General features: G+C 35.6%; 4 protein-coding genes across 4 annotated transcripts; 1 reads left to right on the top strand and 3 right to left on the bottom strand.

The window, feature by feature from the left end:
- Positions 1-9766: 9766 nt before the first annotated feature.
- On the bottom strand, positions 9767-22134 carry LOC144446204 (cholesterol 24-hydroxylase-like). The gene is made up of 15 exons (XM_078135960.1): positions 21995-22134; positions 21119-21199; positions 20457-20538; positions 19579-19736; positions 18963-19101; positions 18412-18525; positions 17650-17806; positions 17171-17215; positions 16813-16885; positions 16298-16382; positions 15612-15722; positions 15329-15420; positions 14741-14807; positions 14388-14529; positions 9767-10398 (listed from the first exon to the last, which is right to left on the bottom strand). Exons 1-15 carry the CDS (start codon positions 22123-22125, stop codon positions 9767-9769), a joined length of 2109 nt encoding a protein of 702 aa, XP_077992086.1. The 5' UTR covers positions 22126-22134.
- A 626-nt stretch (positions 22135-22760) lies between these two features.
- LOC144452371 (uncharacterized) lies at positions 22761-30564 on the bottom strand. The gene is made up of 4 exons (XM_078143467.1): positions 30099-30564; positions 25610-26267; positions 25019-25231; positions 22761-24630 (listed from the first exon to the last, which is right to left on the bottom strand). The coding sequence occupies exons 1-4, from the start codon at positions 30363-30365 to the stop codon at positions 24422-24424; spliced, it is 1347 nt and encodes a 448-aa protein (XP_077999593.1). The 5' UTR covers positions 30366-30564; the 3' UTR covers positions 22761-24421.
- A 401-nt stretch (positions 30565-30965) lies between these two features.
- LOC144453372 (uncharacterized) lies at positions 30966-40937 on the top strand. Its single transcript, XM_078144649.1, has 10 exons — positions 30966-31100; positions 32591-32659; positions 34220-34288; positions 34593-34966; positions 35770-35998; positions 36310-36553; positions 37486-37684; positions 38172-38318; positions 38728-38899; positions 39855-40937. Exons 2-10 carry the CDS (start codon positions 32608-32610, stop codon positions 40139-40141), a joined length of 1773 nt encoding a protein of 590 aa, XP_078000775.1. The 5' UTR covers positions 30966-31100; positions 32591-32607; the 3' UTR covers positions 40142-40937.
- An 834-nt stretch (positions 40938-41771) lies between these two features.
- Positions 41772-60721, bottom strand: LOC144446216 (gamma-aminobutyric acid type B receptor subunit 2-like). The gene is made up of 19 exons (XM_078135971.1): positions 60497-60721; positions 56411-56548; positions 54922-55092; positions 53499-53600; positions 52957-53022; positions 52518-52715; positions 51736-51999; positions 51315-51375; positions 50822-51005; positions 50206-50396; positions 46471-46548; positions 46172-46337; positions 45421-45553; positions 45172-45279; positions 44555-44677; positions 44158-44304; positions 43280-43468; positions 42404-42529; positions 41772-41969 (listed from the first exon to the last, which is right to left on the bottom strand). Exons 1-19 carry the CDS (start codon positions 60719-60721, stop codon positions 41772-41774), a joined length of 2868 nt encoding a protein of 955 aa, XP_077992097.1.
- Positions 60722-68968: the final 8247 nt, after the last annotated feature.

The raw sequence follows: 68968 nt of genomic DNA on the forward strand, positions 1-68968 counted from the left end.
ATATACAAGATTCACTAGTCTACATTGTTCAATTAAATGTCATATTCCCTCTTTACAATCAAACGCAACCTTGAATAATCAATAATTAGAGAACGTACAGCGGCTTTGTAACACAGTGACACATCATCAACCTCTTGACAGGAATCCTGAAAAGAGTAAAAGAAAACCGCAAAAACTTGAATGTCACATAAAAATGCATGACTGTTTAAAAGTTAGTCAAGAGTTACCGTGACTTTTTTGTTTTGCTAGTAATTTCATATAAACCTGTCAATCTTATAACTGTCTGTGAAGAAACAAAATGGGGACGAAATATTAAAAAGATCTCTACTGAATCTTTAACGGGCTCGATAAATACGTCATACTCGTAGACTTATCAAACCCCACACTGTCACACATACCTGACTTAAATCAGCTGATTGTACACGGAGAGACGTATCAAAGTCACTGTAACCTACATCCAAACGGTATGATTATTTTATACATTCTCTTCAAGTGCACATGACTCTGACTTTCAATTGTGTTAGCCTTTGGTTTTAAAGGAAATATTGTTAATTGCCACGTTCTCAGGATAACTAGAATTAGTACAATGGCACCTACCTTGCAATTCAAGTACATGTATTAGTTTGGACCGGGCATAATTCTGTGTCTACCACAGAAAACACAATTGTGACACAAATATTACACAATCGTTAGATGAACGACACGCATGAAAGTTATCACAAAGTTGACGATGACAACTGCATTGAAAATGGGATATTGTATTTAAAACTGGGGAATTTTATGACAAAGTCTGTTTACCCACCGTACTACAGTTTTGTAATTGACTTATGACATAGTCAACCTGACAACTTGAAACAGTGGTTGTCGATGCTGTAAGGGTTGAGACGGAATTCGGACTATCTGAACGGGAAGTCAGATGAGTGTCAACAGTATTCCATTGCTGGGTCAGCTATAACGAGAGTTGATATAATGTCATTAGCGTTCTATTCTACGCATGGTACGATTCTGTCTACAAGTAATGTCATCGTGAACCGTGAAATATTTCCAGGGGATGGGCTAAATGCTGTTTGACAGAACTTTATTTGTTTGACAGAACTGGAGAGTCGCTGATGAAAAGGTCCAGTGTCTTCGAAATATTTGGGCTAAAATTGTATGGTTTGTGGTGATACTATGTAAGTTAATTTATACTACAAAATCTGGGGTCATGAGATAATTGGTACTGTATGTACAATATACAATGTACGTCTGTGCATGGAGGTATACCTCCATTGACTGTGTATGTGACAATCTGTCTGGATGTTTACACAGTATTCCGCAGATACAGATACAGATACAGATACAGATACAGATACAGATACAGATACAGATACAGATACAGATACAGATACAGATACAGGTACAGGTACAGTTACAGTTACAGGTACAGGTACAGGTACAGGTACAGGTACAGGTACAGGTACAGGTACAGATACAGATACAGGTGCAGGTGCAGGTGCAGGTGCAGGTACAGGTACAGGTACAGGTACAGGTACAGGTACTAGGTACAGGTACAGGTACAGGTACAGGTATGTTAATGGGTGTCAAACAAGTATCTAAACTGTAAGCGTTATCCAACCAAATCCTCAGTGTCAATGGTTCAACTTTAATTGCATATGATGGTAACAAAGAGCATTGTGGTTATATCACCACATGAGAAAGAACATATGCCGTTTGCAATATAACATCGGATAGTATGAAATAAACACCCCGTGTTGATGTAACTAGTCCAAAATTAGATTTCTTCAAAACTGTGTACATTTTTATCCACGCAGTATCATACAAAGTGTCTTTCCTAGATCTACTTATTTACTACACACATCAGAATCGTATAATGTTTCCATATATAGTTACAACAAAATAACGTTATTTGCACTTGAATAAGCGAGAAAGAACATCAATCAAAACATATTCGGAAAATATTATGACAAAAAGCTAGTATAAGATTTACCTTGATGTTTTCCACCATAGCAACCAAACTAACAATAACCTCTTTAAGGTTGTCAGCAAAGGAATTAGTATTTCTGTAATCAGCCAAGGCTTCGTCATCTTTAGCAATTATTCTCAACCATGGTATAGTACATGTTGAAAGTTTCCTTACAATAACTTCCAGCTTCTGGTTATTCTGAAGGAACAATAAAATGCTTTGAAATTAATAAAAGAGACTGGGTTAACGAACATACATCACATATAATATCCGCCAGGATTATTACATAACAAGGAACCATGTTGATTGTTAACCAGTCCAGTCCTGATAAAAATTATATATGAGTTACTGATATGTTAGCAAAATATAAATGAAACGCTCTATTTCTTTTAATACCAGCCTCGATGTATTATGTAAAATTAATTATACTCATAATGCTGACGTCAGGACAAGACAGGAAAAGACAAGATGACACGACACGACACGACACGACACAACACAACACGACACGACACGACACGACACGACACAACGCAACGCAACGCAACGCAACGCAACACAACACAACACAACACAACACAACACAACACAACACAACACAACAATGGGGCTTCACCAATATGACATACCTCCCACTGAGCCTCGTTGTCGGTGTAACATCTAGAGTCGACCTCAAATATTCTTGGTAGGTCCGAGTCTCTTGGCTAGAATGAAAGCGACATACCAAAGTTTATTGATGATGTATGTTACATTCACGCACACTATAAACGTCTTTTATTTACATGTACATTAACCATTTCTATAAATCGTGCTAACAAGCCGTATTTATTTTTTCTTGTATACTGACGTATACGACTAACCAAGTTAATTAGTGAGGCTTATATTGATAAATAAACATGACGAACACTAACATGCCTAACTAATACACACATATATATATATAATTAAATCCGAGAGTTGCCACAATATATATATAATATCATATTCAAGCGTATATATATATATATTTATTTATTCAATCATATCTTATATATATATATATATATATATATATATATATATATATATATATATATATATATATATATATATATATATATATATATATACGAGATATATATGAATACGAGAGTTCATATACTAAATAATTTATATAATTACATAAATTAAATCCAAGAGTTGACATAACATAAATAGAATAATTGATATTAATATATAATCATAACTCACCCAATTCCCAGATACGCTTCTGATGGCGTTAATTTTTCCATTAATAATGGTTTTAGCAAGATTACCAAGATCGCTACACACTGATCGTCTTTGTATCGGTTTGCCGTCACAATAAAACATCACAGCCGAAATTATCACCACAACAAAGTATAAACTTTTTGAAAAGTAAAATAAATAAATAAAATTCAATACAATAAATGTGCTACTTTGATTTAGATGTTAGTACTTGGGTATTGCGTGGATTAATACAGGTATGGGCTCTTATTGAAATAGGAAGGCAACGAAATGATACGGCTCGATACGATACGATACGATATGATGCGACATGTGACATGATATAAAATGCAGTACAGTATAATATAATACGCTTATATTAAAAAGCAAAGACATTTTTACACTTAGATGACATGCTCAAGAAAATAACAATGAATCTAAAATCCATTAGCGATAGTTAAGTAATTATAACATTCACTAGTTTTTCCTGACACTGTAGACTTCGGAAACAATGAATATCAGCCCCCCTCCCTTTCCGGCCTTTATTTGGCAGTGCGCTCCATCTCGTGATTTGTAGACAACAAAAATTGATAATGTAATAATTCATTATGCAAATTTCCCTCAATTTCATCATTATATCATGTATCACTTCAGTCAAACTTTATTACTCTGTCAAATCTCACTCGTTGTAATGTCGTACACGAGATTACGTTACGCTGTCAAATCTCGCTCCTTGTAATGTTGTACACGAGATTACGTTGCTTTAACATATAAAAAAGTCAAACTTTGAACATCTCCAATTATCAATACAGCTTTCAATATTTGCATTAATCATCTTTCCTTGATGGTCTGGGTTGCTGTCGTCAGTTTGGGAAGATTTATTGTCTTCTTCTTCTTCTAAATTATTTTATCCATCAAACTTTCCCTTGTCAGCAATTAACACCAAATACGGAATCTTACTCTCTATTTCTATGATCATTATGGCTTGTTACATCTTTGCGTATGACTTTTAGCAATAATCAGACAAGTCATTTTATTTCCAGTTTGCTGTATTTCAGTATTTTTTTGTACACAGTGGTCGGGTGGGTGCACCATGTTAGAATGATTCAACTATTGTTGGGATACATTTAAAGTGGCACTATAGATTATAAATAGGCATTTATTTTGGATTTTTAAATGATAAAAACAATTCTACTGTGTTTTTCTTTTAATAACAATCCTAATATTTAATAATTTGTGGGTAAACATATTTGTTTAGGAGTCATAGTATTGTACACTAAATCCAAATAAATTTATTTTTGGGTTTGGAGCCAAAACTCAGAGCCCCTCCAAGAATCACGATTACTGTACTACTTATCGATAAGAAGGTTCCTAATTAACGTGGAGAGTTTCTAATTATAAGTATTTAAACTAATTTCAATGAATACATTGTTAATTGTCTGATCGACATAATATCAATGTTACCATGGTTACAGCCAATGCAGGTTTTGGCAAACCATTCCATATCCAATACAGGTTTTGGCAAACAATGTGAAACAAAAACGACCAAGTCCAAGTCGGTTTTTGTATCTCATTAAAAAGTGTGTGAAAACGTTTGCTATTGTACATACACTAGTTATGCAATTGTTTTATGAATAGAAATTAAAATAAAAAACAATTCTCTCACTTGAATTTAAAGAATGGTATTCGAAATGCGTCACAACAGAAATTGTCATCTGGCATCACATCTCAAGGAATAGTTTTTGAAGGAAACGGATCGGCGATACAACATCAAAGTTTATCAGGCCCTAGCCATTACTGTTTACGATTGTCGAAATCGTTCATGATCGGATTAAATGTGAGTATATTATGAACGATCAAGGTACGGCGATAAAAATATTTTAAAAAACTTTGGAGCGGCAATCCAATTTGCGAACTACCCTTACAATGTTATTTTTCATGCGCCGTGAACGTTTACTACAGTAACTGCGAACAAGAACGGAGAAAAATTACATTAGCATCGGTCATAGTATGTGTGAGAGAAAACTTACCTTCTTGTCACTGCCATTATCGTATACTTATTTGGACTTCTCCGTCTCAAGACTGGTTGCAAACTGGTATAACTGACCTCCGATGTATTGCCATTTATATAAGAACTAGCGACGGAAGCTTGTTGGTCACATTTCTAATTTTGAAGATATCTGCAGGATCTGACTTGAATGCCTACTTTGGATATGTTTGTAATCCATGCATCAGTTGGATTTGCCCAGCTAGTAAACTCAATAATATATTGTGACTACAAAGAGGGGAGGGTATCTAGTTTCATTACCTTGACGAATCAAAAATAGTGGTCAATTTTTTATATAAAAATCAGTGTTTTTGCATGGTGAGAATTTTATGAAAATTTCCCCAGTCAAGCTAAAGATTGTCGATTAACGAACTCCCAATACACGATCAATCTAAGGCTACAGATTTGCGAAACAATCTATATTTTATCGTTCGACAAATTCAACTTTCCATTTTTGAGATGGGTTTCACATCCTAAACTTCGTTTTCTGCAAGCTGTACAGACTGCTAAAAGTAATAAATACTAATTCTAGAACTATTCCTTCCTATATCTACATGCATTCGACTCCTACATCTATACACAGTATTTATTTCTGTAAATGAAACACGAAAATAAATTACCATTCGTGACATGCATGTCGTGCTGCAAGGATTAGAACACAGCAACGTGTGTGTGTGTGTGTGTGTGGTGGTCGACAAACCGACATTTATCGTTTTCCCGAAAACGATAAATGTCGGTTTTCATAATTTAGGGTATTTGCATATATACTGGGAGAGTATACAGTGATGATTTATGGATTGTTATACAGAACTTAGCAGGAAGAGAATTACATGTAGGAAAGTACTTTGTGGTTTGATACTCGTAAGTAGTTAAATATAATGATCGAGCTTCCTTCATTAAACCAAGTGTCGAATGCGACTGTATATGGAATTAACCATCATCTCAAAACCACACGGTTCACATAAAACCAACTTGAAGTTTTTTAATACATCAATTGCTAAACGGTAATATTCGGACGTTCACAGTCTGCAGTAAAACGACTACATTTTAAGACTCGTCCTTTTCGACTGGAAGAACAACATTCCAGTCAGTGTCTTTGTCAATTACTGACCAAGAATTCTAAAAACACAAGGAAATTAGAGATTGAAGTGAAAGACTACTTCTTTCTCAGCAAAATGCATTTCGTTAAATATACCCAGGCCTACAGCATACAGTGGCCGGTCGATATGAATATATTGACCTTTTACTAATCATTCTGATGTTTTTAATGCAAATTTAATATATACAATCCATGTCTAATTGTTACGTAACAAATTACTGTATAATTTGCTAGTACATATGAAATAAATCAGCTTTGATATGCGTTTCAGTTATCATTCGTTTAAAGATGTACTAAGATGTTCTATAAAGTATTTTGGCAGAAAGTGTCGCCAGTGTCAAATTTAACCTAATGACATGTCTTCATTTCTCCAAAATCTACAATGAAAATCTAAGCACAGTAAACATTTACTGAATCTTTCATCTTAACACCAGTGAGGGAGATTAGTGTAATTCTTGATCCAAGGATAGTAAGTCAGTTCACAGAGTTCATACCAGGATATTTATATCATTTATATCAGAACATAACGACATGATGCTACTTTTCATCCTGTTGTACAATCAGTGATGCTGGTGGATTATGTGATCGATTTTATTTCACGTTTGAAATTTCGATGTTTAAGAAATATTTCGAGAGTCATTTTCTCTACTGTTCCATATGCTTATCCCCACCTAATTGACACTACTTATTACGAGTATTTATCCAGTATACGTGAATGACGATGTCCTGAACGTTGATTTGATATTATTCGGTAATTATATGTTGCAATACACAATTTGTAAACTTTTCCCAAATCATAGTTTTTTACTTTTAATCAAAATACTAACCACAAACTATGTGACACTACGGCCTTATGCTACACTGTCGATGTCATTTGATTCTCTGACGAAATGACCACATTGAGCATAATTGATAACAGATTACTTCAATAATGTGACATTTGAACTCAAGAAATGGGTATATATTACCGTAATATTGCTCAGCTATCAGGTTATCGAACCCGGAAGTAACTACTGTAAGTGAAAAGAAGCTGAAGGAAATGTCACTTATTTGCATTGACGCACTGTGAAAGGAAATGTCAACTATTTGCCTTCTTTATTACATGTATACGATTTCGACATTGGTTCATGTATTCAAGGTACATGTGAATATTGGGAAAAAGTCTTTCAATTAATTGGTTTGTTATAATTAGAATATGTAGTATGACCATGTTTTATTTGGAAAGGATCCTGAGGATATACGAAACACTTTCAAGTTGCACAAAAGACGAGAACTCTAAATCTGGTCAATATATTTATTGTCTCATTTATTGATTTACCCATAATTACATATTTGTGCTTTTTGTTGCATTGGAGCAATGTTATGAACTGCAGCGTACGCTCTTATTTGTTGCGAAGACGTACCAAGCAAATAAAAACAACGTTTTCTTGTGACACTATCTTTATTTTGTGTTTTGCAGTATTCCCTTTTAACATATATTTATATACATATTCATAATACTTTATTCAACAGAGATAAATCGTTTTTGTTCACACACACACACACACACACACACACACACACACACACACACACACACACACATATATATATATATATATAAATCAACAAAATTTAATCCATCTTCCCTTTCCCTGTGTATATTTCATGTTGAGTGCTAACGAATATACTTTGAATAGAAAAATGATTGTCTGATGATAGTAATACACGGATTTGTGGTAATTTGTAGGAGTCTATGAAGTATGTATGATGATATGAGTTGGGATCAAATTTTGGTCATTCGTACAGTCCTTGTATGGACAATTTACATTAAAGGGGCAAGCTCAGTTTATACGGTTTTTTTTGTTGGGGGGCGTAGTTTTTGTTGCATATTTAAAGGTACTCGCTGTATTCTCTATTTACTGAAGCCTACTCAGTTAACCATCACTTGAACTCAAACCTGGTATTAAAATATAACTCATAAACGATATCCAATGACGTAATTTATTATACGTATACAAATGCCAAGGAAACCCCTACTATGTAGTCAACTGTTCTAACAATGCTAGGGGACAATTGTAATGGCATTGGCATTGGTATTATACTAGAATAACAGTTTTATGTAAATATTTTTACTTGAGTAAACAGCTTATAAACTCAGCTTGTGGCTTAAAGAATAAATGAACACATGGGAATCACAAAATATGATTTCTGATTTGATGTCATGAATACAAGAAATCGTCATTTGTACAGTTCTAGTCTCAGTAACTCATATTGGGGAAAAGCCATTGGTGTAATCTCAGGCAATTATAGTCGTATTAGGTGTGATTCGGATCAACCATGACCAGTAGCATTACACGGAAGTCACCTTCCGCTCATACACATCTCTGCATTTTTACAAAGTTCAGGACAACTGAAATGCGCAAATTGTTGTCTCTTCTCTGAAACTGTTACACACACTGTATATTTGTTCTTGGGTGGTTAGAAACTATTGTGCTGAGGTCATGGCATGATATTCCTTTTCCCTTGAGAACGTTGCATACATTAGTCCAATTTGTAAAGAAGTAACATTGGACTTTCCAAATCTACCTGTCAGAAACTCGTTCAAGCATAATACCCTCTTCGAAACTGGATTATGGAAATTATCTGGTTGTTTTTCTGTCATGATGGCGCCTGAAATCATGGTTCATCTGCTATCATTGATTATCATAAACAGGGCAAATACATTCGATGCAGTCAATTTGCAGTCTGGCGTAGGAATCACTGTAATGGAACTATAGGTCATCTTCTATTGTTAATGACGACTTATTCCTCCTCTAACATGAGTGGATCTTCATTTCCAGATATTGGACAATTCACAATTATTCAAAAACAAACTTTATATTAATGTTAATTGTAGTAGGTCGTTTACAGTGATGCCTCAAGTCTTTCTTGGCATCTAAAGGGTACATAATAGTGCTGAAAAACACATTGCAAAAAAAAACACCACAACTTTTATTGGTTGTCTTGTTCTTTCTCATTTTTTTTATTGAGGAGAGGTTTTTAAGAAAGTTTTGAATTAAAGTTTTATTGACACATAGCTTTTCTCCGTTTACATGGTACATATCACTCGAATATCAATTTGTCTTGAAAGTGTTAACATTACAGAATAGTAATTCTAGTCAACCTTTGTTGTTAACCCAGCAATGATTGATATCGTTAGAGGTTGATATCATAAACATATCATGTTCTCCAGTGTCTTTCAGAGCATTGGAGTTTTTGTTGTTGGAACAACTTATATTATTAACAAAAATATAAGTTGCACCAGTCGTGCCATGGCCAGTGAGTCGTTGAATCAACTGTTATACTTATATTTACTATTAAAGAGTAGTACTTCAGATAACAATTATCAATACAAGAATCATTCAAGTAATTTGAGATTGTCATCTTTGTATTTTGAATAGTCTACGTTGATCTATACCGTCGGTAAAGGTGCTACTCTATTTTGAGGAGCAACAACCCTCTTTTGTCGGGTTGAATATTCACTTTGCAGCTCTACGTCGCCACTCGCCATTTGCACTACCTTCTTATTCGACTTTGATATTACTCTGTAGACGTATGCTGCAACGGCTATGACTACAAAGATGACTGCCGCTACTACGAGAGACAGGACGACTGGTAAAACATACTTGTCACTGCCGTGTGGTGGCGATGTAATCACGTCTGTTTCTTCCGTTACGGTGGCTTTTCTGCCTGTAGAATGCAAAGTCTCCACGGTATGCGAATTTGTCACGGTAGTAGTTGCAAAAGTAACGGATGTGCTACGAGTAATAGTATTGGATGCTGTTTTTAGCCCGATTCGTGAAGAAATCACGTTAGAGGGGTCGCCTTCATTACCAGACATATCTCGAGCTTTTATCGAGAAAAAATACGTGGCATTGTTTTCAGTATTGGATATCTGTAAAGTTACTGTTTCCTTGGCTCCGAATGGTAGGGGCGCCGTTAAATTCCCTTCAGTTACATTATGATTAGTCAGCACTTTTCCTGTAGTGAAGTCTTCAACTAGGGAATTAAAATTCTGACTAACGCGGAGATCGTATTCATCAGCTGTAAAGAAAAGACAAATTATTTGTTACGTATATTCCGCATTCGGAAACACCACATCTTCAACATTATGATCATTTGTTAAAATTCTTATAAAACGAGTCTGAATATAGAATATTTCCAAACTAGTATGACACCGTTGGTTGCTTTGATAGACTCCGATGATATGGACTCGGTGTTAGACTGAGTCATAGCTTTCATCTAAGGTATTTCATGTGTCCCATACATTAGTATCAACTATAAATATCAACATAGTTCAAACATACTGAAAACATAACGGTTTATTTAACGTTTGTCACCGTACGTGGAAATTGAATGATTCCACGGGTGGAAAGATACTTAAAACAACAAAAGAGCAAAAAGGATAGAAAACCAACAATAACAATATAAAAGTCAAATAACAGCCAGGAAGTATATAACAAATAAGTTAAGTTAAACAGGATAATAAAAATACAACGACGTGAGAAGAATAAAATGTCAAAAAAGAAGGAGAAGAATGGGAAATGAAACAAACGAAGAAGATGAAGAATATCACTAAGAAACAACATTTTTTACGATGACTAATTTAGTTGTCATTGCACATGACCTACATACAAATATTCAAACATATCCCGTTCCAATGTATTTTCATTACACGATTTTCTTACAGGTACAAGGTCTTAACTTTTCGTTATGGTAAATTCCATATGTGTATGTGTTCTGACAGGTGAGACCACGGAGCCTGATATAAACGATAAATAAACATTCGTCGACAGTTCGTAGATAAGGTCCGTCCAAGCCGACATCTGGGTATACTAATATATATTTTGAAATCATATATCTTACTCAAACTGTAGTCATAGTTTGACAAACAACACTTGTTTATGGTTACGGTCAATAAATACCAATGAAAAGGTGAAGTCTATCGTAACCACAAAAAGAATGAGTTACATGTAACTGTTGCTTGAGAAGTACTATAATTGAATACATATTTTCATCTTCACAATTACGACTACAATGATATCTGCCCAGAGTGATGTAAATGTATGTACTTTATTGTGTATACTTGCATTTATTTATTCATTCATTTTAAAAGAGCCCATGAAATGTAATACTATTTCCTATGTATTTTGTCTCTCCCCTATTAAAGTTTCCGAAAATGTTTGTCAACAACAAGGACCACTTGTAGAGGATTTCGATATAGGTGTATATAACTAAAGTCAAACATCAAAAGTGCAATACGCCGATGACATTTAAATAACTTGTAACGGTTATGTGAGAAATGTGAGAAAAATTGACGTTTGATTAAAGAATTCCGTAGTCTAACCATTCTTGATGTTGCATTAGTCATGTGAAAACAGTTGTAATCTATTTGCAGAGGAATAAATAATATGCATGTCTTTTTATTTCCTTGTGTATTTAACAATACAATTGATACTGTGGTATGCGGAAAGGTATATCATCTTGAAATGTACATAATTGTTTTTTTTTTCACGATATACAAACATGCCATGGCATTCACATTTGATAAATATACGTGGCAATTGATCAGTTCTGCCAACAATAAATCAATTTCAAAGGTTCCCTTTTCGATAACATAAATGCCAGCAGTACGTGTGAAGGGTACATTGAACATTGACAGCGACAGACTTCACAATATAAACCAGCACATACTACACATACTAGAGAAATGGAGCTGAGAAACGAATTCTCCACTGTCTATGGTGCAACTAGTCTGTAAGGAGAGGAGGCCGGTGATGGCGGAACGTCACGACGTATCTTAAAGTCTATGGTGCAACGCACTTTACCTCTTCGGTCGTGATCTTAAAAGCCACGTCCAACTTTTAAATTTAATCGTATACGCTTTACCGATGTCTGTTTCTTTATATTAGGTCTGTCATGTTTTTGTGGGGATTTTTTTTCTGAATAATGTGTAAATACCGAAGCTGTCAACAAGCTAGACATGTTTCAAAAGATTTTATGGAAAAAACATTCTAACCAACATTTGAATTAAAGACGAAATTTCATATATAGAGGTTTTGTGATTGTTGGATTCATGTTTAAATGTGTGCTCATTATCCTTTCATCTGAGTTGACATATTTACAAATTAATTGAGGAAAGACGTCTACTCAAATACAAATTAGTCTTCGGTACCCTTGGAAAAGGAACAAATCATGTTTTATAGGGCCTTGAGTGACATGCAGGAGATCAACACCAATAAAATTGTCATGAATCTATAATTTCCACTTAGCCGATAAATATATTTGAAGTATACTAGCAGTGTGAATTTGAGATGCAACACTCGAACACTTAAACAGACACTACGTGTCCTTGGAGGAAGGAATTTGACATCAAACTACCTAACACCTACAGTAGGCTGCTTATACCGCCACCTGTAGGTCAGTTGTAACTAGGGAATTTGTCATGAGGATTGTTGACCAGAACAGATCAAAGGGAGGATGAATTGTTTGTGTGCTTTAAACGTTGAAATTCTTTACCATGAAGACAAAATCATGAACTTTTGAAATTAAGTGTTGCAGTCAACTCAGTCATATAAATGTACAGAATTTTTCACTTGAAACAGGAGTATCTACTTATATACATGCATGTGTGTAACAATTACAAATAGTATTTCATGCACGGTGTGGGAGTGTCTACAGAACGCTCATTTACAGGATTGTTTTTTCATTTTGGTATGAATCAAAGATATCAAATGATGTCAACCTATTTTTTTCCTTTAAGATTCAATAAAGTCTATTTATGATCAGAAATAGTTGACGTATTTTCCTCCTTAATATAAGCGATGTTATTCTAATTAAATGAAACTAACAAATATCATTTGTGTATGAATATTAGGGCAGCACTATTTTTTTCATATGTTTCCCATACCTGATATTTTCCTCCTACACACAAAAAAGTAAAAACATTTTGACCATCTAAATTATATCTAGATGACCAGTGGGACATGATTCTTTTCAACAAAATAAGGTGTTTGGGTGGGTTTATCATTTCAACTATATTATGTCCACAGAAAGACACACACACACATATACACACACATAAACAGACAGACAGACAGACAGACAGACAGACACAGAGACAGAGACAGAGACAAAACTATACATAGGCTTCCATTAGAGAAGGTAAAAACGAAAAAGTGATCACAAAATCATACATTGACTCAGTAAATGATTTATTACTACATCATTCTTTATTAATGTGAGAGTTAACTTTGATTTATTTGCAAATACAAAACATGTATAGTATACAGGTACTTGAAGTATCTACAGCAAACATGAATCAATCATTGGTGTATTTACATAAACGATAGCTCACTACTGATATGACACCTGTCATCAACTATTTCCACATAACCAAGTCAACCCAAATACAGCATTCTATACTGTGGTCAGAACTCTTTACAAACCCCTAAGATATATTCGTTTATTTCAATGTCTATATGATACAGATAAGATTTCACATTTGATTTCAAATAAAACCATAGAACATGGTAGTCAAATACAAGATTAATTAAACAATTTTAGTTTCCTTAAATGACAATCGATCCTAACCACATACGGTAATTACTACAGAATATTAACAGAAACTATCTAACAAACAGATCCATCAAAATTGAAAATAAGGCCCCGTCAGTTATTTGCTGTTAGTCATCAACACTTGATTTTAACACAAAATTCATCACATGGAAATTAAGTAGAGAACACTATGATCTAGTCTGTAACGTACGGAATGTTGAGGCGCCCTCTTGTGTTGGCCAACCCTTTTCAAGACTGTCGAGGGTGGAGTGACATGATGAGGTTACTGTCTAAACTATGATGAAGAGCTGCCGATGTAAATCAACTCCAAATACCCCAAATAATGACTCCTAGAAAGCTGTATCATGAGTCAGAATACTCAGTTAGAACCACTGACTGACTTTTAGTAACTCAGTCTGAACCACTAAATGACTTTTAGTAACTCAGTCTGAACTACTGACTAACTCAGTCAGTACTGACTGGCTTTGTACAAACAGTCATTTGACATTTGTCCTTTAACTTCAAAGTTGTGTGTTCTACAATATCCTCAGATTGGTCTTTCAGCCAAGTAAAGTCATACACCATTAGTAGTCTTACTAATAAGAGTTTGATCCCCATCTGAAAGATAATAACACAGCAAGATACAAGTTATAAACCTAGTATGTTGATTACAGTATTCTTTAAAATTAAAATTCATAGGCAGGGTCTTCAAATACACAATATCAACAATCTGGGGAATCACTGTCATCAAACAAAATGTCACCCATTATAGAGATTCTTTAGTTGGTATGATGTTATAAATGTAAAATCATAAGTACAAATCACTAACCAGTGCCAAACCTTCTCCTACACAGGCTCGTTGGCCAAGACCAAATGGACAGTGGGCATATTTTGGCCTAAGAAAAAAATGTGATCAAGTAAGAAATACTACAATGATACAGTACAACATACAATACATGTAAATATATATATATATATATATATCTGGAGCAACAATAACTGTAATTTTAGTATATCTTATTAGAGCTATTCAGTGGTTTCACTTTTCTTTTTACTAAAACATGGATAATAGCCAAGCAATAGAGCTATGTATGCATCTACACCTAAAAGTCATTAAATATTGTATAATAGTTTGTACCTGAAATTTGCACTTTGTAAATATGAGTGACACTGCACATAAAGTAGTGATACAGAAAGTAAACTATCATTTGAATGTTTATTTATCACTATCACCAAGGTCATGTGACAAAAAGGCTTGAACAATGTCAATAATATCTTGATAATTATTCACCAGTCAGAAACCTCAATATCAATTCTATTGACAATATAAGGATAAAACTGAACTTGTAATGTTTCTAACCTTAGCAGTCAACTTACCAAAGAAAAGCACATGTAAATTACTGTAAGTTATACTCACAATTCTTGTGTTTTAGAGTTAAATCGATCAGGGTCAAATGTGAGTGGATTTTTGTAGAACCATTCAGTCCTTCCCATGGCAACCATACTGACCTGAGACAAAGAAAGACAAGTTTGATTATACAGGCCTGGGCAGTCTGATCAATATTCTGAATTTGAAACACAATTTGTCAAACAATTCAAAGACATTTTCTTGACAAATTCTCTTGAACAAAAACGAAAACTTCTAATCATCACAGGAATTTGAAATATCTTGAAATGCTCATTTAAACCGCTGTACTTACCATTATGGCTGTATTAGCAGGAATTTTGTAATTACTGTATTCCTTGTCTTCCATGAGTACTCGCATTGTTCCCAAGGAAACCGGGTAAAGTCGGAGTGTTTCTTTGATAACCTGGAATGTGGTAATCATTCTTTAAAAGTCTGAATAATTGAAAAGACTGCTTTGTTTATTTGATTCATAAACCATAGACTACTATGGGTTGGTAGGAGATTACAATACTAAATATCTGTCAACTTAAAACATATTTTCATAAATTGCTCATAACCTTGAAATGTCAGGAATAATTGTCAACGATTATAATCATAAAGTGTGGAAAAAATAATTCAATGCATTTCAAACTTTTCATAAAAAGTAGCTGAAGACAAGTCATTCTGTTTTCATTTACTGCTGATAACAAATAGCTAGTCTCACCAAAGAATAATGCTTAGAATGCATATCACCATTGGCAAGTTCTGTTTGCATAGGGGTGAAAAAAAAATTCTATCTCTACCACAAGATGGTTTGGTTTTTGGTACCATTAAATGAAAATGCATTCTTAACATGCCATTAACCTCTCCTTACAATAACTCTTAATTACTAGAATTGGAGGAAAGTCAACAATGACAACTGATATCAGTGACCAAGTCATAGCCCCAGTTAGTGGCAGTCATAGATATTCAATGTATAGATAATTCTTGTATGTGTACCTTATCCAAATACTGTAGTCTGTCTAGGTCTGATGATGAAACTGTTTTCTCATCTCCGAGAACTTGGTGCAATTCTTGCTCTAATCTGTTTCAGGGAAAAGAAAAACACACATCACATTATATATGATCATGGAAGTATAACCCACTTCCATGATATGATGGAACAGATATCATCATATAGAACAAATCACAATAATGGGTATTAATTGACATCAAAATTGTAAATAAAAAATAACTTTGGAAAACACTATCCATCACAATGAGGGAGTAGTAACTTGTACTTGACTAGCGACAGCTTTCAGGTAAATCTCCTCATATAACATCAAAGTTTATAAATCCGTCATTGTGCAAAGAGAACAAATAAAATATATGCAGAGGTCTTAGGTTGTTAGTGTTGATACATGCACCAAGTCAGTAGAGTAATATACATGCACCAAGTCAGTAGAGTAATATACATGCACCAAGTCAGTAGAGTAAAGCAAAATACAATTAGAGCATAGAGAGGAAAGTCTTACTTTTTTAGTACTTTAGGGTGTTTGCTGAGTTCCATTAGACAGAAGGAGAGTGTACTGGCAGTAGTTTCAAAGCCTGCAAAACCAGAGGTGTGAGGAAACTAATATGCTAGACTCTTGTACTACATGCATGTTGAAATTGTGGGTGACTTCAAAGTGTATGCAATCAAATAGAGCAATTTGTAAATTTGAAGAGGAGAAAGAATACAAAGCAAATTAAAGCATATATATAGATAAACAAATACGACAAACATGCAGATCTTTCAAAATTAAAACCAAAATATTTTACATAGAAAGAAATATCAGCCTGAAATATTAGATTTAAAAACAAAATCGTTGATCATTTACAACTCTATCTAACCTGCCATGATAAGGCTGACCAGATCATCAACAACATCTTCAATATCTAAAACAAACAAAAAAATCACCATTATCAATTTGGGTTACATTTTCTGAACAGAGGGAGAAGTTTCATAGGTGATGAGTGACTACTATATATCTGGCAAAAAATGACATAGGTAAATCCTGACATCAGCTGATAATTCTGAAATGAAAAGTGAAGAGAAAGAATTTATTGATGACCTTCTGTATGTTCTTGTGTCTGATTAGAGAGTGAAATGTAGACAATGTATTTGCATAACCTTCAAACTTTATTTCACATGTTTGAGACTTGCAAATAGTACTTGTGTCAAACTGATAACCTCCTATATGTAATACAAACATTACAAGTATGGAAAATAACTGTACTGAAATCTGTGATAGTGGCATTGCATATAATACAATATCACCGTACTGAAATCTGTGATAGTGGCATTGCATAAAATATGATAAATTGTATACCTCTGTTTTGCATGAAGTGGGTTAGTAGATCAGATGGAAGCTGTATACCAGCTTTCTTAGCTTTCATTCTATTGTGAACCATTTTCTTGAGTATTCCTCTGATGTGTATGATAGCATCACTGACTTCATCCCTGTATTTCCACTTCAGTGGGTTAAACTAAAAAATATCGACGTGACATGTAAAATGCCTTAGAGGTATGTGAAAAGGTAAAGTTACATCCACACCATGACAGAAATGATGAGGACAACAGACAATAGAACATACAGATATACAATGTGGGTGGGAATTTCACTTTCTATAGCTGTCAGACTGACATAATAAGTTGTGTTGTACTAATGAACTTTTTAAATCCCATTTGATCCCTTATGACTGGTTCTCTTCATCTTAACACTGGGGTAAGTATGAGTAATGTAATAAAAACAACTAGGTGAAAGTATACACAACTTTGTGATAAACATATGTTCTCTTTCTTACTGATGACATAAACAATAACAAACTTTTACAAAATCCAACACGTTTACTTCAATATTATTCAGAACAAGATCAATATGGAGAGAAACTGACAAATGTTTCCATAGATTTTGTAAAATGAGTAAATGTGAACATATTGTCATTAAAATATTACATCTGAATAGAGATACGTGTCAATGTCTTTACCACACTATTCATTTCCAGAGACCAAATAACAGAAATCTACAAAGCTTTTCTAAAGTCTGTATCTCAATTTAAAAAAAGAACAAACAAATAAACTTGATCCATACCTTGTCAAAAAGTTGGTCAAAGCTGTGGTTTACTGCTTGCATAATGAGGTTTGTACTTTTATACAAGTTTGCCTCCTTGTTGTCTTTGATATCGATATCTAAACTACACAGAACCTAGCAAATTAACGATTTATGATTATTTAAATATTTCTCTGCAGCAACTACATATTTCAACAACATTCAACAACTGTAAATATACAACTATTAAAGCACGTATGATTCCATAAATTAGTCATGAAAGTAACCACATCCACACAAGTACTCCATCAATATCTTTTCTCTTTCAAGTTGAAAACCAAGATTTTTTAGTTGTCACAGGTTTCATATAGAGCCCTTTTTGGTAACAACATATGCCAAAAGCTACATATTGCACATGGTTATGAAATATGAGTTGGCGAGTACGAGAAGCAAATAGTTAAGGTGATGATTTTCATCAAAACTCCTAAATTGCTGTCACCATCAGCAATATCAGAAACAAAGGAATTTTACATTTACAATTCTCAAAATCTGACATAAAATGTAAAAATACACAGCTACATAGATTTTCCTACCTTAGCAAGAATGGCCATAGAGTATACACAAAATTCATCAAACATTTTGACTGTCGTTGTCCCATTGGCCACAGCTTTCAACCTATTGATTATCAAATCTGCTCCATCATTCAGTTTGTCAAAAACAGTCAATAAATATCTGTAAATTACAAAAATGCAGGCTTCCATGAGTGTACAAGCTTTCATACGGCAATGGTTTGGGTGATTTCAGCTACCTTGAATTTCAAACCTGTTAGTTGCCAAGGCACTTTCTTCCTCTTTTAAATGATTATTAAATCATCATTGCTCAATATTGATCTATTCAAAATCATAAAGTCATGAAAAATATAGGTTTGTCATTTACCAAATAATCACTTCTTGCAACAAGACATGTAACAACATGTGAAAAATGACATAGTATATAAATATTTATAAACACCAAATATTCACAGTAAAATGTTTAAAATTAGCGAATGACCCAACAGCTCTTCAAATCAACAAGTATATATTTTTCTACACTATACAGTGAATTTCATTCCTGAAATTGTTACCATCAGATGTACAACTTTTGAGACATCATGATTTATCCATACCTAAGGTGAAGGACATCGGTTCACCTACATTAGTTTTGAATTACCTTTCCTGAAATGCAGGACTGATACAATCCCTTCTTTGCTTCCACAGATCCTGGTCTACTTCAGTCATTAAACTTTTCCCCATGAAACGTTCTTCACAAAATGTTGACAACTCCAAGTAAGTTTTAGCTTTGGGAAGGTTTCCAGATACCAACATATCCTGTTGAGAATGGAAATTACAGTTTGAATGATAGTTGGATCCTATTCACTGTTATTTGAAAACTATTCTAGTTGTAGCTACTAACATATAATGATTTCCTGCAAAGAACTGTTGCTCAACTACTGTTATATTCTTTTCTACACTTCAGGGTTTTTTTTTACCAGAATTTGATAATAAAACCCACTCAACATAACACAAATGGTATAAAGACATTAATACATCTAAAATTTATAAAAAATTTCCTTAAAGAATTTCCCTAGAGAATCATCTGAAGTAAGGTTATGACAAAGTTATTTGTTTCCATTTTCAATTTCTGAATGACTCAAGTACTATTTTACTATAGGTTTGTTCTGTCATGTTACTTATGCTTACATGTGTATGTTACAGTATATGTATGTGAATGTGTGTGTGTGTATGTGTCAGATCTGTCTGTCTGTTTGTATGTATGTATGTATGTATGTATGTATGTATGTATGTATGTATGTGTGTATGTATGTGTGTGTATGTGTGTATGTATGTATGTATGTATGTATGTATGTATGTATGTATGTGTGTGTGTGCATGCGTGCGTGCGTGTGTGTGTGCGTGTATGTATGTATGTATGTATGTATGTATGTATGTATTTATGTGTGTATGTATGTATGTATGTATGTATGTATGTGTGTGTGTGTGTGTGTGTGTGTGTGTGTGTGTGTGTGTGTGTGTGTGTGTGTGTCTTACCTTCAGTGCATCAGGATCAAGGACAACTACAGTTACTCTATGAAGGATAAAAAACTTGAATATAGTTCCATACTTAGCAGCCCTACAGAAAGATCAATTTCAAATTTCACCTCATAACATAACATAACATAACATAACATAACATAACATGTACATGTATTTCAATGTAACCACTTACAGAATTCAGCTAGCCAATAAATTCAGTTCATGATCTTGGAATAAGTTTGTGTGTTGCTCTGCAAACATTTATCACAACCATTCTACACCTGGATATCTAATAATAGTACTAAAACAAAAGGTATACTGACGTGGGTTGTTTTCTCATATATATATATTAACAAACACATTGTTTTAAACATAACTAGGGTCTTTCAAAAGTATCAACCATCTGGTACTAACTAAATGGCAACACTCTAAGACTCAGTATATGTGTTAGTTGTACTTTTTAGCTGCATTTTTTTCCTGTTTGGATGTTTTGTGTCATTGTCATCATTATTCTGTAGGAACAAGATAATAGTTATACAAAGAATTCATACAACAGTGATAAAATGTATAAATCAATGTTTTTGTAAGAGTCAACAAATAGTTGTATTATAACTACAATGTGATATATATCATTATGTATTGAATTCTATCATGTACAAATTCATACTTAAACCTACCAAGCCACTATAATGTTCCAGTGCAGTGTCTGTTTGTCATCACGAGCTCTCTTCAGTTGAAACAAATTACCCCATACAAAGCTACAAATCAAACAATTTTAGTCTGTCAACTTAAAGTATCTCAGAAATACAATGAGTAGTTGTACTTAGTCACACAGCATTATTCTAAGGCTCGTATATAATAGTATATAATGAAACTATCGTCAGTCATTACTTATACATAACATTTGGACAAATAATCATTCATCCTTCAAAACGGAAACATGGAAAAACTAATGTAGAATGTGCGATACAAGTTTACACCATTAGCTTGGTGGAAGCCGGGGGTGGAAGACGTCTTCACATGTACACAATGTCATGGTAAGTATCTTTCACATTTTAAAAAATGTACTAGGGATAAGCCAGCAGGTCTGTAGTATATAATACAGCTATAGGCAATTTTTGTTATATTCGTATATATTGATACAAGACTGGGATGGTCAAAAGTGTATAGCAGCTTGGATCTCCTACATTATGAATAATAAGTAATGTAAACAGTAGGTCAACATGCCAAGTACTACTCGGTTTTAATACTCGTATTACTGCAAACGTATCTGTGTTGTTGTTTTTCGTCGGGGGGGGGGGGGGACCTCATTGCCGTAGATTTTGGTGCAACCACCAAGTCGGTTGTTCGCTAAACCAGCGATTTCTCCATTCTAAACGTAACAGACATTTACTGCTATGCTATCTATAGGTCACATTTTATTTCCACAAATATTTAACGTTATACAAATATACATGAATAAGTACGGCCGTACAGTGTATTTATACTGGTAGCCATCTAAAGATTACCTATGGCCCAGTTTTACACATAACAAATAATCAGTTTATTCGTACCTGCCTCTCCGTGGTCCTGGTATATGGTCATATTTCCAGTGTTGATAAAATGTGTATAAGCTATACGAAATGATACCTATTACCATTATACACCAGATAATACCTCCGATGATAAACACCGGGTCCAACATCTTGTCCGATCTCTGGCCGCGTGGGGCGGTCTGGGTCAAGGGCCACAGGCAAATGACCCCTCAACTTCTCACTAACTAATAAGAACGCTGTTCTTATGAACGCGCGTGATATTATAGCAATATATAAGTTTGTCGGGTGGCCTGGGGGTGGTGATATTTTTGTTTTTTAGATTTTTATCGTTCTGAGGTTTGCATCAAAACTAAAGTTAGCTGACGTTAGTTTTAAGTGCAAACCCAGGAATGATAAACATTCTCAGAAAAACATCAAAATCAAAATCTAGTGTATTGCGGGTTTTAGGTACATTTTGTAAATCAGAAATGGGGTCACCAGTCACTTGTGCGCGGAGGATCAGTTCTGTGTGAATTACACTACCGAATTTGTTACAGGCACTGAAGTCATGCTTTTACGTAGCGCTGTGGTGGTGTGGTGTTAATGTATATGACTTTCTGTAGTGGGGTTTTATACATCGCTGCGTAGGATATCATCATACCACATACATCACAAACAACACACAGTTTGTAAACGTTAAATAAAATATATTTGAACGGTGGGTTGAAGAATTGTTTTGAATCAACAGGTGGTTTTGGGAAAGACCAATTGTGAACATATCATAATTTTCTGAAACCCCAATTTTTAATATCATTATAAATTTTACAAAACAATATAATTATAATATAAATATATATTGAAATAACCACACCCATCATGGAAAGTAAGTTACTTTGATTTTGATTTCAATGAGATGCAAATACACACAAACCTTCATGTAAACATCGAAATGTAATACAAACAAGGTTTGCCAGCTTGGTAAACTTTTCAAAAGTTTCATTCCGATGTCCTAAAAACATGTACAGAATTTATTCTATCGGCCCTCTCCTGCAGTCGGGGCTAAGTATTCACATGACAAGTCAAATATCAAATCTCTACAGTGAAGGTTATTTGAAATCTGCTGTGTATGAAGTTAACTTCTGAACAGATATTGAGGAAACCAACCTGTAAAACTAGTACATGTATATGAATATGCAATAGCAGCCATACCAAAATTATTCCATTGCACGTTACAAATATTACAATGGACCCTATTGTCAGTCTAGGAGGGGGCCAACAGAATTCTGACAGCTCTGACTTTATAGATAGAGGCCTAGATATACATAATCAATGCTCCCAAATAGTGTTTTGTGTTATCAACAGTGTGTATGTTAGCTTTATACAGCTTTATAATGCGACTCTGACTAAAATTTGTCTATGTTGGAGTGAATAGACCATAATTTCACAACATAGTGAACCTGAGAAATCCCATGAAATAGTTCCCTGCCATTTCACCACAGATAAAATTTACATCGTTTATTGCAAATATCAAAGACCAGTGATGTCACCATACAAAAGAACCCAGTGAATTTTGTCGCAGAAATAAGGTAAGTGGGTTGTTTTTAAACTTATATTTTGATATATTTGTATTATTTTTCTCCAATGGTCAGATTAATTTATATATTCGTTTTTATATACATAACGCCAGGCCCTCAAGGTACAACATACATGAGGCTCAAAACGAGTGATAAAAACATAAAAGATGAAATATACAAAAAGATCCTTCTTGGACCAAAATTCAAAACACCTTACTATGACAACCAACTAATTTGTTTGAACAGTTATTTCAAAAGCGTACTTGAACTTCATAAAAATATAACTTTTTTTTCAATATTCGGCATATAATACAAATTCAATAAAGACAAAAATGTTGACCATTTGATAATAATGTCAATTCAAAGTGTAAATGCATCAGCACCATAGAGAGTGTTCAGGGTGAATCCCGTTTACAATCAGATGCATTGTTCCAGGTTGAAACGCGGTATTCAAAAAGGACCGTAAACGGGAGAAATTCTAACCTATGTGGTGCATGTTCACAGCCTAACTTTTTAAAGTCAAATGCTAGTAGTCTGCTAGTCCAGGATCTTCCGTACAGGATCAAGTACAGGTTATGTACTTGTCCAAGACGATTTCTCCTTTGTCCTTCATTCATTTTGGCCCTATTCACTCAAAATTTCAATAAAAGTCAACCTGTGCGCATGCATGGTGTGATGGTTGTGATGTAGTGCCATGCAGTCTATCAAAACTTCCAGTGCAATCGTTAGAGTCTGATTAATAGATATGGACAATCTAACCATAAACCGCTGTATTCCGAAAAACACACGGTGGGATGCATAAACAACGCACTCAAGACGGACCGAGAAGAGAGACCACGAACTATCAGACCTTATCACATACTAGTACTATTTTGTCAAGTTAGATAAACAACTAACACAACATTTCAAATAATCTGACGATCTTAGCAAGTGCTTTATCGTTCTGTTCACATTCATAAAGTCCGGCTTTTTCAAAGAAGAACATATCAACCACTAGGCAAATATTGTCTCGTTTGCCAATGACACCTTCGCTCTGTGGGTCTACTCTCGTCGGTTGGTAAGGCACGTGGTGCATCACGATGAGGACGACTTCTGCATCGTCTGTCAAGAGAAGTAAAGAGACATGCAAATTAGTGAGAGTCGAGTACTCTACTTCACGTTCATGGTCAAGAGTAAAGTCAACAATTTCAAAAGTTTACATTGTAAAAACACCTGGAAGAATAACTATTACATTGATGGCACAGGCAATTGGTGATGATTTTAACCAAGGAAATATCCCCTCAATATCATTCCTATCAAAATATCTTGTGCATCCGTAAGTCGAATTACATGTATTTCGTATGTTAATTTGCTGGTATGCATGATGCAGGCAGTGCGTTTTGGCTGAACTTGAATATTCATTAAGCACCTTAAATTTGTTTAAATGAATAATAATATTGCAAAATCATTTTTTTCTGCCATTCGAAAATTTGTCTTCCAAAAAACTTACCGCTTATTCCTTGCAGTGCGTTGTCGACATCAGCTCCCACTCTGGAAGCTTTGAGACAGAACACAAGACATAACTTTCCCATCATGTGATGAGTTTTTGTCCAGTCTTCAAGGTCTAAATCAAAATGTCTGGACCGAAGATTGAATCTAACTCGCTCTATAAGGATTTCATCACAGTGGTGTAACACACCAGACACTTTTACGACAGCAGGAACTGTAATAGAGAAACCAGAACATAATATTACCAACAAGATATTACTGGACGCAAGTGTTATTACTATAGATAAAGTAACTTGATGCATGGGTCAAGATCTCTACAGTGTGATGCGGGTAATGAGTACCTCGCTTATAACAATGGCAATGTCATATGTTCAGCGATAGATGAGGCTTTTCCATTGTTATCGGATACAAATCAGTCTCTAACGCAATTGTCACTGGGAGCTTCTTAGCTCTGTGCCGAATCTTTGAAAGAGAGTTGGCAAATGATTTTAAATGAATTTTAACGATATAAAACTTCAAAAAGATAAAACCGACAGGCAACTTCAAAAACGATACAGCAAAGAGGTAAATCCTATGACCCATTTCAACTAACCTGTTCGGATTGCATTGGACCGACCATTTGCAGTACCTCCATAGCTCCTCGGTGACGGATACTGGTTCTCAGACGTTGGGTAGCCTGAGTCTGTGTCCTCGTCATCAAGAACTTCGATCTCATCTGTACACGTACTCACAGCAGGCGATGAATAAGACGATCGACTTGATCCTCTGGAATGGAGTCCTTTACTGGAAACAGGGGGAGGGTGGTGATGACCGTTAACTTGAGAAAATCCATTCTGAGCACTGTGAGGCAAACCTCCCTGCGAGTCTTTCATGTTCCTTGCCTGGTGATCAAGCGCCACCTGTAGTTGTTCCTTGGCATATTTGAGTTGGTCGTTCACTATTTTCATTCGTGAGTTTTCAGCCTTCAAATCTTTGATCTCCTTGGTGAGTGCTTCCACTACAGTACTACTAGTGGAGCTCGTTGCATCGATGTTGACACCGTTTTCTTTAATCTTGTCTTTCTTTAAAAACTCTTGCATAGTCCTGTTATCTTTAAGATCTTTAATTTCTTTTCTAAGTTCTAAGTTCTCCGTTTTGAGAACTTCAACTCGGGAACTTTGATTTTTCAGTATGCTATTTTCTTCCACCAATCGATGGATAACCGTTTTCTGCAACGCTACCAGTTCATCGATATTTTGATGTTCTTGGTTCTGGAAAAAAAACAAGCACCCATCGTTACTGCTTGTGTTTAAATGGAGGCATACATTGAATTCTAAATAACATACAATTCACAGCCATGCATACGAACAATCTAACATTTAAATATATTTAAATCACTTGTGTTACATAACATCCCTACAAATTGACATGAATGACAATTACAAAATGTAATATACTAGTAATTAAGTAATTGACATTACATTATGCATGCGCAACCCATTCTGTCACAGTATAATGTACTGCCACATAGAAGTGATACATTAAGAATCTAATTGTCATAAGCATTTGATAAACCCAATTATATAATTAGTATTATGTAATTATTAAAATTTAATATAACATTACAAACAACAAGTAAAGCCTCCTGCATATGTTCCCTCTATTTGGTGATAAGTCTTTAATTTCAAATTCTCCTTTTATTGAGTGAGGGGTTACAAACTAACAAGAATACATACAACCTTTCAAAAATATGGTAATTTTCATACATCATATTCTGACTGAAGATATCCCAGTGCGCATGTTACATGATCAACAAATGTAAAATTGGTCCTTAATGGACTGGTTTTACACCTAACCTTAATTTTCAAAAAACAATTGAAATCATGCTAAAACATTGTATCTTTGATTCATCTCAAAAATCGGGAATAATGAACATGGTCGTATATGTGATAGTTTTCACATTTATAGAAAATATGATGCATAAGCTTATATCATGATAGACTATTATGATGTCATAGAGTAAGTATGGTTGGACATGAAAGGCTCATGATAAACTCCATAAGGACGATGTAAAAAATAGTTAAACCATTTGTTAACCACGAGTACACTTGTTAACCACGAGTACATTTGCAACAACCTTAAAAGATAGGCCCGTTGTTTATGGGTAATTGCATCGATCTAGATATGAAATTTAACATCTTTTTTGTTACAGTTTACAGTTGTTACAGAAAATGTTTTCTTCTCCTGACAAATATTGTAATCGTTATTGTGGCATAAGTCCTGCTTTGTTTCCTAAATGCCCATATTGTACACGTATCTGTTTCAATGTTCGATCGAAGCTACTAATTCAACAATTTAATAGCCAAGATGTTTTGAATATCGATAAACAAAAAGATTTACAGTTGAAAACTTGACTGGGATTACAATATTGGATTGGGTGTTACCGTGAGATACACTAAAATAACAATGTGTTAGATTGTGTATCGTCTCATTCACCTGTCTAATAATCAATACGTCTGTCGGTAAGACAAGCTATCAAGTGAGTTGTAGTTTGTATTGTACAGGTCTCGGACTACCAAACAATTAGTGGTTTGAGTACAGGTGTATGATACAGTACGTACTTTACTGTACCCTTGAATTGCCGATGAACTCGTCATACATATTAACTTGTACTTTATTAATGTTTCAAAGGACTGGGTTAATTTCCATAACTTGTATTTGACTTTTTGCTGGTTTGTTTGTTTGTTTGTCTGTTTGTTTGTTTACAAGTTTGACATTGATCTATGTATAATATTTAAATGTCGACATCTTTCAATAGTTTTACAGTACAATAGAAGTTATGTTGTGTTAACGATTATTTACATAGTCAATGTACTTTTCTTGAACTCATTTCCAACGTCATTTAGATGTTCTTAATATTTTTTCCTGCGGAGAGCATCGTTTCTACAAATATCCACAGACACCTTCACAGTTCAATTCAAAATAAATTGCCATTCAATACTGTTATGTATAATGCGATTAGATTTATAATGGTTTGTTCATAAATAGTGTGTGTTCGTTGTCCGACCGTCTTAGAAAAGGTTCCCGTGATTTTATACAATCATGAATTATACATCTTACTGATTGGTGCAAAGGATGGTCTCAGGTCGTCGCACTTTCAGACGGTAGCCATTTTATTGCACCATTAAACAAATACGGGGGGAGGGGGTAGCCCAACTGCTAAGTAGTACAAGTGAACAAATTTGTCATTACGAGACGGAATGCAAACTATTTAAAAACTGCCCACCTGCTGAGTATACGGGCGGAAAATAACACACTTAGGAATGGTGTAGTTTACAGTTTTCAACAAGTGACAGTTTTAAAAATGGCTGCTACGAAAAAGTTAATTTTTGGTTGCCTTCGGCCATTCGTCACGGTTTCTAAACAGAAGGTCTCTTGTCAGTCATTACAATACAGCAAACATACTATATCCCACTCTTTGCATTCCGTACTTTGTTAGCCCACGCAGTCACTTCTATGGAACCTGTACTAGCACAAAGACTGTTACAATAGACTCAGTGTCACTTGAGAGAAGGTGGGAACACACAATGCATTATTGTGGACATGTCGTCAACCAACAAGTCATAAATTACAACTAGGAGTGTCTCCTTTTTTATTACGCCAAGCAATGTCGAATGAAAAATGCCTACGTAGTAGTTAGTCACTGAGTTATGTCGGATACTAAATCAATAGCCGTTTGAAGGTTGTATAGGAGTGGTTTCATGAGTAGGAGGATACAGCTAGCGAGTGAGAGTGCGTACATAGACGTTTCTCACAGGAAACTAGTTTGAACAAAACGACATATCAAGAGTCTCCCTGTATCAAAAGTATCATTGCACTGCAGAATCTGAGAGTATAAGATGTACCACTAGCAAATCTGTAAAGTCTGTCAGTTTCCATTACTTTATAATCCAAATGCGTAAACACTAAGTTGGTTGGTTTGTCAGGTGTACAACGTAACAACACAAAACACATAAGGTTACAGTATGGATAAAAATATAGTGAACTGAAAAAGATGATAACGAATTATCTCTACCCACATTTGAAAACTGCTAAAAGAAATCAGCCCGTCGCAAGTTGAGAACAAACATAATACTCTTTTGAAACATTGTATTTAATCAATAAAATTAATATATGGCTTCATCTGACCCATAAGGTCATACCTTGCATTCCGATAATGATTCAGGGTATGTTTATATGGTGAAAACTGTGTCAACTTCAAATGTTACTAGTAACTGATGGTGTAACCGTGACATCAACCCCTTCATATGGTCAATACCCATTCGCTAACCTGTATTCATTGTATACAAATGATGCAAAATTGCTCAATGTTGTACACATGGGGCATACTCAAGTTTTGTGTATGTGTATACGAAGACGCAACACGTACGAAAGATACAAATTTAACTACACGACTTCCGAATTCTACAAATATGTGATGTGTTCGATTGAGCTAACCATGCACAACGATGCAGTGAATATCGGACCATCAACAGGTGGTCCCTGTCATGTCAAACTTGCAACGAGTCGATGGTCAAATTACTAGCTTGCTAATGACAATTTAAAAACCAAACAAGGTACGCCAACTTTCTTCCGAGTCTTTCACGATGTGGATGTCACTTTTGTAGCCAGCTATTACCAGCAGTGTGACATATGGCTACTGACAAGAGACTCTGTGACTGATGGGTATAAGTCACAGCTGGGTTAGGTTACAGTATAGATGTCCATTGCATTGTATCTATGGTTTCTGGACTGCTTCGAAATTTACAAGATTTATTTTCCATTTCATCACCAAATTAAGGTAGTATACGCAAACATACGTGACGTAACAGGTGTAGCAAACAAGGCAACCAGATGACCTGATTGTCTGACCCATTCCATTATGTTTTAGCATTTACGATTAGCAACGCCATGTCAGACATCATAAACTGTTGATGACTAAACTGTTTCGTTGGACACAGTTAGATGCTAAATAGGATATTCTTTACCTGGCCAATATTTACATAAATCAAACTTCCATTTTATCTATGACGTCGAACTTCAAAAGTGGGAGTGATACTTACATCTAAGCGATCTAGGAGTGTCGGTATATCACGTTTATCCGCTATCACTTTGTCGTTTGGGTTCTCGTCTGGTGGCTCCGAGTAGGTCGGCTGAGTCCGAAAATTATATTTTTTCTTTGACCTTGATAGGCCTAACCAGCTACTTCGCTTTCCATCTTGACTATTATTCGCCGCCATCTTGCGTGAAAGTCCCTCCTGCTTTCTGTTGCCACAACTTGGAGGACGCTTTTCCTGAGGGTCGCGATTCTTTTCTAACGTGAGAGACATTACCGTGACGCGTGACGACTCAGTGGATTGCTACCATACTACAGATAATCTTAGCGTTCTAAACCACTTTAGCAATCAGTACCTTTCCAGTGATGGTAGAACTTGTTTTACGATTGAAGTGTATGTAGTAGCTGCGAGCTGCGAACTGAAGTACGAACGAAGCCAATCGGACAGGGTCGGATAAACAGGCCAGCTGTGGCTGCTATGAAAAACATAATAGGGACAAAAGTGTCAGTGCTAAAATGCGCATACTCCACATAGCTTAATTTACATGAAAATAGCTTTCTCCATTGTTATTTTGGTACTCAACATTTTTGGCTGTCACATTTTCTTACCTTAACACCTAATTATAGATCAGAATTTTACTTGTTGAACTCGGGTTTACTTATGAACCGTAGAAATTATATGATTTCAAGTAAAAGAAAAATAATAATGAAAGTTTTAATGAATACTGTATATACCACGCCCAGTGTTCAACAGTAAAACACCGACATTTTATACAACTACAGGGGGAGTAAGTTCGATTCACTCGTTAGCCATTGCGCCTGTATTAAAACGATATTGGTTATGTTTATGCGTACAGCTATAGTCTTTTGTTGGCATCAACCATCCTCGTCAGCCATAGTTACTCTGTTCCCACTTACATTGGTGACCTTCGATCAGCTGTCGGGTTATCATATAGGTCGACTGGTGTGTCATATGCCGTCAATGTTATATGGTTATAACAGGTGATATGTAAGTCACTCGTAATATCAATTGCTACTTTCATGAATATTCCATGTCACTACTAGATGTATATATGCATTAATGCCAGAATGTTTATTTTTAATATTAACCATACATAAGCTAAAGGTCAGCTAACAATACACATCGTACCAACCTCATAACCAACCCAATAGAAAGTAAAAACCAGTGTACATATATAGAAAGTCCATTTGTTTTATAGATACTCGGGTTTGGCTAGGAAACCAGTTCAAGTGCCGTGCCATGTAATATTTTATAGATTCAAACACATCTTGCCATATTTCCCCTGTTAATCTAGTTCATCATTCTATTTTCACTTATTCGGGCTTCATACACCTTGAAAGATTCGAGTTTCAAACGACTCTAATACTGTGACCTAATTTCATAGCATTTACTTTTAACCTCTCCGAACATAGTGTCAATCGTAGAGCGATGCCCTCGGACGGATATTACCAAATTACGAAACAATCATATCCCGTTAGGATCACAAAGCTCATTGAAACACTTCTTTTAACCCCAATTTCTAACAACAACACTGGTTTCAAACTTTAATATTTCTAAGACCAGGGACTAACAATATAAATTATAATAACCTCATTGTAGTTTAACCGACAGTGAGACATTGTCGGCTTATTTTGTACTACAACTGACCGCTTTGTGAGTCAATACCATGGGATTACAATTCCAGACTGCCACTATTTAAGACAAAGAACAACTAGCACGTTTTTTTTTGTTTACTTTCTATTCAGACCACTATATTTTGCTATAATGGTCTGAAATGTGTGTGTTACCTTTCGAAATACCTTTGAATACTGTTGTTGTATCACTCTGGTAATTAGTACAATTACCATGGAGACCATATCCATATATCACCCTTGGTAAATTGGTTAAAATGAAGCTTCGACTCTGGACATGATCTGTCCTTCAAACGGAATGTATGACCATGGCATGACAATGCAAGTACCGTATGCAATGCATCTAAAAAGAGATACCAAGTATTTGTTACTGGTATATTTATGACGGGAAATGCCTAGAGGTAGCCTTTAAAAGACACCACTCATCCTTCCCTGTCTTTGTTAGTACATTGAAATCGGCCAGACTACCTCAATATTAGCAAATATTCTACCGAGAAGTTTTATTCCAAAATACGTGTCATTCAAATAGACACTCTGGTGACCCAATACGACATGGACGAGTAACCCACAACACGACAAAACGAATGACCTCCAAGAAAACAAAAAGATAAAAAACAGGCATTCATTCACCCACCTTCCCATAGGGATCGATTGTGGTTCTTTTGTGACTGACAAGAAAAGGCAGAGATACCTGATATGACCTGCTATTTCTATCGTGAAGTCTCAAGCAAACGCACCGCACTGTGTATCATGTTTGTCATAAGATGGTCCAGTGGCTAGGTCAGAACATGAACGTTTCAGTTCACATACACACTTCTCTGGTTAATCCAAGTTATTTCTTTACAGCTGTACAGAATAAATAGATGAATAATTTGACAGAGGAAGTGGTCGTATTACAAGAAGGGAACGAAGTAGGTAGGTATAAGTCATGATAAGTATACGTAACAATTGTGTTATCAGTCTATATAAAAAAAACCTATCTATAGGAATAAAATAGACAGACTAGACTTCACATGTATTTTATTGTATGTTTGATGAATATAAGATTTATTTTCTGGGTTTCTCATGCATATTAAGACAACCAAAAAATCATTTGCAAAAATGTAATGATAATTTATCATAATGATATTACAATTTATTCAGCGGTTTTGCCCACTGTGCCCCAAACGCTTTACAGTTATTACCCCATTTCATTCGTTTATCCGGTCTTCTTTTTACCAATTCAAACCACTTTGACTTACCTCATCACTATTCATACTTCCATCGTGAGAATTATCGTCGACTATTCATACTTCCATCGTGAGAATTATCGTCGACAACAATTCTGTAGTTCCATTCCATCACTATTCATACTTCCATCGTGAGAATTATCGTCGACAACAATTCTGTAGTTCCATTCCATTACTTCAAAGAATGCCCTTGTCTAATATTGTTTCATTCTAATAATCAACTATTATGGCCTACACAAAGTAATTGTTACATGTAAACAAATTGCAACTTTTGCTCAAAGAGTCATTGTGTTACCGGACATGTTGGAACGACGATTGTCTGCTGCTATACCGTATATAAGTACATGTGAATGCTTTGTCATAGTAGACAGTGTTTATACGCAGACAACAATACCATTTTTTTAAACGGTGAGATCATAAACAAAATAACCTTGTATTATCGATGTTAACTTGTATGGTTGGATAACATGTCATTCTTAGTGCTTACGTTTAGTGTCAATAATAAATATAATATATAATAATCTGTATTTAGACTGTATACTAGTAGTTCTTTAAGTATATAAACACTTATCTCCCAAGAAGTCCAGTGAGGGCCACCCTTTCAATAAAGAGCGCCCTCCCACAGAGAGTTAAACAAAATTTAGTAAAATGGGTATTTGTACATATTTATCAAGAGTACCTAAGAATTTTTCTTTGATATGAATCTTACATTTCTAATGTCGAAGTATTTTATCGTCTGACGCAAAAATATTTCAACTAATTATTTGTGAATAGTGGAAACTGAGACCAATATATTAGTATGTGGACGTATATATATATTGGGTAGGAACCCCGTTGTATTATACTGTTATCGTTATAAAAACACTCTTTTTGAAATACATTCATTTAATTCAATGTGATAATGCGCGTTATTCTGTTGTTATTTTTGTACAGTATCTATTTGTGTCTGATAATCTGTACATGTATTATTCACAGACACTAACGAAAATGACGTACTGCATACATCGTGTAATATAAACTATTGGTATAGAAGGGAAATATAATGATATGCAGATGATATGCAATAGTAATTATTCGAGACAAAGCTTTCACACTGTGGATTTCAACGACTTTACACCATAAACCCATTGATCGATGCATATATTATTATGATTTCTTACATATTCAATGGCAACGCGGTGAACAGCCTGGTACGCCTGTCATGAATATGTAAAATTTATTTTGTTTATGTTGCCATCTTTTGTAGAAGACAGTGGTGCAAGTATGAGAGAAGAGGCAATTGTATCAGAACAAATGTCTCCGACATCAGTCTCAGGTAAGATGGATTCTTTTGATATCTTCTTTGGTAAATACACAAAATCTGTAGACAGCGAGTCTTTACGTGACCAGGTATTTACAGCTGTAATATGCATTGTTGGGATCGGAGTCGACTGTGCACACGGTATCATCCACCAAGCTTGCTGGGTTCTTTAAATATCAATATGTTGTACACGCACAACAACATGATCCTAGATCAGCCATATGGTGTTCTGTAGTTACATAAAATAACATGGTTGCCAGAAATAACATTTAAATGTGTAATTGTTAAAATTTGCCCGTCTCCATTCACTGATTTACAGACGATAAGACAGACGATTCGCCTTTTCGAGAGAACCATGAGCCGGTTCCACAGATGATGAACACGAAAGACTGTGATATACTCCGACAGTGGCTGAAACGACCCCAAGCACAGTTCTTACTAATTTATAAAGCCTCAGTGAATGGTTATGACCCGTCGGTTTTCCATAGACTTTGTGATGAGAAAGGTGAAACTGTTACAGTTACGTACAACTCGTATGGGTATGTGTTTGGAGGATACACCCAAGTACCTTGGACCAGTATTAATCAAAGCAAAGAAGATGAGAAGGCTATCTTGTTTAGACTGTACAGTGGACATAATATGTTTGATCCATTCGTTAGGAGATCGATGGCTGTGAAATGCCCACATCAGAAGGTGAGAACAGTGCGTTTTTTTGTTTATTGGCATCATTCGTTTTGAATTTGTTTGTGTCAATTCGTAGGATCTATTCGAATTCGTTGTCTCCTGTCTCCATTCAAGCTACCCACAGTAATGTTCCATTCTCAGAAAAAGGAAAAACTAGTATCACTAAAAGTTTTGAACTCTTCCCTCTCTACTTTTTTTGAATAAAATCTGTTATATTAGAATAAAACATAAAACATACATTGCAAATAAGAGTAACTAATAGTCGATACATATCATATATCACTCTCAACTTTGAAACTGAAAGAATTGACACAAAATTGGAATACTATATCAAACATGTCCATCCCTATTTTGCTACAAAACTAACAAGTAAACGTTGCTGTAGATTATTTGTCATCTGATATGTTAATTTTCCGTCATGAAACTATGCCAAAATCATTTTTACTTGCATTTTAAACCTTTTAAATCTTTTATCATTCAAATTTATCCTTTTTCATATGTGTGTATCCTGTTTTATACTCTGCTGAGCTGCGGTGAACCACTACCACTTTGCCTGCATGGCACAGCTAACGGTTCACATTTACATTGTTTATACAAAAACCCGTTATACAGCAACAGCTTGTAAAACCATTAGTTATTTGTATCAGGTGCATTGCATGTGTAATTTATATTTTTTATTATTGCTAGAACTTAGAGTCAGGATATAACATTTGTTAATATTGGTAATATACTAAACTATATTGATAGTTTGATATGTTTCTGTAGTTTTATTTCAATAACTAATTGTGTATGATTTTGTTAATTCGTTACAGTGCCAAGTTTACCATAAAGCATCGTACGGACCGTCATTTGGTGCAATCGGAAGTACTCTCACTTTATTCCACGGATCACATCGTCACAGTACAAATGGATTTACAAAGACCAATGGATTCTGCCAGCCAGGAGCAACGGGCTATTTTGATTTTGAAAAATTCGAACCACATGATTTGCTCGGACCAAATGATTTTAATTTCAAGGAAGTCGAAGTATATCAGGTTACAGGTGCGTACATGTATATGACTATAATACTGTTTGGTAGATAAACGTTGCAATTCGCAAGAGCATACCCCAAACCCACATGTATGTACAATATTCCAAATCGCGAGCGCATTATCCATATATGATAAAATGTAAATATTAACGAATAACTATACAGTGTGTATTCGAAGCACCTTTACCGATTACAAAGGCTTAGTGTGTGTATCTGCTGTTCCATAACAGAGAATGCAATTTCGTGTTTATTTTCTACAATCCAAAAAACATGTATGATGAAGACCTATACACTGCTAATGATAATACACTTTGTCTGGCAGATTCACCCGTTCTGACGATGCCAGTGACCGTATCGGAACGTTCTAATTCCGTGTCATCTTTAGCATCCAGCGTGACGCTTCCAAACACATCACCTACATTACCGAGACGACTGGCACAGGTCGTTAAACTTAGAAACCGTGATGTCACGTCATCATCCGATTCAGAAGGCCTCCATACATCCCAAAGCAAAGGGGGCCTATACACAGAGTCTGAAACGTGGAGACGACTACATTGGGATGAACAGTAAGTTAATAAGATAGAACGTCTTGTATGCTAACATAAACATTTTAAACTAAAGAAAACATGACCGTACATGAAATTGTTATGTTTTCTTTGGCTTCAAAGGATTTGTACTGAATTGTGCTACAATATAATGTACATGTGTGTATTAGTACCTGTGTTCTATTTTACATCAATAGCCATATTTGAAATAACAGGGCAGAGAACAAACTAACTTTTCTGTCGACATTATCATGAGGCCATAACACACTTCCTCCTTCTACCTGGGGAAGTATGTCTGATTACCCTTTCTTTCTGATCGTCGTCAAGAAAAAGTGTTATAAATATCCTCTTATTCCAAGGACAATTCAAGAGTGGAATATTCTATATCCACCAAAACAGCAAAAACAGACAATAATTCAATAATTATTTAAAGTCTGCCCTCACTAGCATCGATGTCACAGATCGAGCTCTCTTGCTTGAGATATTTTATTAAAGGGCGCCACCAGTGTTACGAAATAACAATCTTTGTTAGATATGTTCATAGCAAGGAGAAATACTGTGCTGTGCTGTCCTGTGCTGTGTTGTGTTGTGTTGTGTTGTGTTGTGTTGTGTTGTGTTGTGATTTACTCTACTCTACTCTAACTACTCTAATCCACTCCACCCTACTCCATTCCATTCCGATCCACTCCACTCCGCCCCCCCCCCCCCCCACTGCTGTATCTGGTTTGCCAGATCATGGATGTAAAAAGGACTGTGTTTTTACCTCCATGGCCAGATACAGAATACATATGACACAGTGGTTGGTTTGCTATTGAAACGTGGTTGTTTGTAGATAATAGCTTCCCTCAGTATTAAATATGACGAACTTTTTTAAACATTGTAATTGCATATAAAAAGATACCGTCTTCAGTATTCTTAACATAGAATTCTATTTTAACCTTTTATGGTTACAGAACACGTGCAAATCTAAAACAAGAAGTGGCTCACCATCGTCCTTTAGAGTGTTTTGGTGTAAGACAATTTCGTATCCTACTCCTTGGTCAAATTGGTGCTGGCAAGTCGAGCTTCTTCAACACGATCAATTCCATCTATCGTGGTCATGTGACCAGCCAAGCCAATATGGGAAGTGCTCCTCATAGTTTGACAACTCGGGTATGTTTATTATATTGTATATAACATTACCAGTATTTTAGTTTTAACCTGAGTCGAAATATGCAGCCATGTTCTTTCTTCGTAGCGGTTACCAAGACAATGTCGGCCAACATTTCCTTATATGGAATTATATATGAGAAAAAATATGTGACCTTTGGCAGAATTTACTAAATCCATAATCATCTGATAAGTTTTAGATTTTCACATAGACTTTAAGCTTACCAAATGTATGAGTATAAATAATATTGAACAGATACATGACTCACTAGAGGGCTAGGGTCGTCGGTGGCCGAGTGGTCAAACAGGATTAACTGGATCCATGGGGGATGACCCTCACTGGACTTCTTGAGATAAGCGTTTATATACTTAAAGAACTATCCAGTATAAATGAAGATTACTATTATTATGATAAGTACGTAGTCTCCTTCACCGTGATATCATTTATTGCTATGATTTTGACCTCCCTGTTTTGTGTTTAAATTATCAGTTTCGTGCATACGAAGTTCGTTCAAGTCGTGGTGGTGATCCGTTACACTTCCGAATGTGTGACACCATGGGTTTAGAAGAATCTATGGGACTTGACGTTACAGATATCCCTTACCTACTAGATGGTAATATTCCTGATAGACACCAGGTAAGCAGTTCTTCTATGTGCTAATCTCGAGACTTTAAACTACATGTCAAGAAGTCATTGCCTATGAATTGGAGGATTTGTATGGGAAATATATTATTTCGGGGTTGAATGTTTCTTTAAAAAAGTCAACCATCGGTGTTCTTTAAATTTGATATCACTCACTGCAACTTCTCATGTTCCTATTACCAAGTAAAAGTACCGAAATACGTAATATGGAGCAAACCTTATCATGACCATTGACTAAATTTTACTACAACAAGTTTCCTTCAGTTTGTAAAATGATAAATATATGATGTTCTGTTATTTTATTATTTCTTAGTTGTGTTTGTTAACTAACTGTTCTGCCTCGTTGACACCGACAATGTAATCTCTTGTTTTCCGTTCATTTTATTTCTAATTTTATTTACAGTTTAACCCTGCTGTACGAATCACTCCGGATGTACCGGGTTTCATCAAAACTCCTACTCTTGCACAGAAGATGCATTGCGTTGTATTCGTAGTAGATTGCAGTACTGTTAGTGTCATGTCTTCTAGAATCATCGAAAAATTCGCATCTATACAAACACATGTACATCAAAGAGGTATGTTAGAAAAAACACAAGCTGACACAAAATAATTCAACAAAACTACACGTATTGCAACGCACTTCCAACGCTCTTTATCATATAATCATATACATCATAACATAACGTAAACAGGAAGAAAGGGCACGACAAGACTCACTACAACATGTTAACACAGCAAAACGTAACGATCACAATATACTAGTATCAAAACACAAGTTTTATAACCATGGACCCTAGGGTCTATGAAAAGATACACGATGTGAAAAGAGCGTAGGCTCATTAACAACGGTACCCCCACACGCGTACACGGTGATATTGTGTTTCTATGTTTTGGATCTGTGTGTTAGTCCCGTGACTTCTTTAATTCCATGCCTAATGTAGAAGTTGAATGAATAAAAACATAACACCCCTTAACACGTCAAAATTCACGTGATTATTACTATGGTAATAAAGGTACATTTGGGAATGATAAGTGTATACTATAGCAGTTTATTGTAGTGTCTATTGTCTATTGAACAAGGCATCCTCCAGTACAGCCTACATTTCAGTTAGAACGACACCTGGCGAAAACTAATACTCCCAGTTGTGAATGCAACGTTTTCAGTTAAAATTTAGCACGTCTAAAACGCCTTGCAGGCAATCAGAGTTTCACCCCATCATTTTTTTCTTCGATATCTAACAGGCTCCAGTCGTTCTTTGAGCTAACATCCCCTGCAACCCTTTACAAAAATGTGAATAACTTGATCACGTCCACCTTCATGCTGTTCAATAACTGTGAACGTTTCCTGGCAAGCATGCCACACTTAAAATGTGAAATTATCTCGTGCAATCGCAGACTGACATTTTGATTGCTATTGTATCGATTTTCTTGATTCTACACGACTATAATAGTTTGGAGTAGGCTGTATACACATTGACAATGATATCTATACTCCTCTTACATGTAATTCTGCCATTATTCTCTTTGCAGGCATTCCTCTTATTGTACTTTTGACAAAAGTAGACACGGCGTGTCCTTACGTCAACAGAGATCTCAGTCTTGTGTATCGAAGCAAGTACATCCAGGAGAAGGTTGAAGAAATAAGCTACAAACTGGGAGTGCCTCGGTCCAGTATACTGCCGGTCAAAAACTATGAAAGTGAACTTGAACTTGACACAAAAGTAGACGTTTTGGCGTTAACTGCACTTCGACAGATGTTTCGTTTTGCCGACAACTTCTTCGATGATCAGCTTGATGAAATATCAGAACATCATTAGCCCCAGGAGGTACAGGCGCCATCATTTGTCCCAAAACAGTTTCACGGAATTTCAGTTTTCTTGCGCAAACGAAAAAAAAAACAAGTAAAGAAAGAATAAACAATGTTTACTCCAGCTGAAGTGAATGATAGCTTGTGACTATATAATTTTCATTGTAAAGCGTCAGACTCTATACATCAGAATATGTAACTGTATTTGTCTCCACTGTTTAGGAGAAGACGGGACACGACAAATAATTGTCTATCTGCAAATTACAATGCACTATGTCCACCTTGACACTCTATCATGCATTTTGGGATGAATATCTGTTAGAGGCAAAGTTTAACGAAAATTCCAAAACTTCATTAAAGTGTAAAAAGTGGTCTATTGGTTCTCAAAAGTCAATGGGATTTTCCTACAAATACTAGGAAGATACATGTAATTATCCAATAACCTCGTTCACCCATGTTACAGTATTTTGTCACCAGCTATTTTTATTTACTCAAATCTTCATAAAATTAGGCTATGTCATTAAAATGAGTTGCCTAGACGAATACGAACACGAATACGAATACGAATACGAATACGAATACGAATACGAATACGAATACGAATACGATCCGGGGAAATTGTTCTCGATCTCATGTCTGCTATAAACAGCCAAAATATTGAGTTCATAACACCAACGTTCAAAAGTAAAAAGCACAGGCGATGACAATAACGGCTCTCCTTACTATTCTGGAAACGTGTATCCCATTCATGTCAAGAGACTCCATAATTATTGGATTGGATTTCATGATTTCCATGACAGCAGTTGTATTAGTCATTATTTACAGTAATTTCTATAAGTAAATATAAAACTAAAAGAAAATCTTTAGTCTATTAGTTATTTGTCTTCACTTCCGTTATGTTCACACCACGCATTCAGTATCTAACTTACTCTACAAGAACAACCTCCGTAGTTGACATCGACAAAATACAACATGCTGACGATATTTTATACACAATTTATTCACGGTATTCAAATACAAATGTTACAAAATATTCATATTGAAGAATAGAAGTCAAAGTTTGATTTATTAATTACAATTTTATATCAAATGACACGAAGATAGAGTGTTTGAAATAGATGGTCTTAGCGCCATTGCTAGCATTGTGATGATTTGTAAGTCGGTAATCTGAGGGGAATAATAATTCTTCCTTAGATGCAGCAATAAATGCTACAAAGTCGGCTCGAAACTGTGGGCTTGTCCAAGACTGTCTTTTAGTATAATCACAAGTGACGGTAATGCAATCCATGACCCCAAACTGGTGAGGGATTCGTATAAATTGCAGCAAAAAGGTCCATCAAAAGACGTAATTCGTCCTGCTGACATACCAATATTATTAAAACACAATACCTATCTACCCCTACTTTCATAAATGTTTAAATTCAATGGTGCCGGAATTTTCTATTTACAGAAGAAGACGAACGGTCGAAAGGCAAATGACCTATTATGATGACGAGATAAAACTTATACAGAACAACTAGATTATGTTATCGAACTAATGAGGATAAACAAACAAACATAACATCTATCAACTTAGAGAAATAAATATATTAAACAGTTGTTAATGTTGATACAGACATCGAAAATAATGCGTATTTCTATCATTCAGAGACTGAATGAGTTCCCTTGTCCGACTCTGGTGGTTTATTGACAGCACCCTTCCTTGCCGGACTGTAACAACCACACATGGCACCAAAACACCAAACACCACAGCCACGCTTGTGGTCGTTCAAATCAAGCAGGGTATTGGCACTTCCCTTTGTATTTACATTCTGTAAATTAGCATTCTCAGCCTCAAGCTGAAATACAAGCGAAACAGTTCTTAGAAAGGTGAATAGTAAAAGAAAATCTCATGGTGCTATATGAATAGCCGGAGAAATCCGACCACTTTTAGTATAATTCTAGAGAAATTGTGAAAACTTTTTTTCGCCTTTACAGCTTATATTGCCCACTGAACTAGTATCGATTTCGAGTTGCGATTTCTGAATAATCCCCAAGTTACAACAACATCTTGAATCTTCGACGAGAATCGCACCTCATTCAAAAAACGATTTTTTTACTATTAAACCTTCGACTTGAATGACTACAACAGTCTTGATGTACGTATAAACATTTTCTTCTAAACTGTAAACATGAAATTTTCTAAAAGATTTACGCAGCTGTATTGTACATATAACACAGGGATATATTTTTATAACATTACCCAAATTTATTTTTTTAAATTATAGTTTACCTCGGCAATTCTTTCCTGCATGTCGACAATGTCTGCTTGTTTTGCAGAAGACGCTTCACTTGCCGCTGTTCGGGTTTTCATTGTGGTGACCGCTTGCCCCTCGGGGTACTTACATACAGAGATTATCTGTGAAAAGAGCGAAGCTTTAACCCAGGGACAACAGACAAGAAACAAAACAAAACACAAAGTGCATTGTTATTCTAAAAGCTATAGCCAATTGCCTAAGAGTTTAATTTTAAACCAAAATACACGGTTTGTTTAGAAGTTGTCGTGGTAAGTTAACACTCAGACCCCTACTTTACAGTGGTCTGAGGTTTACAGAACGAAATCTCCAACTGTACGTGATCCAAATGACGCCATGCACAGAGTGGACTATTAAAGTATATCTTGCAAGTAGAGATGGATGTACTCCTTATACGCAAGTCTCCTGGCATCACTATTTCAAATAGTCAGTTTGGTTAGAAATATTTATGCTGGGTCCAAGAGATATGCTAATACTAAATAACCCATAGTACTCCATTAAAATGAACATGTCCAGTTCTTCAAGCCAAAAGCAAGAATAAAATGGTTTTTTTTTAGTTCTCTCGATGTTTAAGGAGAATGATATTTAGTTCTGTACTAAACAGTGGGAAATCATAATTTGGAAGTTTGTCAGCGGTAACTCAACCAACCAATTTCAAGATATAACATGGGATGAAAGTGATTGATATGGAAGATGCAGGAATGTGGATGCTAATGGAATCTTTTTAGGGACAGTGACTGATACGAACCAACCCACCTTTGGTACGAATACTAGTAATGTGAGTGAATTACAGAATATGTGATGCGAACCTCATATAGTGGCCTCAGACTGACTACAAACCAAGTTGAACCTACCTTTGGTATGAATACCATCAGTAATGTGACGGAATTACAGAATATGTCGATGGCAGCTAAGAATGCAAATGCCGCATTGGCGTTATGCTTTATGATTGGGCTAACCGATGCACCAATGAGGCATAAAATGATGACGTTGTACACACTCATTCCTATGTACTTGCTATCATTCAAGGCAGCGATAGTCACCTATGAAAAGGGAAAGAAGATCAACAGTTCATAACCCTGTGCATATTTCAGTCTGGCAAAGGGCTACGTTTTTACCCCAGTAGCAGTAAATGAAGCTTTCTTACCAAAGGCGGTAACCGTAATTCCACTAGAGTTAATTTTACACAATTCACCACCGATAGGATAGCCAATAACATGACATGTCTACTGCACAGTCAGCGTTAGTCTATCAGCTAGCCCTCGGATGTTCTTCCGATAAAATACGACACACTGCCGAACAACGCTATCGAGGATTGTTCGGGCAGGCCCTCACATGCGAACTTCGTTCGCTTATAGTTATAGCATCGAAAGAAAGCCCGAACGTCTAGCAGCAAGACTAAGTCAGCGTCTGACAGTGTCAGTCGAAGTTCTTTGTTAAAATTAAAATTACCAATCCGAAAGAACATTTCAAACCTAGTATGTGAACATACACCCTTCCAGGGTAACAAAACCAATTAGAAAAAACTCTTATGAAAAAATCCTAGAAAACTCTCTGCTTGAGTGTTTATGTAAATCATTTAACCTGTACATCTTATTTGCATACATTTAGACAGAGAAATAAAGAACATATATTTTGTACAATGATGCATGTATGAGGTAAGTTATCCATTTTGTACTACTTTTATGTAGGCCAATGTGTGCAATGAATCATTAAAAATAACTCTAGTCACCTTTCTGGTTTCCCATGCCAGGAATGTACCAAAGATGAGAAGAAGACCTTTGTAACAATACAAGGCACCCATCCAGTAGGTTAGGTTGTCACATGAACAATATTCAGAGATTGGTAAAATCATCTGATTGGCGACATCTGGATCATCCTGTAAATTTTGAAATTAATGACAATAGCGATTTTACATGACTGGAATAACATTGAAAATGTCGTATTTTAGTGTATTTCTATATGCATCAGACGAACCTTATACAAGGAGGTATGTATTTGAAGAGATATTACCGGGTATCCGTGATAAAATGGACTGCTGTTAGTACCCATGAAGAATATCTATACCTGGTTCTCATTCTAATCGATATATACAGAATATTATGGAGCATGCGTAGTATAGTACTCACAAACATAATCAACTCTTCCGTCATTCTCTTCATAGGGTCCATAATTTGCCACACTGATAATATAACAACATCTATCAAGACCAGAATTAGGACCATGATGAATAGATGTTTATCGGTCACTACCTGTAACAACAACAACAACAACAACAACAACAACAACAACAACAACAACAACAACAAATTGTTTACCGGTCACTTCCTGTAAAAAACTAACTGTTTACTCTGATGACATTAATTAACTGGTTGATTACTACAATCTCTCGAATATATTTTGGAGGGGCACTACCTTTTTATAACCTTCTGTACATAGTCAGCTCTGAGAACCGTGTACACATATCTTAATAAATATTCTATTATCGAGAATTCCAATTCTTGTGGTACGCTATTGTGTTTTACAAGAATTAACTTTTTACCATGCAAATGAAAGACAATGCTTTTATTCGTATTATATTAGGCCACCAAACTTTACAGAAAAGATACAATCGTTCACTTCTAGGGTTTTTTGATATTTCCCATGTACAAAGTGCGTAACGAAAAACCTTTTCATCAAATGAGTAACGTGATACTAGTATACTATACTGCTTATATCAATATGTTTCCAAGACAACATGACCTACCCGTCGTTTCGGAGTCTTTAGTGAAGCTACTTGGTGTACTCGCCATGTCTTACTAAACATTGCACCAAAAGCAATAACAAATCCAACGGAGATAACCCAAACACGTATCTAAATTGTATGAAAATATCAACATTTTTATCATCATACTTTTCACAAATCGTGACAAATCATTTGGTATCAAAACTATTCTCAAGGGCGAAAAAAAGCTTGACTCATATTAACTGATGACACCCCGTACGAATTACTTACCTGACATATGATCTCAAAAACGTATGGGTCAACAAGTTGATTGTCAAGTCCAAAGAAGAAAACTGCCGAGTAGACAAGAATGGTTCCCAAAATGATTATATTATTCAAATTTGGACTTGACATCTTCACGTATCTGAGTTATAAACAGATGAAAATGAACATTATTAGTGATAATAATGACGTAAGAGTGACGTATATTGTTGTTTTTTTATAACACACAATGTGGTAGTTTAAGGTGGTAAATATCTTTCTGATAGGGAAAATAGGGAAAAAAATCTAGAATGGCCAATTTGTAATCCAAATAGAGCATGGCCAGATGCGAAGGACTGAAGAATTATCTGTAGGTAATTGTAGGTAATTTGGTTTACAACAGTCACGTGATTGATTTCAATGAAAAGGTAAATCTTTCCCATAATGCCCCATTCAAGATATCGGGTTTGCAAGTTTCATATTAACATGATTTCATATAAGTCAGGACCAGGCCATGAGTTTCAGTAGACCCCTACTGCAATGTCACTAAAGAAGAGATCTACTTTTAAGGGAAAATATACCTGAACACCATCTTCGGCCCTGGTTTATGTCTACCGAGATTGATTTGTGATGGTGGGGGATGTATTTGGATACCCCCGGGATACCCCTCACACACACTGACGTCACTCCATAAATAAATATGACATTGCAGAAAACCTTGATTCGTTTAATTTCACGCTCAATTAATGCCAATGACGTGGACTGAAATATTTTGATCTACCTTTGTTCTCTGTATTTGATATTAAAACACAGGAAGAAAAGTGCCATCAATATACCCAAGACAGCAACAGCACATGAGCCAAAATACAGTTCCGGTACTACGCCGTGAAAGCGTTCAATAATAGTAATCACGACTTCCGGCGTGTGATCCAAAGGTACCTGCCCATCTGTAAAATATTCAAATAATTCATAGTATGAATAAAAACACGATAAAAATGAGTTATTAATTTAATAAAAAACAACCAGAACTATAGGCCTTGAGGATAAAGTGCGTCTGTAAAATACAAAATCAGCAATTACCTGGCCAGTAAAAGTTGGAAACGTACTCCAGCTTGTCACCATTTTCCAGGTAAAATGCAACTGTATTCTCTGCATACTCTACAGGTGAAAAAAAGCCGATAGGAAAGATACATTAGTAAATGAACAAATCATAAGTGGCGTCGCTGTCCATCTCTGCGTTTTCAAAAACATGCATTACGTGCAAGAAGTATACACTAGTATTATTAGCAATTCAAATCACTCTTCTCTATTCTTAGAGTTTAATACACCTTTTTCTCTGCCTGCAGCTGCAATTTCGTATGTTTTAGCGACCACAGTCGTCGTTCCTTTTCAAATTGACAAGTGTGAACGAACCCTAGATTACACTTTTGTTCACAGAGTCAGTAACCAAACGATTTACACAGTCAACTACAACACAGAATGTTTCAACTGCGACTGAACACTGTACTGAATGTTCTATAATTTCTACCCTCAAGTTTATTTTTATTTTTCTGTGTACGTAATCTTGCAACAGGTTTCATTGGGAGAACAGTGCTTAAGCATTGAAATGGTGTCTGTATGAAAGTTTAATAAATAAATAAATAAATAAATAACATGGTGCATGTGCATGGATATATTAATGGTGGTACGTTTTACATGTCCTACATACATGATGTGCATATTACATAACTCATTTGAATAATCAATTATGTTTACTACTTGTTGATATATCATCAGTGGTTGCTATGGACGCCTCCTAATTTCGTGAATATATTGGTCATACAGGTATGATGGATGTGACTTGCATATTGACGAGTTTATTTGCATGATTAATTAGACACATAAATTGGGTGAAACATCATCAAAGGTTCTTCAGAATATCATTTAATTATATCTTAATATCATTTAATTATAGCTGAATTAAAAAGTGCTGTAGATATATGTACAATATGATAATGATAAATGATATTTACAGATCAAAAAACGATGCTAATATAATTTCATCAAACTAAGTAGGTTCTTCATGCTTCAATGGCCTTACAGCGTGCTGAACAGGAAATACACGCACGTCATACCAAATAAGTGACTTCCTTTTAATGTTCTTGCTGGAGGAATTCAGTTAATATCTCGATGGCATATGGCTTATTCTGATACTCATATCACTTTTAACGAATGGCGGCTTGCCATATGAAGAAATCATTTTTATCAGAGACAATAAGGCGCATAAATCAAATTGAATGTGAACTGTCCTATTATCATATATTACCCTTCTGTCAACTGTCCTATTATCATATATTACCCTTCTATCAACTGTCCTATTATCATATATTACCTTTTTGTCAATTGTCCTATTATCATATATTACCTTTCTGTCAACGGTACTATTATCATATATTACCTTTCTGTCAACTGTCCTATTATCATATATTACCTTTCTGTCAACTATTCTATTATCATTTATAATATACCTAGTGATAATGCTGTGCCATGATTCGCTAGAATCAGTCACGTGATAGGAAAATAGAATGACTACTTCCCTTGGGGAATAGTCCCATCAATTTTTACATAGTCACGTGACCACCGCGCGTTCACAGCAGGTCAAAATGACAGCTTCTGACGATGTCGTCTGCCACCGCGAGTTCACAGCATGAGGTATATTATAAAACACATATTGCCTGGCCTATATTCGGGCTATAGCACCCGTTCATTACCCCCTCGTGACTGTGAGTTACCAGAATCACATGCTATTTCCCTCGGCCGTTGGCCTCGGGAAATAGCATGTGATTCTGGTAACTCACAGTCCCTCGGGTGTAATAAACGGGTGCTATAGCCCTCATGGCCAGGCAATATGTGTTCAATATTACCTTTCTGTCAACTGTCCTATTATCATATATTACCTTTCAGCTTTATGGTTTTTCTTTAATTTTACAACAATACTGATAGGCAGTGAGTCAGAAACCCCAGGAGAGATGGATAATACTGAGATTGGCCATGTATTCCGGAAGACTTGCTTATTTGCTATTGCACTTACTGGACTTCGCAATATTCAAAACGCTGTAGATACAATATACAGAAGCACAATACCTCGCCGAAAATATTAAAACTTAAAGCTCAACAAATGACGTTAAAGTAAAGCATAAGACTAAGCCCAATCGATAACACAGTGCGTCATTAGCAGTTTTCTTTGGAAAGATTCTTGCAAGCTTGGAACATGTCGATTTTTAAAAAATATAATTTTGTTGCTAAGACGTTTACAGATTTACCTTTCTACATACTCCTACCAAACACTGCACAAATGAATATATAGTATGTCTGTCTGTCTGTCTGTCTGTCTGTCTGTGTCATCATTTTCTAAAAATCGGCTGGCTCAATTGTAATGAAATTTGGGATATATAATCTTTAGGGTAATAGCTAGACCTGATTAGGTTTTGAGCCAGATCTGTTAATATTTAATTAAAGAAATTTGCATATTAATGAAATCAACTAATTACGCAATATCTTAAGACTGCATACTTCAATTTCAATATAATTTAGTATATTCGTTAAACATAACAACATACATTTGTCCTATAAAATTCGTTGATGTATCTTACAGCGTTAATGAATAATTTGCACAATTAATTATTTTTGGTAATTAGGCTATATCTTAAGAATACATACTTCAAATTCAACATAATTTAGTACATACGTTAACCATAAGAAAACACATATGTCCTATCAAGTTTGTTGATGCACCGTACAGTGTTAATGAATAATTTGCATAATTAATGATTTTCGGTAATTAGGCTATATCTTAAGAATATATACTTCAATTCCAATATAATTCAGTACACATGTTAACCATAACAATCACATATGTCTTGTAAAGCTTGTTGGTGTACCTTTCAGTGTTAATTAATAATTTGCATAATTAATGATTCTTGGTAATTAGGCTATATCTTACGACTGCATACTTCAATTTCAATACAATTCAGTACATACATAAATCATAACAAATTGTGTATGTCCTATAAAGTTAGTTGATGTACCTTACAGTGTTAATGAATAATTTGCATAATTAATGATTTTCGGTAAGTAGGCTATATCTTAAGACTGCATACTTCAATTTCAATACAATTTAGTACATACGTTAACCATAACAAAGCGGATATGTCCTATAAAATCTTTTATATAGCTTAGTTTTAATGAAAAATTTGCATAATTAATGATTTTAGGTAACTAGGTTGTATCTTAAAAATGCAAGCTTCAAATTTCGTATAATATAATACGTACATCAACCATAATAATACGCACCTGTCCTATGAAGTTTGTTGCTACAACTTTTTCCTTTAATGAGTATTTTGAATAATGAACGATATTCAGTAATTAAGCAGTATCATACACTCTTACATACATTAACCTAAGAAAGCACGCTTGTCCAAAAAACAAAGCCTGTTACCATAGTTTTTATAGTTTAATGAGTTATTTGCATAATTAGTTATTCCCTTACGGGAGGCATTCAGTTTAAATCTGGTTTATGTATGAAGTTGCGATGTTACGTTTTATCACGTAAAGCTCAGACCACTAAATTCGTTAGTGGTCTGAGATTATACACAAGGGCAGGACTCACACGTGATATCATATCGCACTACTTTCCATATCCACAAATTACCATGTATATGTGATTCATAATTAATAATGCCAATTTTTACATATACTTATCTGTACAGTGTCCAACTGATTGAACACATTATAAATGTACTTTCGCTAACATTATAGAATTTGAAATGAAATTACCGACATCAGCTTCACATATAAACTTAATTTCAAGCTCACAAGACGTTGTCTCCCACAAGCCATTGCTGTCCATTTGCACGCACAAGTCGTCCCTGGTTGGTTCACTCATCGGAACATTTGTTTCAGGTGTGAATTCCAGAGATTTTCCATCTATCCATTTAAAACCATTGTCGTATTTCAATCCAATGAACCTGTTGGTGACGTGTTGATGCATACGTAGGTAAGTCATTTTGGTTTTGAGGCATTAATTAAAACGTAATATATAAATTTTAAAAAATGTGAAGTTTTGTCAAGTTCAACGCGGAAGACACGATAGGAGACGACGTTAAGTAGACTTACATGTACCATCTGAGTGATACAACACACAACACCAATATCAGTGCACCAGTATTACATGTGACATTATATAAATACACATTCATGACTCTACAAGCCTGTATTCATTCGATTCTTGAAACTCAATTCAAATATAGACCGTACATGAAAGTAGGGTCTACGATTCAAATGTTCTTTTTTCTTGAAATTTTCACCAGCAGGCAATGTTTGTCTGTCACACCCTATTTTGCAATATAGTAAGAGATGAGTCAGAGGCTACAGTCCTTTGCTTTATACTCACCATGCTGATGCCTTGTCTTTCTGGATTTGCTCCGTTAGAAACGAGTGTACATTTGAATGCGTAATGACGACCAAATCTCCTCCTTCTTCAATACATCTTTCCCGTGCCTGAGACCAGGAAGTAGTTTCATGACCGAGATAGTAACAACTAGAGTTTGACACGATCCACTTCGTTGGACAAATGGCTGAAAATAAGATTGTAAGAGATGGGTAAAGTACCATGTATATGTATGAGTGTATATTCTATGAACTATTGTCTAAACAAGTTTCCTGTCATCATGCAATGAGTTGATGTCAGTGAGTGGTATTCAGGCGCCGACGACACAACATCGTTACGTGTTTCGTCTCCCAAATATTCCGTATCAACTTGCACTATATATCGTTTCACTTTAACTTGTTTCACATTGTAACCCAGCAGGGTGACTATATCGGCTATCAGATTTTCCATTTGTGTGTTATTTAATATGTTTACATGAATAGGGATTATTATTTACCTTGCAGTTGTTCGACTTTAATCAATCCTTGTCGATCTCCGTTTTTGAAAGTTACAGGGCCCTGTGGAGAATTCACATTAATATCATACTAATATGGATTATAATCACTCCTTATACAGCTAGCTAGCAAGATGAATCGCTTGGGGACGTATCATTATCTATCGCCTTAAAAGGGGGATGCAGATGTTAGATATTTTAAATTAGCACTCCAACAAATAATTGAATGTTGTGCCATGCTACGCATTATCTTGTACGGAAAATATCATTTTCAGCATGCAATTGCCCTCGAAAGGCGAAACCCCCAATCGCTGATAACGCATATAACGTTACTCTTTGTATGTCATGTATCATTGTTCAGAAATGGAACCAAGTATTTCAGAAGAAGTGCCTAGTAATTAACGAAGTAATACGGAAGACTTACCGAAGTGCCAATAAAGTTACTTTCACTAAGTTTCTCAAAGAAAATCATAGCCATCTCGTTGTCGTCATAGTTAAAATCCTCCAATCGTCTCGTAGAATTATCACTAAATATCTTTGACTCAAGCACTTGTAAGGTTTCATTCAACATCAAAGCGATTGCCCACACTGCATCATAGCCATAAGGTGCCAGTTCGTTGTAATTATATTTTTTATTTTCTGGCCACTCCATTCTCTCAAGGTACATCTTTTCAAACTCAGCGGCTGTCTGCAAATGAAAGTACTTAAAGTTGGAATTCGATATTATCTACAATTGGATCTAAGGAAACCTTAATAGTATCTTCACAATTTTCTTTTCTTAACATCCTATGTTATTCCTATTGGAACGAGGGAAGAACAGAAAATCAACATCCAAACCCATACCATACCACACCACACCATACCATGCCATGCAATACTACACTAAGCTATGTGTGTTAAGCCATCCTGTGCTGTGCTATGCTGTGCTGTGCTGTGCTGTGCTATGCTGTGCTGTGTTGTGCTCTAACACACCATACAATAACACATGGGACAGGCAGCATCGTCGCAAATCACAGCCTCTTTTACGGCAACGAAATCAGTAAAACAGACCATGTACAACTGACACTGTCTCCATGACTCTGTCAACAGTAAATATAACCAAACTATACATTCATGCATTAGAAAACAAAACCAACGTCGCAGCCTGACAAAACATACTGCACAGAGAGCGCAACACTCTGATAGTAGAAATCAAATAATTATTACAATGTCGGCTATTGTGACGTCATCAGATGGACTAAGTGGTAGTGGTTCCGTTGAAATATAGAAAGAACTTTTCACGACTTGGATGATTTCTTCATTGGTGCAATCTATTGTGTCATCTTCGATCTCCCACCAAGACTTCATATACCAACCAATTAAAAACCAAACGTAGTCGGGCCCAGTCATACCTTGCTTGTAGGCCTACAACCAGAGATAGAAAAGGGACAAGTTGAACGCTACAAACGTGAACAAATCCAACGTCTCGAGTTATTCTTTCAGCATGCCATGAATATTGGACCATGGAGAATTGTAAGTGTTGCTATATTCACTTGGCTTAAATTTCAAAAATGATTTGCGAGAATTGCACCTAGGTTGTAATTATATTATATAATGTACGTCTTAGAAAGGAAAAGGAATTGTAGAGGAAAGCACAAAGACTCACCTCACAGAATATTCTCCTTGCCTTCGTTGCGTAGGTATTTGTAATTATTATCTTGGCATCGCTGTTCTGTCGAGAAACAAGAGGTTTTACCGTTTATTATGCTACTATTATTATGTGCCTGGAGAAAAGATTCTACATTGCTTCGTGGGAAAGTACTCTTACAGTATAACAATGTGTCTATTTCAATATGAGATGTTATTTCACACAATGGTACATAAACTATGACATATCGAACAACAACAACACGTCTATATTTAGCCCTTTTTTTCTACAATGACAGTACATCTCGAGTTAACAACAATCCAACCCTTTTAAATGAATGAAATAATCAAACCCACAAGATAGATACAATGTACAACAACTTACAAATGTTTATATCAATGCACAGAAGCCATATGCATGTTATCAATATTTGGCCATTGTATATCAATATAATGAAGCCATGCTTTCAATATCGTGATTCATTAAACCTTGTGACAATGCCATCTCATCTAATACAAGGACCCACATCAGAAATATCAACATCTTAAGATATTTCTTACCTTCAGATTCTCAATTTGGTTCTTCGGATTTTCTGAAAAACTCTCCGATTTAATAACTGTGATGTTGTTTTGTTTCAGCTGAGTTAAAAGATCATCTATAGCCTGCAATGTCACAATGGTCATTAAATGCGCGTCGGCAGTCGTGGACTAAACACACTTTCAAGCTAGAGTATATTGAATTTTTTTAATTCGTGCATGGTTTCCATCGGGGATACTAGTTTTCTTTTCCCCATGTTACATTTCTGTATTTTCCAACATGAATATTTCAATTTTTCAAATTTTAGTGTCAAGTTTCGATTTCCACGCAATTTCAAGTGAATACCTTTATTCTAACTAATGCATAGATAAATATCACTGCTCAGGTTTATAACGTGATCCCAAAATTTATGATAAATTTATGTTTTGTTATCTGTTCCAAATGCTCTACATAATGAACTATTTTGAACTCTCTAATTAGATATTTACAAAATTTTCAATTAAGAGGTACGTCATGTATGATACATGCAGCTAAAGAATTGTGCATTTCAACAATGTGAGTAGAAAAAAATGTATGGTTTTGCCCTTACGGAAGACATTTAGTTTACATTTGGTTACAGTAGCCCAGTAGCCATAATTTTTCGATTCAAGCCAGCGGCTAGGCGTCACTGACTGAAATCATGAGACTGCAAAAGATAGACTGGTCGATCTTAAAGATCTTACAGAGCGTATTATAAAGGTGTGAAAGCAGGTATATCAGTTAACATGAGAAATCGGTCCCTTGCAACATAAAGAAGAGTACTTACTTATTCGCATGTAGGCTTACACCATTCACAATTATTACAAAGATTGTATTGTTAGTTTCCTCGCGTACGATTTCTTTAAAGAATTTAACATGATTATCTCTTGCTGGTCTGATGCAATTTTATCATCAAACTTAAAAACAATCTTGCCTACCCTCTGAATAACCAATTTCAATGCATAGACAAAGTGCGACCAACCTTTCTACAAGTGCAATAATTCGTAAGTCTAAAACAAATGGACCCAATTACCTATTCCAGTTTATTATTTCCAAATGTACATGTTTTGGCATTGATCCATATTCGTATAAATATAAAGGCCGCGTCTGCTGACAGGCTCTGTCACCAGCACGACATGCTGGAGATCGGCGTCTGTCAACAGCACGTTGTGCTAGTGACCTTTGACATGGCGTCGATTACGTGTTTCGGTGCCAAATTCATGTTCTTATTACCCTTTAAATTGATTGGGCAAGTATATTCAATCCTCAAAACTTTTACATGTAACTTACGTGTGATAGTTCGTTTTTTTTCCAACAACAGCGACTTGCGTTGCATATGGGAGATTTTCGAGAAAAAAAATTTGTTGCCTGCCAAACTCAAGACAGAAAAAAAAATTGTTTCCAGGGTATGATATTTTGTTCACTTACCAAAGAAAATATCGGGTAATTTTCATGGATTGTTGCAACCCGATTCCATCCAAAATCCTTTATTAGTCGTACACGAGCAGCGTTGAAGGCTGTGTCCGGGATGTAAGTACGGAAATAATAGGGATATTTCTCCCGGTTTGACAAGGCTGGTGATGCTGCAGAGTAGGAAAGCTACAAGGAAGAGATTTTATCTCAAAGGGGCATTTCTTCAGAATGGAAAAAAAAACTAAACGTACATGATATGAGGAAAGGTGGGCTCGTGACGCGACGTTCCAAATATTTTAAAGTTATTGTTGACGTTTATCATTGGTTCAGACAACAACACCCGGTTCTAATTCTGTCATGTAAAACTATAGAAACTTTGAAGATATTCCAAGGCATACATTATTGGTTGACGTTCTTAAACTCGATGAACTGTTGAGCCAGTGGCTGTGTGTCGAAATCCAGAAAAAATACCCAATCACCCCCCCCCTCCCTTGAGGTTACTGTACCATAGTACAGTGTTTTCTTGTTGTTAAATGTCAAATTGCGATTAATGAATCTATACAAATTGAACACTGGTCCAAATGAGGTAAATTATATGGCATTGTGGCCTTCAGAGTTTTATTCGTGTAAGTTACATGTCATGTATGACAGTTGAAGGGTATGTGTTAATAGACCACCATGTTTTACCCTAATAGCTAGTTGTGTGAAAACCAGTCTAGCTCAGTATTTTGGTATATTTGGGTTTCATCCTAGGACATTGCAATCAATATTTAATACATTCTTTTTTATTTTGTGTGGATCTATACACGTTTAGTTCACTTCCAGGTTTGAATTACACCAGAGTGTGGTCATGATCAATGGTACATCAGAACCAATTACCTGTGATACCAGTGACTCTGAGTCATGTCTTCTTTGATAGTATGTACAATTACAATTACAAAGAAATTAAAGTCGTCTTGAACTGCCATAACCACACGTTCACGGTTAACTTGACATGTACACTACCCGAGTCCGCTTGTAATTATGTTACCATTCTTGTGTCAGACTATTATAAAGGCTAAATAGAGCAACAGACTATATCGTAATATAACGGTGATCTGTATACATTCAGTAGACAACAGGGTGTCAGTAGATGTTACTAGATTGCCTACAGTGTCCTGTCACATTTGGTGCCGTATTACCCAACATTTTAATTATGTAAACTACAAATATGAAATGATTCATGTAGCCGAAAACCAAGGAAATATTTCTTGTCTTGTTCAAGTCACTAACTCGACATATTTTCTAAAATTTGCAACAACAAAAAGTCATATACGTGGTGATTTACTGCTCCAGCTCCCTTCCATGACATTTGGTTGGGGTTTACCTCAAATATTTGCCAAAATGTGATAATATGTACTTTGAAGAACAATCACCACATCTATTAGCCGTTTTAGCAAACTGGATGCCTTGTAAAGACGATAAGGATATCAAATTTAGCTTTGGATTTTCCTAGTTGACTCACCACGAGAAGGTTCCAATGAACCCCAGTTTCTGCCATCACACGAGAACCTGGTGAACACGGTGGCCCCAGTATCATGATCTTGGTTGGGGGATATTGTAACTGGTGGAAGAAAACACGAGTCGCCACTCCAGATTCACACTGAAATAAACACGAAATAATCAATTGATGTCAAATATAGTAATCAATTGAGTGCTTCGCTTTGAAATGACAAGGCTGTTTTCAAGGAAATAAAACATTGATATTTTTTTAAGGATTCATCGATATTTTGATCAAAATATGTTGTTTTTGTTCCAAAGTGTGCGACCTAAGATCTCCTGCCTTTTGCGTTTTGAAAATCAAATTTTGTCATTATCTTAGAAATTCTGACTCTCTTACTGTAGTTAGTATTGTCTTGGCTATTCCCCTCTGTATATGCGCGCGCACGCGCGTGCGTGCGTTCGTGCGTGTGTGTGTGTGTATATGTGTGTGTGCGCGCGCGCGTGTGTGTGTGTGTGTGTGTGTGTGTGTGTGTGCGTGTGCGTGCATGTGTGCGCGTGTATGTGTGCGTGAGTGTGCTTGCTTGATAAGTGTAACTAGTGCCAACGATAACTCAAATGCTACCAACAACTCTCACTAAGGACTCTTATAATTGCAATCAAGGAAATAGCCTTTAAATACCAGCGTGATAAAACTATTTAACGCATACGCGTCTCGTTCTCCGTTGTCATGGAAATACTTAAAACTGTATAATACAAACAAAGTATTTAATGCGTGACCGATAATAAGAACGGAAATGATTATAAAGTAAGCTTGATAAAGCTAGTAAATAATTCAACGGGAAAAACATGGTACTTCGAATGTCAGCTCCATATAGAGCTGTATATAACAAGAAATATACAAAAACGTTGAATAAAATTTTCATATTTTGCTTATCTTTTGTCGGAGTGAGATTAAACTTACCAAAGTACGCACACACACACTCACTGAGTTACACTGTGTAATGGCCCCATAATTAGGTCAAAGGTCGATCACGTGCCTTGTCATTCAATTTTCGCCAAAGAACACTTTACAGGTAAAATGATAAATTTTGTTTTATAGGATGGAAATAATACGGAAACCATTTGTTTATTTGTTGAAGGAGACATAGCGCTACAATTACTCTCCACATGGAGCTCAGGTAGGAATGCATGGTTAACTATGGGGTAGATTTCATCCAATTCTCCATAGCAATAGAATTTGAACCAAATATTATATTCAGAAACATCAAAATAACAAAACACAACACATATTTTCTTTCCAGCAATATGATTTATGAACACAACGAAAAACACATGACTATAGTGTGAACGTATAAACTTAATCATTTTATACGCTATACACACGCTATAAAGTTTCATAAGGTTTCTATAGTTACAGTGTAATTAGCTGACCCTCTCAATGTTCAACATTCGTTTTATTTTGGGTAGTATGATATTGGTAACCGGAGGCCCTACTGCATGCAGAACAAGTGTAATATTTCCAATGCCGTATTAGAGTTTCTAGTGTTTCAGATTCTGTAGTTTTGTACTTATAGCCTAATATTAATATTGATTATCTTCGTTGTCCTTGGCGCCAGGACTCTCTAACATGGTATAGTACATGAATGTTGAATCTTTCTTGATTCCGAAGACGTTGTGAAACCAGACAGTATGTTGCACGGTATTGCCGGTCGTTACGTACGACGCCGTGACTTAATCATGTGATTTATAGGTCTACGGAAACATTTGCCACACACTGTCATCACTGCATAAACGAATTGCAAGTTTTCTGTAACTTGCATGGTTACAGTGACTGAGTCCATGTTTACTACCATGATACGTGACACTCTTACGTGTATAATCTAAGGTATATCATTCTCAGACTTTCTTTACATAACTTTAAATTCCCCAAGTTTTAATTTCAAACCAGTCAAATATGGTGTTTTAGAAGACTCTTGAGAATGACGAATATTATACGGGTACCGAAGCGAACGTAACCTTGATAACACCAAAATAGAAAGTTTTCGTCCAGCAATGCATTCTGGTCTATAGTGACAAATGTCGCTTTGTTATCCCAGTCGTCCATCACGTTTAATACAATCTATTCTAAACCTCCGTGACATTTAAGAATGTACAGAGTATATGACAAAGTTAATAAGTCACGGATGATATAGATTAGAAGTAGATTGACATTTAAAATCAACATACTGTATAGGCTTCATGAATAGGTTACACACTTCGTATATGTACATAGCCAAATGTCTCCAGGGATACATGTGTATATCTATGCGTGGCTTCTATTCCATTACAGAACATTGTTTACGGATGGAGGGATGGTTGACTGACAGCTTGGATGAAAAAATGGATGGATGGATGGATGGATGGATGGATGGATGGATGGATGGGTGGGTGGGTGGGATGGGTGAGTGAGTGAGTGAGTGAGTGAGTGAGTGAGTGAGTGAGTGAGTGAGTGAGTGAGTGAGTGAGTGTGTGAGTGAGTGAGTGAGTGAGTGAGTGAGTGAGTGAGTGAGTGAGTGAGTGAGTGAGTGAGTGAGTGAGTGAGTGAGTGAGTGAGTGAGTGAGTGAGTGGATGGATGGATGGATGGATGGACGGATAGATGGATGGATGGATGGATGGATAGATGGATGGATAGATGGATGGATGGATGGATGGGTGAATGGACGGTGCTTATGCTTCAGTACGAAGAATGTTACAGAACAAAAAACCTAAAAAAGTTCAAAATCGGCCATGCCCTTTTAAAGGAAAATAATGCATTATGAATTCACGATGTTAATTAAACATAAATGTTAAACACGAAGATAACTTTAATTTGCTTGAAATTAGAAATGTTTTTGTTTACCATAGTGTACACAACCAACCCAATCACAATAATATGACAGCCAAAGTAAATAAAATGTAATATACATTTGTATTTTCTTACTATTGCTATCTGTACGACAGAAATGTATTTTTCATAGTTTATTAACTTTTACATATGATATGGGGTGGTGGCCTATGAACGCAGTAAACATATTATTATAACGAGAAGATATATACAGTGCGTTGTTTCATTCATTTTCACTTATCAGTACGGAGATAGCATATACTTTACATGTACTTTTTTTTAGCTGAGTGAAACATGGTCGATGTAATATTCAATCTCAGACGTAGTTCAATCCACAAGCTACACACATTGCAATGTAAGTAAAGCAGTATGATAACCTATCTACATCTAGACCCACACTTACATTAACTTATGAAAGAGTGACACATTTTCATTGTCATCATTCCTTCATTACCAAAGTCAGGTTTTATTTCAAAACTTACCAAACATACGATAGGGGATACGTTTTAAAGCGCGAGCGAAGCCTGAGGATAACTTTATACCGTAATTTAAAATGAACTTGACTGGCAACATACCACTCCAACTATTGTAAGTTCCGCATCGATTGCTAATTAGAGTCTGTGGACAATTTAGCACCGGTATGACCAAATGTTTGGTTTATTCAGTATTTTACAAATTATGCCGTTATTGAGTTTCGATGATTTAATATAATAACGCGATCGATGCACTCTATGGTTTCTACAACTAGACCTTATGTATCATGACCTTGGTTACCTCGTCTGGAATATAATCAATTGCAATCAAGTACATAATTTCTGCTGTAGTTGAAGGAAAAGACACATATCATTGTCCTATATTTGAATATTGCAGTCAGTCAATAGTAATCAACCCATGTCATATCACACACTGAGAATTTGATGTTAATTTGTGTATGGTGTTTAATCTAGAAAGTATAGTTTGAACAAAATAAATAAAATAACCCAACTTTTCGCTTTTCTACTTGTGAAAGAAATGGATTATTCAAATAGCTTTCTGGTCTATGAATGAAAATTAAGCACTTTTGATGATTTGGAATCAACTGACGACATTCAATTTGACTTGTAGTTCAATTTGATAACTGCTATCTTTTGCTCACTCTGGAATTCTGGGATGCTTTACATGTAATTATGGCCTATTCAGATATACATGAAGGTATGGTAAACTACATCTAACTTTGGTTTAATATTTTCAAAACATTAACTCACCTGTGTGTCGTTCCAAACCATTCGTAACTCATAGTCCAATAGAACATCGTCTCTTTCGTTAACTTGACTTAGTGCCATCTCTACAGCGGGTACAATCCCCCCTCCTTCCCAGTTACCACCTAGACTGAAGAAAGTGCCGAGATATAACGGTATTTTCTCCCCGGAGGAGGGATTTGAAGTTCTGTTATCATAATTGCGAGTAACACTATCATCACCAGCCGCCATTGTCGTGTAGTTAGTCAATACTTGACTCTGTTCGGTTGTCATACATGTTACGGTTGATAAAATGGTGAAGCATAGCACAAAGTAACGTGCACCGCTTGTTAACATGTTGATGCAACGTCAAACTGAAGAAAGTAAGACCACTGCATGGAATTAGAATGCTTGCCATATAGTCTTTGCTGTAACGATGGTTGATTGGAGATTGGAGAGTGGTAGGCGTGACTTCAGACCTGTTGTCATGCCAATGTCATTCAGTCTGTATCTAAGTTCAATTTAAATACGTGTTCGAATTTTTTTCAAAAGGTAGAAGAAACAAGATACTTTACTCTTGGTAACCTGTTACATTTGTAAATATCATAACGATTGCTTGACCACGAATCGAAAACGTCAATACCGTATCTTGGATACAGACATCTTTTGAACTCTTGGGGTTTACAATGTGAAGAATCGCCTAATAGTCAATACATGTGTTTTGACAAAGAAATGTTGTTTTTGTGTGTTCTTATAATTATAAGCCATGTAAATGAATTATTCGTCATTACATGTACTAAACTATTTAATTTCTCTGGACAATCAAGCCTAATGAGGAGTATCGTTCTCATGGCGACCCACTTATTTCTCCATAGTGAAATATTCAGCGACAACTAAAAAGGACAGACTTGTAATTAGTTCATGATTTAACAAACATTTTATTCGGGGTCTTCCTTTGGCGATTTGGTGGTTTAATGATGTGTCGCTCAATGGAAAACATGTTCAGGGTTTACTCGACAGTTCTAATGACTAAAGATAGCTACTCGGAATCATTACAAGTCATAACAGATAAAATTAGTTTCAAGCATACCGGAGTGAAAATTTACAAGGTTAACTTTGTTGTATAACATTTTGACATTTAGGGCAATACCTTTAATAACCCATTGTACAATTTTTCATCATATAAACAATATTTCTAACTATGTAACTCAATGGAGAGCGCGCATGGAACCATACAATATAATATATACTTATTCGTATTGCCCAATAATGAAAGTGGCGCGCTCGTTCGCTCAATGATTCGGTTCTGATTTTATCTCGATATCTTTAGCATAAAATAATGTTCCACTGTCAATTTATGTGGTTATGTGATTAAAATGACGTTTCCGTGCTGGAGATTTTATATTTATTTTAGATAAATTGGATGCTACATTTTTGGATAGAGAAATAAATTTGTATATTGTACTCGTTTAATGTAAATTAAATGTCAGCTCTTTAGGCCTTTGAGCGAAGTGGTGTCATTTTACCGTACAAAACTGACTGCATTAAATATGTATAGACGAAAAAGACATCATTATACCTGTAGCGCATCCCTCAGTAAACGTGTATCATATTCCTTTCTATTTGAGGAAATGACTGGCAAATGTACCCTTATTACAGTGTTATTAACGATACCCTACCCTTTACCATTGGGTATATGTATAAAGCAGACGATGCTTGTACTTTAAGTTTAAATTTGTCTGTTTCCAAGAATGCCGCGTCCCAGTGTACAGAAGGTTTCTTCGAAAGTCTCTTTATTTTTATATGCGATGCAGAATTGATGACAATGATCCTTTCTTGCCTCCTAAGAGGCGAAATCAATAGCGCAATATTGGATACATTGTAATAAACTAAATTCTTTAATTTGGGCATCAGATCCTCCCCCTTTCTAATTTAGTTGGCCAAATAGATAATTGTTTCAGACAGCACATTCAATTAGAAATAAGTATGTAGTTGCGTGTAGTACTATCAATACAAACCAGTATGTGGTGAAAAATGTTCTTTAAACTGACTTCCTTCCGTAAGGGCAGAGTCTTTTGATTTTCGTTCCTACACACAATTATTGTTGGAATGAAACAGAACATATGCGATTAGTTATGTTTGAAGTATGTACCAAATTTAATTTAATTTGAAGAGGGCCTTTTAAAGATAGTAGCCTAATTACTGAAAATAGGTAATTATGCAAATGAGTCATTAAAACTAAAACCTACATCACAAAGCTTTTCACAAGATATGCGATTATTTATTTGAAATATGTACGAAATTATGTGTATTTGAGGTGTGCAATGTTAAGATATAGACAAATTACTGAAAATCATTAATTATGCAAATGAGTCATTAAAACTAAGGCTATATTATCAAACTTCATATGGCACATGTAGTCTGCTATCATCATCAGTGTTTGTACCCAATTATGTTGAGTTTGCAGTGTACATTAATGAAATATAGCTATCATTCTCGAGTTACATCGTTAGAACAAGTTATTGATTGATCAGTTAGATTTAAGTATACTTGTTAACGTTTCGATTTAAGTTCGAGCTCAAGCAATACTAAAATCAAAATGAAATATTCATATTTAATAGAAAGACAGAGTCACGATGTTCAACGACCCTGTTAGCTTGTTAAGTTGTGGAATCGTATACCAATGACCTTTGTATAAGTACATAATTAATCACGGTGGCCGGTTTATTGAGCAGGAGTAACCAACGGGCAGATTCGTGATTTTCCTGAACAGGAACAATTATAGTAGATCATTGTAAAAATGTATCAAACTCTTGCAAACAAATGCGTCTTGATATCCTTCTTGGATTTATCGACAGTGGGTGATGAGCGAAGTTGAAGTGGCTTTGTAGTACAACGGGGTACATACAGTAGATTTTTGTTGTTTGGGCGAAGTGAACGTGTTGCGGGTTTACTGTTATGTGTTAATCAAGTTCAGCTATGTAACCAGGAGTAGTGTTATTGAGTGCCTTGTAGCCTGGAGGTAATCAGTAATACTTTGTATTGAATCCTGTACTGGGACAGGTAGCCAGTGAAGAGCTCGAGCAGAAAGAATCGGTGTGATGTGATCTGTTTTCTTAGTAAGGGACACAATCCTAGCTGCTGTATTTTGCTGCATATATGTTGTTTCAGACCAAAAATGATGGTTTTAATAGAATCACCTCCTCTCCCATAAAAAAAAATGCGGGGAGGGTTTCTAGCTGTTCTTATGCGCCTTCCCACTGGTGGTGAGGGATATTTGTCCACCCCCCCCCCCTCCCACTGGGTTTCAACTTGACCGCCACCCCCCCTCACCCCAATATTCAGAATGATTTACCCACTTCCCACCACAACGTTTGTGCTATCCACTATACCGACAATTTGACGCACACAATGTGCGCCCCCCCCCCCCCCAATTCCATGTTCTCAAAATCAGGACAATTATTCCTTGTTTGCACCCCTCCCGCTGCCGATCGAAACAATCGCCCGCCAATTGCGTCAGAATAGCTTTAGTGCAAGAACAACGTCGTTGACTGTGCCTGATTGAGTTTACATTGCTTGATAACACTAGACTTTGTACATCTCCATCATGACCAATTCTAATTCATGCATTTCAGCATTCAGTAAAAAAGTTTAAAACTGTGAACGTTTAGTACAACGTTTTGTATATCTGGAACATCTATAATGCCATGTCCTTAGGTACGGACATTACCGTATTAACATCTTTAATAAAAGGGAACGTCAGTCTGTATACGAGACTTTGGGTTTTGTTGCATTTGATAGAATTGTATTGCGATCAGTAGCAAGACTTTCATCCCAAACCAAGCTGTAGAAGTTAAAATGGTCTATATCTTTGCAACAACACTTCTCAATTCATTACTATAACGTAGTCGTTGTATTTGTTGTGATCATGTTTTTTTAAACTCTAAATTTATATACCTTTTCACTTCTTACACAGGAAGCTTACCACCTACGCACATCATCCTTTCATATCAACGTTGGTCTTCCATACATGGGAACCGTTCATTATAATTTAGATGTTGACAATGGGAAAAGAAAGATCCCAAGTGAAAGTCTTCATCACCTTTCAAACGAAATACCAACTCATCTATTTGGGTATTGGAGAAAACGGGAGAAGAAGTATACGCATCGTCAAACTACAAGGATTGCCTATCTCCTAAAAGTGGATGTCAAATTGATGTTTAGTGTATACCATTCTACGATATATTACTGACATCACCAAAACCCAAAATAAACGAGCAGTTACAAGTCAAGTGATATTTTGGTCAGAACAGTTCCGCTGTGGTTGTTTTGATGGAAACTAAAGGAAGTAAAAGAATACAAAATTTGTTAAATGAACACTGGCGTCACTGTACTGCACGAATTAATTTACCAGGGGAACTAAAATGTAGTAGTAGAGTAGAGTAGAGTAGAGTAGAGTAGAGTGAACCATTATCGGTAAATTACAATTTTGGATGGGTTGTCTTAAATTTATACACTTTTCGGAGGTTTTACATCATCTTTTGAACCCAAGGACGAAATCTGGATTGCCATGCATTTATTTAATAATGATAGAAATATTGTCGAAATATTACCAAACTGTGATCGACAGTTGTATTATGTAGCCTTCTCAAGGTGCGGGAATTGTACATATTCTAACTGTAGCAGAAACGAAATGACGGTGCGTTACCATTTATGTAATGTGATGTGTGTACACCTGTGATCTATAGCATCAGATCAGACAAACACTACACATTATCATTGTAAAACAGAATGCAATGTTTCACATAATAAATTATTTTAATAACTAAATCAAAGCCTAACAATAAGGTAGGGAAATGAATAAATATGTCATGGGATAAAATAATCTTAATTTTATGTACTAATTTACGTTGACAAATGTTTGACCCATGTTGAATGAAAAAATAAAAAGTAACATTGTCAATTTAGTTCGTAGCATTTGCTATCTTGATGATGACACCCATCCTCTTAATTCCTGCTTGGAAAAACTTCCTTCGAATCGTAGGTTCTGGGTATGTTAACACAATATTGTATAATGTACTATTATATGCTAGATTTCACTTTGTAGGAGTAGCCTAGAGACAAACATTTACAATGACATGTGTTTGTATCACATATCAATCCTAGTTTTTGAGATTCTATAATATTGAATGTTTACTCCAAAACCTTCTAAATATCTCTCTAATTAGCTACCTTTCATAATATGCTAAAAGACGAAACAAATATGTAACCATCGTAATATCAAGATATTGTAGCCCATTTCCTGTGTGAAAATTATTTCCTCAAGGCTTCTTAATTCTCTATAGGCCTACTTCAAAGCACGATTTCTAACGTAAACATAGTTTTGTACGACATTCACGTTAGATAAACCTTTACGCTATATTATGGCATGGAATTCATTTCGTTAGATCTACTGAAAACTTAAAATTACGACTCTGAATATCAGGAAGTATGTGACCTAATCAGATTCCATACTTTATCATCATAACCACCACCACCACCACCACCACCACCACCACCACCACCATAATTACATTAATATCACACGTCGTAAGCCATCACTACATACACGAGTCTTCTTTCACCAACATTGCGTTCAAAGGCGTTGGATAAATGGCCATACTAACTGACCATTAGCTATGGAATTGCATTGTATACAACACCATTATATTACACGTAATTTAGTACCAATCATTTATCGTAATCAATTTCTTAAATCGTGTTTGTCTGTAACGCTAAGAAACTTACATCTACAATTATGTTAACTTTGCTCAAATGATAACTAGATTAAGAGAAAGTGAACAGAATGCTTCATGTTTCCTTTTAGACATAGATTTATTGGCATTCCCATGCCACGTTTTCATAGTCGACCGGTCAGCTAATGTCAGGTGCATTTTGTGGTGCGTCAATCTCACCCATAAACAAACTACCATTTTGGCTAACCACGACGGAAAGTTTACGTTGACAGACATGGGAGAAGTTCGTAAGGGTGGGTGAGGGGGATAATCATACATTTCATCCTAACTAACTGAGTGAGTGAGTGAGTGAGTGAGTGTTAAGAAGAGAACCTCTCTTAACCTTATACTTGATTAGCATAAAATAGAATCTGACAAGTACTGCAAGTACTCCATGCTTGCTCCCTATGGGGACGAAAATGAATTCTTATAAGACTTAATCCAGTCTCAAGTCCGATATTTTAATTCGCCACTTCTTAGGGGACTTCTCGCTCGGAGAGTTGAGACCTCGGGAACCTGCATTGTTCTTAAGATTTAATCTCACTCACGTGTGTGTATGTATGAAATCATTCTGTTCACTATTATTGAAGTTATGACCTATTCTGGTCCCCATTACAAGTTGAACGCTGTGATATCCGTTATGTACCAACCTACAACCTATAAGTAGGCAATGAACAACCCTGACAAGCACGATATCAAAGTATAATTAGCAACTAGGATCTTCACATTTGTACACGCAGATGGACTAATGTAGTTACTATCATTTGCAATCCTCGGTTTGATTTGTGCATTCACAATCAAACAAAAGAAGTTGTCTAGTGAACGTAGAGAGTGCAACGTGCATATACATATACATATACATATACATATAAATTGTCAAAGTTACGGTCTGTTCAAAGTTACGGTCTGTTATGTCTGCTATGTGCTGTGATTCCTAGTCTAGTTCCTATACAGTATCGTTACCATTAAACGTCCACTCACAGGGTTTAGAAACCACACTTGGCATCCAGACTATATGATTCCTTGAGAGTCAATATTACTGCTTGGTAATTTACAAACAAGAGCATGAATAGATAAAAAAAGCCAATTCCTTTCTCTATTATAACAGCTCCTAATATCAGTTGGAGATAGCTTTGTTTTTGGGTCAGTCATCAAGATTGGCAGAAACTATTTTCCAATTATGAATGTAATCGTGATTTGTGCAAATACTCTGACATTGACTAGCTTATGACTGCTAACAATATGACGGTAATTGGGGCTAATAAGTCCTCAATCAAGTATTAGAGATGTGGTTGGAAGTAATGAGCCCATTAGGGCTTTCTATCTCTGTTTACCATGGTACAAGCAAACTGTTACCTTGGTATAGGGTAGCTAAGAGACTAATTAACTGACCACCCACTCATTTGATTGCTCAATTCATTTATAAAAGTGTATATAGATGGACAAAATTATATCAATGATGTGTTTGTATGACTGGCCATTCTTTTATTTTTTTCTAATATGCTGCATGCCAAGTGTAGGGCTGTATGCTTTAGTGTAGGGCTGCATGCTTAGTACAGGGCTGCATGCTTAGTGCAGGGCTGTATGCTTAGTGTAGGGCTGCATGCTTAGTGTAGGGCTGCATGCTTTAGTGTAGGGCTGTATGCTAAGTGTAGGGCTGTATGCTTTAGTGTAGGGCTGCATGCTTAGTGCAGGGCTGTATGCTTAGTGTAGGGCTGCATGCTTAGAGTAGGGCTGCATGCTTAGAGTAGGGCTACATGCTTAGTGTAGGGCTGCATGCTTAGTGCAAGGCTCCTAAAATAAAATAGAACATGAAGTACAAAGTGCCTTGGATAGCACAGTCACTGTCAAGCTGTAACACATTTCATCATGTCCTCGTGATCTAGTTATTTTTGTCTTTGACATGTAAACAATGAATCTTCTAAATGGAGAATATATGAATGAATATTTTAACAAGACTTTTGACAGTACATTCATGATATAACAAGCCTTCATTGCTGACATATACCCCAACTGGTGTGTTTTATGGCAAAGTTATTGTGCAAATTTGAATGGTGTCGCTAGATACAAAACTTCCTAATTTATTGACCAATTCGCTATTTGACCTTGAATAAGGAGGTCAAAGTCAAAGGTCAAGGTATAAAAAGAACACTGACATTTCAATGAAGTCTTTGTGCCTTCAACTTCTTGCATTAACATAGAAAGAACAATGCTGGTCAGTGCACCTTGAAAATGTTTTCATGGTCAAAAGTCATGTCTCATTAGAAAGCTCATCATTGATAATGTGAGAGTAGACACTAGAACTCCTCATATTCTAGTCCTAAGAGCAAATGTGAAAATAATGGATTTCTATGACAAAAAAGGCTGCCTCTCATACAAATTTGACAAAGTTGCAAAAGTAAAGGACATGCATAATTTGTACCAATTACTGCATGTCATCTCTGTGCCAAGTTAAATGAAATTGGCTTACCCACGTCACATACATTTCTGGCTATGCACATGTACACAGGCACAGATGGACAGAACCCATTCCTATAGCCCCCGGGAATTCTCCCCCCCCCCCCACACACACACACACTTTGTTATGGCTGAATATTACAGCATTAAAGTTTTATGTACATGTCAATTAAAGCACCAACAACATGACATGATATGGCATTTGAAGTTCCATGATACACATCAATAAGTAATGAATGTACATGTATATGGAAACTAATGGCATAAG

This window comes from Glandiceps talaboti, chromosome 2, assembly GCF_964340395.1.
Source record: "Glandiceps talaboti chromosome 2, keGlaTala1.1, whole genome shotgun sequence".
NCBI classification, from domain to species: Eukaryota; Metazoa; Hemichordata; class Enteropneusta; family Spengelidae; genus Glandiceps; species Glandiceps talaboti.

What these genes read in the sequence shown, in the direction of transcription:
- LOC144446204 (XM_078135960.1), bottom strand. Translation starts at nt 22,125, where the DNA reads ATGTTGGACCCGGTGTTTATCATCGGAGGTATTATCTGGTGTATAATG. An exon ending in GACTACAGTATTTGGATAAG is followed by an intron (nt 15,723 to 16,297) that starts GTACACATACAA and finishes ACCACATTCCAG; the next exon opens with GTTATCAAAGAAACACTCCG. An exon ending in CTGCTAATACAGCCATAATG is followed by an intron (nt 15,421 to 15,611) that starts GTAAGTACAGCG and finishes TCTTTGTCTCAG; the next exon opens with GTCAGTATGGTTGCCATGGG.
- LOC144452371 (XM_078143467.1), bottom strand. Translation starts at nt 30,365, where the DNA reads ATGTCTCTCACGTTAGAAAAGAATCGCGACCCTCAGGAAAAGCGTCCT. An exon ending in CACTCCTAGATCGCTTAGAT is followed by an intron (nt 26,268 to 30,098) that starts GTAAGTATCACT and finishes TTTTTTTTCCAG; the next exon opens with AACCAAGAACATCAAAATAT. An exon ending in CGCACTGCAAGGAATAAGCG is followed by an intron (nt 24,631 to 25,018) that starts GTAAGTTTTTTG and finishes TTCTCTTGACAG; the next exon opens with ACGATGCAGAAGTCGTCCTC.
- LOC144453372 (XM_078144649.1), top strand. Translation starts at nt 32,608, where the DNA reads ATGAATAATTTGACAGAGGAAGTGGTCGTATTACAAGAAGGGAACGAA. An exon ending in TGAAATGCCCACATCAGAAG is followed by an intron (nt 34,967 to 35,769) that starts GTGAGAACAGTG and finishes AATTCGTTACAG; the next exon opens with TGCCAAGTTTACCATAAAGC. An exon ending in CTCATAGTTTGACAACTCGG is followed by an intron (nt 37,685 to 38,171) that starts GTATGTTTATTA and finishes TTAAATTATCAG; the next exon opens with TTTCGTGCATACGAAGTTCG.
- LOC144446216 (XM_078135971.1), bottom strand. Translation starts at nt 60,721, where the DNA reads ATGGCGGCTGGTGATGATAGTGTTACTCGCAATTATGATAACAGAACT. An exon ending in CAAGGAGAATATTCTGTGAG is followed by an intron (nt 52,716 to 52,956) that starts GTGAGTCTTTGT and finishes CTCTGGTTGTAG; the next exon opens with GCCTACAAGCAAGGTATGAC. An exon ending in GTAACTTTATTGGCACTTCG is followed by an intron (nt 51,376 to 51,735) that starts GTAAGTCTTCCG and finishes AATTCTCCACAG; the next exon opens with GGCCCTGTAACTTTCAAAAA.